We start from the raw sequence: 71,483 nt of genomic DNA on the forward strand, positions 1-71,483 counted from the left end.
ATGTCTAACATATGATAAAGCTGTTATTCTTGATAGTGAAAGCAAAAATCTGTTCTTCCTAAGATCTCCATCAATATAACAGAGGCTAGGCAGCTAATCGGGGACAACATAGACCCTAGTGTCATAATTGAAATTGGTGATGAGAAAAAGCAGACGTCTGTGAAAGAAGGAACCAACGCTCCTTTTTACAATGAGGTGATCATACTGTCTTTGATTGGGCACTTTCTGATGATGGCATTAATGGCAAGAATTTAAAACCATGTTCTTCTCGCCCCAACAGTATTTTGTGTTCGACTTCTTTTGCAATCAAGACTTCTTTTTTGACAAAGTCATCAAACTATCAGTAAGAGCTTAGGCTACTGTATGTAAACCAAATGGTTTTCTTGAGGATACCTGCAAAGCTCACAGTTGTGCACTTCTCCCAAAGGTCATGCACTCAAAGATCATGAAGAGCTACTGTGTGGGAACCTTCAAGATAGATGTTGGGACCGTTTACTCCCAGCCTGGTAAGCACTTGGTTTGCAGTTGCTCGCATCTTTTCTTCAACTCAAGAGATAAAAGTTCAAAATCTGGCCTGAGATTTGGATTTTTGGTAATTCTGCTTGTAATAAAACAACACTAAATCCTGTCCTTGCTGTGCCAGGCCATCAGTTCATCAATAAGTGGGCCACGCTCACAGACCCCGCTGACATCCACACAGGGGTGAAAGGTCACCTGAAGTGTGATATCAGCGTGTCAGGAAAAGGTGATGTTGCAGCACCGTCCCAGAAGTTCAGTGATGCAGAGGAACAGATAGAAAAGTAAGATCTGAGATTTTTTTAAGGCATAATAAAGAATAAAAAATACTCGTCTCTATTTGTAGAGATCTAGTTATCTCATTCTGGACTGCCATGGCAGATATCTAAGAAACCATTTATATTTTTATTATGCACTGTCTTGCTTTAATAATCAAAGGTTATTTCAGTGATATTCCTTTCTGATAAAATGCCACTACATCTCCTTGTATCTCAAAAAAAAGAAAAGATTTGTCCTCCCCCAGGCACCTCCTGCTTCCTGAAGGCTTAAACCCTGAACGGCCATGGGCTCGGTTTTATGTGATAGTGTACCGTGCAGAAGGTCTTCCCAGAATAAACTCCAGTATTATGGCCAACGTGACCAAAGCCTTTGTTGGAGACGCGACAGCACTCATAGATCCTTATGTAGAGGTCTCATTCTTCGGTCAAGTTGTAAGCTTGCAATACAGTGCTTAGAGTTTAGCTTTTTAAAGTTTTGTTTGTTTATGGCATGTTATTTTAGTATTATTGTTAATATTATGGTATACTGGTCAGTAAATGTGGTTGTATAGCAATTTATACATACATATATATGTGATACTTGTTTTGTTTATTTTCTGCTTGAAAGGGCAGGACGTCTACTCAGAAGAGCACAGCGGACCCAGTGTGGAACGAGCAGGTGGTGTTTAAAGAGATGTTTCCTCCACTGTGTCAGAGACTGAAGATTCGGGTTCTGGATGAGGGAAGCATGAATGATGTGGCCATTGGGACTCATTACATTGATCTACACACCATCTCAAATGACACCGATGGGGACAACGGTTCGCCATTTCATTCCATTGTTAAAAAGATGTTCTAAATTATAGCGGCCACAAAAAGTATTTGGACAACTTGGAAATGTCTGAAAATTATTTTGTTAGAGAGAAGAAAAAAAATATCAAGCCAAGTAGCATGGTGGTAGTTATTTTGAATGCTGTGTTGTTTTATTATTTACTGCTCTTGTCAAGGTTTCCTGCCCACATTTGGCCCGGCATGGATCAACCTCTACGGTTCACTTCGTAATTCCACACTGGTGGACGACAGCCAGGAGCTGAACGAGGGTGTTGGAGAAGGGGTGTCCTACAGAGGCAGGGTTTACATAGAGCTGAGTGTGGAGATCCTGTCTGGAGGTGCTCCGGACTCCAAATCCCTGCTCTCAAAAATCAGTCTGAAAGATACCAAGGGAGGAAAAGCAGGGGCGAAAGATCCCAAAACTGGGGCAGGAGCCGGAGGTGAGGAAGAGAAATCCAAGACTATAGGACCTGAGGTGATGCCAGTGGAGCCCCCACAGACGGTGAGCTGTTTGCAGCAGTCTTTCTCCTTTTTACACTATTCTTTTATCTGTCCAGCTCAAATGTATTTTTTTTTTTTCTATTTTTTAATCCATTGTAGCAACATTTCCATTATATTGTAAAGCCGCCCAAGTCATTGTTTAACTTTAATTTAGATAAATGATGAAGACATGGAAACCTTCCTGCTCTTTGGCTGTGTGTCTGAGGCCTCCATGATTGACAGAAGAACCAGCGATAGACCAATCAGCCTTGAGTTCACCATTGGTATATATATATATATATATATATATATATATATATATATATATATATATATATATATATATATATATATATATATATATAAATATATATATATATACACACACACACACACCACTTTCCACAAATAGGTTAAAAAAGGGTCTGAAACTTGGAAATTTAATTTTTTTCTGGTCATGTTGAAGATGTTTAATTTGAATCATTAATGTTCATATTCAGCCTAAGGAGGACAAACTAAATGCTGAATTAGCTCTTTTAATTTCATTCCGTTTTGTGTGAAGTTTGTCCTTTTTTTTATTTATTTTTTTTATCCTGTAACCAATTTTTGAACTTTATCCAATTAACGTGCCACTCAGTAGAGTCTTGTTAATTTGAGAAACAAGAATTCGTTCCAATAAATAAACTAAAAATATATATGTCTTTTCTTGTTCATGACCATTTTTCCATAAAATGTCTTTGGTAACACCGTTTAATAAATACATTCAATATCAAATTTTCAAGCTATTTTTGAGTGTCACAGTGTGTTAGAAATGTTCAGTTCTTTGTAATAGCCAAACCTTGTGGTAACAATTTGTGTGGCAAATTTATTTTATTATTATTAGTAGTAGTAGTAGTAGTATCTTTAGGAAGGCATGTTACACGTCATTATTCTTTAACACTTGAAGAACTAGCAATAATATGATCATACATGTACTATGACCCCTTTAAATGTGTATATGTTTATTCAGGAAACTTTGGGAACTTCATTGATGGTACTGTGCAGCCTACTTCAAAGAAAAAGCATGAAGATGTCTCTGTGACCACTCCACTTCTGGACACTGCAGCAACAATGCCGTGCAAATCTACTACGACACCAGAGAGACCTCTTTTCGGAGATGCACAGAGGTGTTTGGATCAAACAAATATTACACCTTCATTAAATAATGGGAAATACCTCAGTCATGAACAAAACTGGACCTGTACTCTTGTTTGTGCAGGCACTACATGCACTTGCCCATCGGAGCACAAAAGCCCTGTGTGTATGTTTATAGCAGCTGGGAGGATCGAGCGTACCGACTCCATCACGCCAACATGCTGGACACAATTGCCCTGATGTTTGTATGTGAACCCTCAACCTAGTAATGCTTTATGACATTGCCATGAATCAGTAGTTCATGTGATTATTTCAGGAGGAGGGGATCGCTAAGGTGCTGGAATTGGATAAAATGATGTCTCCTGAAGCAAGGACTCTCATGCATCTTGTTCTTCAGGACTTTAGAAGAGATGCCAGGTAGATCTAGACCATAGAGAATCCCCGTGGGATTAATAAAGATATTCAGGGATAACAGAACAAAAGCTCTTTATCATTAATATGGATTTTAATGTTAATAACGTTTTATCTTCCAATTTTGTACCTTATTCAAACGTGACACCCAATAGATGTCACTGTTGTGTTAGTTTTTGACTTTTGTGTCACTGTTCTGTATTCTGAAGGTTAAATATTTTCAAATCAAGTGTTTTATTTCTCAAGATTATAGAAAATGTTTTGCTCATGAGCACTAAGTGGTTTCTTCACCCACCCCCCCATAAAAATTAAATTTTGTCTTAATTTACTCACTGTTATTTCGTTCCAACCTGTCTGACTTTCTTTTTTTCTTGGTCCATTCTTTTTTCTCTTTTTTAGTCCACACAATGAAAGTCTGTGGGATCTAGTGTTGTTCTGGACCCCACTGACCTTCATTGTTTGGACAAAATCAATTGGGACATTTTTCTTTTGTTACACAGAGGAAAGATACAGGTTTGGAAAAACATGAGTACATAATGAAATAATTACCATTTTTGGGTGAACCGTCCCTTTAATGTACTCTCTCTTTAATGAAATTGTAAAATTGTGTCCTAATTCTGTTTCTGCTGGATGTAATGGTATGTTTTCTGCAGTGAGTTTATTGCTTTTGCTGAAAAGAGGGTGAAGGCAAGCAATTTGACCTTACTGGACAAAAAGAGGCTCACTCTGTGCAAACAGGAGCTGGTGAGTCTCTACTGTGCATGCTCTCGTTTATTTAAACACGTCTATCTGTAAAACTTCATACTTTTTACAATTATTATTTATGTTTTTCTATTCCTGCATGACTATGAATTATTGCTCAATGTGGCTTTTCCTCCACAGTCTAGTCCAACTCATTTATTTCACATCTAAAATATAACATTTTTAAAGAAATGTATTTGTCGGTTCAATTTTTTTTTTTTTACTTGTTGGTGCTGTTTAGGAAAGTATGACTGAAGTAGCTGGAGGACTCCTTGAGCCCAAGAAGAGATCTCTCACTGTAAAAGAGATGATGCTGGAAGTCCAGAAAATTAAAAAGAAACTGAGATTCCTTGTGGAAGAGGTTGTTATTTTGTGTCAATATTATACACACATCCTTGACCTAGTATCATTACTAATATTTCTCTTCATCTCACGTCTTTCTTAGCCTCAACACACTTTACCAGATGTGTTTGTGAGTCTGGTCAGTAATAACAAGCGTTTGGCATATGCCAGAATCCCTGCTCGTCACCTGCTCTTCTCACAGAGCCCGGAGCAGAGAGGCCGAGACTGTGGGAAGATCAACACCCTGTTCCTCAAGGTCTGAACTCTGTCATCAAATAGAAAACTGACAAATGCTGAATATCTTGTGTTGGCACTTCTCCAGTAACTTTTAAAAGGAGACGTGTCTTTCAGCCTCCAGGGAAGCGTGGACCAGGGTGGACAGTCCAGGCTAAGCTCGATGTGTATTTGTGGCTGGGATCTAGCAGAGATTCATCCCACATGCTGGACAATCTCCCATCAGGCTTTGAACTGGAAGGCATCTCATCTGAGCACAGGACTGGCCCTCCTCCTGATTATATACTTTACACAGGCAAGACTGCTCATGTGCTCTGTGTTGAGGTTTTTATTTTTATTTTTTTATCTGTAACTGATTCTTGCTGTTTGACCCTGTTTGTTGCTGGTTTGCAGAGCAGCACTTGTTCCAGCTGAGGGCTCATATGTACCAGGCTCGTGGTCTCATTGCAGCAGATAACACTGGCCTCTCAGACCCCTTCGCCTGGGTGTCTTTTCTGTCCAATAGCCAAAGCACTGGTGTAAGCATGTGTTTATGTGATGATACTCTAGAAAAAAATCCAATCGATGATGCTGTTAACTGCACCACAATATTCTGTTTTAAAATATTCTTTCAAAAAGTGCAAGGTTTTGAGAAAGTTCAGAAAGTGAGAGCACCTATTATACATAAACATGCTCTGGTTTCGGATAATTAGTCACAAAGGATATAATTAGCAAAAAAAAAAAACACACAAATTATATAATGTGAAAAGGTAATTGATATTTATGCATATTGTTATTTTTTTTTAGATCATGAAGCAAACTTTAACTCCTACATGGAATCAGCTGCTCCTGATAAATAACGTGTGTCTGTATGGAGGGCTTTCTGAAATAGTCCAGGATCCACCGCTAGTTGTGATCGAGGTGTATGATGATGATGCAGTGGTGAGGAAACACAGTCACTTAAGTATACGGACTACAGATGTGGGTCTTCTCCTAGTGTGGATTGTCCTGTCATTTAATGAACCCTTATATGCAGCTGATAAAAAGTTGAATTGTTTCTCTTCTCCTTTGCACTATTTCTCAGTCGGTTTGAAATGTTTTGTTTGCTCTCTCCAGGGTATCGAGTACCTGGGGTCGACAGTGGCTGTTCCTGTAGTCAGACTGTCAGAGGAACGATACTCCCCTCCTCAGCTGCAGTACAGCCCTCTGTTCTGTGGCGGTCTGTCAGGAGGAGACATACTGGGAGCGTTTGAACTCATTCAGGTCCAGTCCAACAAACACAGCACATTTACTATGTAACAATGCAGTAATGTGGTAGAATCGCTTCTTTATAACTTTTACTTCTATTACTAAAAATAAAATGCCATTTATATGTTCAACTAACATGTATAATCTAATGCAGAAAGTGATAAGGTGTCTGCTGTACATCTTGTCCCATGAACATCTAGATCTCAGAGTCAGGAGAACATCCACTTCCTGATTTAGATGAGCCGGATGGAGGAGTTATTCCAGTACCCTCGTACATTCGACCTGTGCTCTGCAAGTACAGAATTGAGGTGAGCGGTCCATGACCTGTGGTCTATATGTAAAGTACAAAAAAACTGGGAAAAAACTTTATTACCATTTTTATGAAAGCACATTTCATTGCTCTCTAGTTAAGCTGACAATTGTAAACATGAAAATATTTCAAGCAGTAAATTGGAAACCTATTACGTCTTTGCATAATGTGAGACAGATTTTGAGATTTGCGTTTTCTTTAATTTTCACAGTCAGTAGTCATTTGACTCCCCATCATTATTCATGAAAATCAGTTCTTGAACAATTTCTAATCCTCCACATACTGTACATACATAATTACATACAGTATTTCTTTACTGTATTTTTTTATTTATTTAAAATATATAAAGATTATTTTTAAACAACATACATACGTACTGTACATACAACACTGATTTAAATAATTCAGGTTTAACTACATCGTTGCCTACTCAGGGCAATTCCTATAAATGCAACACGTCTTTGCTTTTCAATTTTGGCTGTTGAGTTTCTTTCTGCTAGATGTATTTACATCTTTCATGTGTCAACGTGTGACATCTTGTTCTGAAACCTCTAGTCAGAGCTTTTCCGTTTGGTGTCAAACCACTATATCTCAAATCAATGATCTTTTCCCAAAAGTGTTTTGAATACCTCTTAGATTTATAAGCATCTCTCAAATGTCATTCAATATCTGATCAGCACTTGCACATATAGACAAACTGCATAGTAGTAGCTGGAAATAGTTTTGTGGTCTACAGTGTATGCCAAGTCTCACTATTATTAGGTGTTACTACATTTGTATGTAAAATTGCTTTTGAGTGTTGTGTAATGAAGTGTTATGTATATTACAAAACTGCGACACTGATCTACCGTTTTGACTCTTTGGTAAATTATATGTAGCTTTTTTCAGTGTACACTATTAGTGTTTTGTCTGTACTATGACTGAGTTTTTTTTTTGCACTGCAGGTTTTGTTCTGGGGCCTGAGAGAGCTGAAGAAAGTTCAGCTTCTATCCGTTGATCGGCCCCAAGTTTTTATCAAGTGTGCAGGAGGAGGTGTCAACTCTTCAGTGATACAGAGTTACAAGAAAAACCCAAACTTCACAATACTTGTGGATGCCTTTGATGTGGTGAGTCAACTGCTGCAATAACAGGGTATATGGTGTTGTCCCCATCGCTCTGCTCATGTGAGTCCTCGCTTAGCGTTCAGCTGATCTCAGCATGTCTGGGCCGCTGTTTTCTCTCTGTAGGAGCTGCCTGAAGACGAACATCTCCTCCCTCCTCTCGCTATCACTGTTGTGGACTGGAGGGCTTTTGGGCGGAGCACACTTGTGGGAAGTCATATGATCAACAACTTGGCCTTATTCAAACACATCCCCACATTAGTTCAGCAGCGTCAACCAGAACCCAGAAACATAGCAGGTAACACACGTCCCAGAGATATTTGTCCCAACAAAAACATCTAACACAATCTAACCTATAACTTTAGCATGATATAATGTCTAGGAAAAATATTGTGATCCTCAGCCCACAATAATATATAATCCCAGATAGCCTCGGACAGGATGCTTAGTCTTGCTTCTGCAGAATGTAGTATGACGCAATTTAAATTTTGGTGCATGAAGAAGATCTGTGAAGTCTCCAGAGGTGGGTAGAGTACCCAAAAACTGTACTCAAGTAAAAGTAATTCTAGAAATATTTACTCAAGTAAAAGTAAAAGTACTAGTCTTGAATAGTTACTTGAGTAAGAGTAAGAGTATCGGATAAAAAATCTACTCAAGTAGTTAGTTACTTATTACTTTGGGTCCTATATACTGAGCCTATTTTTATTTAGATTTACAGATAAAATGTATGTAATGTATGTTTGTGTGTATAAATGTATATATTTCATCAGCCTTTACTGCAATTTATGTAATTTATTATAAAACCCTGTCTGTTTACTTAAGTAACAGATATAGGTGTCATGCCATAACATATTGAAGGAAGTGAAGGAAGCACAGGCATTTCAGCGATGACTCATCGGAACACCTCTGATTGGCCATTGCATTCAAAAGCTCAACAGAACCGTGTGTGATTGGTTATAAAGCGCAGCGTTGTAAAAACGTGTCTGTCTCTGGCTCAGCGCCACAAGTGATTCACAGATCTGAATTTAGCAGCTGATGATAGGACTTGCTGAACGTTCTCGCACCGGTGTGATTGTATTAAAATTAATACAATCTTAATCGGCTATTTTTTGTCTTTTGGAAGCTGCATTCAACTTGACTCCCCTCTGTTATAAGCCATACACGTACAATGTCACAGTGGTATCGTGTACTGTAATCGAATGTAGCCCAAGTTATTACCTGTTAAACAGTAGACAGCACACGCGTTCATCTAATAAAGATCTCCATCGCAAGCAAATAATAGCCTTTGCAGATTTGCTTTCAATTCAGTGCAGTTCCATATCCCCGTTTGCAACGCTGCTTATGTTTAACGTTACAACTCTGAGTGAACCGCTTCAGACGCTCAGCGCGTGCGGCAGGGAACTGAACGACTCCTTCAAACTGATTCATGAACCAATTCACTCGTTTGCCTTGAACAGAATTGACTCAAAAGATTGAATCATTCGTGAATGGGCATCGCTTATTGCCCAGAGAAAAGTAGACGGCGCGTTTGGAATAAACTGAAGCATTTATAACATTTATTGCATTAAGATAAAGTAACGAGAGGACAGTTGCCCACAGTAACGAAGTAAAAGTACAGATTTTTCCCCCAAAAAACTACTCAAGTAAGAGTAAAAGTACCCATCTTTAAATATACTCCAAAAAGTATTAGTTACCCCCAAATAATTACTCTAGTAAATGTAACGAAGTAAATGTAACTCGTTACTACCCACCTCTGGAAGTCTCCAAACCAAAGAGATATTCTTTATCAAAGTTAAGACTCTGCCACGACCCTCTAAAACGTCTCGTTCAAACACGCCCCCACATGTCTACATCACTATATGGAAATATTTGCGTAATGCCACCCAAATGTTCACATAAAGAAAGAAGGCATGGTTTCAGTAACACAGTTAGTGTTGAAGCAGCCGTGTCAGGGGGATGCTGTGTGTATGTAGGCGAAAGCAAAAGCACTTTATTTGGTATTCCGAAAGTAGATGCATTTAATAATCGTTAAGATTTCTTACAACAGAACAGCAATACATTTTAAGGACGACCGTTTCGTGAATCTAAGAGAGGAGGTCATTCTGACTTTGCCACAACAATCTGGCGCTTCGGAATCAGCTACTGGAAGTATGTTTTGTTATTAGTTTAAGTTTTTGCTTTAGAGTTTTGTGCGTTGCGTGTGTGTGTGTGTGAAAGCGCACACGAGGGAGAGAGAGAGAGAGACAGGGTCACACAGTGGAGCCAGCTGTTTTAACTGTCCATGGCTTGTGTACTGCAAACACATACGAACTTCATCATCTGTCATGCAACTCTGTTCACCTTTTGGGCTTGAACTGATGGTTAAACTAAGAACATTATTAACTGTCTTTACATTTATCTTGAAAGATGAAGCTTGCGTTTATGGAAAGGAGCATTACATGTGTTTTTTGAACATTAAAGCATGTCAATACATACACCAAATACACAAAAAATATATTTAAAAAAGCATCATATGAACCCTTTAAACCCTGCTGAAACACATCTGAAACACAATAAACACAATAAACACAATAAACCCTGCTGAAACACAATAAAAATTATTGTTTAAATATAAAATATGGTTTGTTTTTGGCCTGTAGTCGCTCAGCTGTCTCTGCAGCAGAGTGTTGTGCCACCGCCCAATGAGGAGATCGCCATTGAAATAGAGCCGGAGGAAATATTCACCCCTGCACCTAAATCTGAGCCAGACTTCCAGGACAAGAAGGTTTGTTTGAGTTAGATAAAAAAAAGAGAGAAAACATCATATTTAACACTGATTACTAATTATGTATCTAAAACATCCAATTTATGGTCCTGATTCCTGAAAACACATATCAGACCCTGGTGCACAAAAACACATAATGGTCCATTTCTGAAAGCTGAATAAATAAGATTTCCATTGATGTATGGTTTGTTAGGATAGGACAATATTTGTCCGGGATACAAATATTTGAAAATCTGGAATCTGAGGGTGCAAAAAAAATATAAATACTGAGAAAATCACCTTTAAAGTTGTCCAAATTAAGTTCTTAGCAATGCATATTACTAATAAAAAATTAGGTTTTGATATATTTATGATAGGAAATTTACAAAATATCTTCATGGAACATGATCTTTACTTAATATCCTAATGAGTTCTGGCATACCATGTTTTTTTGACAATTGCTACAAATATACCCCAGTGACCTTTATGGTTTTGTGGTCCAGGGTCACATATGTGTTAGTAGAAGCATATAAAAAAAGTGAAAAAAGTGAAAGTGAAGTGACATTCAGCCAAGTATGGTGACCCATACTCAGAATTTGTGCTCTGCATTTAACCCATCCGAAATGCACACACACAGAGCAGTGTACACACACACACACTGTGAGCACACACCCGGAGCAGTGGGCAGCCATTTATGCTGCGGCGCCCGGGGAGCAGTTGGGGGTTCGATGCCTTGCTCAAGGGCACCTAAGTCGTGGTATTGAAGGTGGAGAGAGAACTGTACATGCACTCCCCCCACCCACAATTCCGTCCGGCCCGAGACTAGAACCCACAACCCTTCGATTGGGAGTCCAACCCTCTAACCATTAGGCCACGACTTCCCCCGTCGTGGGGGGAAAACACACATTGGTAAACACACATTACCAATCTACTATGACTATCAAACTCTTGATCAATACCAGGTGTCAAAGAAGAGCAAACAAAGATCTACGAAAAGGAAGAAACGCACCACAGCTGATGAGTCTGCTGATAATGTCATTGATTGGTGGTCGAAATACTATGCATCAATGGAGAAGATCCAAATGGTAAGCTTACAAACTAAAAAAAAATTTTTTTTTTTTTTTTTTTGCTAACTAGTTGTTTTATACCACAACTTCTTTCTTAGGCTAAGCAAAAAGAAGACAATCCATTTCAACTGCTCTTTGAAAATAGTAAGTGATATCATTCTTGTCCACAGGATCATGTAGACACATCATGCACAAGCTTTAGTCAAACATGATCACACTATTATGATGTATTTCAGTTACTCCTCTGGAGAACATTATTTCCGAAGGATTGATCAGTCTGGGTAAGAATGACTGGGAGACTGTCCATTGCATGGCCCTCTTTCTTTGTTGCGGTCAACAGGATTGCAGAATGTTTTATTTATTATGCAAACCATGTGCCTTTGAATGGAATTAAATTGTCTACATATTATTTTAATACTTAAAGAAAAAAAATTTATGCTGCTTACACGAGAGATCACACAGCATTTTGCAATCCCAGTGAACCCAGATCTGAACCTCTATTTCTGGGTTTTGCACACAAACACACACACACAACTTCTCAAAACTTTGGGGTCGGTAAGATTTTTAAAAATGTTTTTGAAAGAAGTCCCTTATTATTATTTACTACATTGCTAACTTTTAATGCAATTTAAAATGTATTTTTATTTGTGTGTGTGTGTGTGTGTGTGTGTGTATGTGTATATATATAAGTGTTTTCACTGTCAATTTAATGTGTCCTTGCTAAAGTGTTAATTTCTTTCAAAAACAAATCTTACTGACCCCAGATATTCAATCAATCTTTTTAATAATGGCGTTGGGAAGTTGTCATCTGGTTGGTTTTTGGTTGTATAATACACTAAACACTGCTGGTGGAAGTGACAAAAGCATATTTAATCTCTTTTATACTTTAATTTACTTTTAATCTCTTAAAAGCTGTTTACCTTTAATGTTTTGTAGACTGTGTGCAAGTTATTTTGATATGCTTTTTTCCCACTTCTTTTTTTTTTTGTGGTATCTTAAGTATCAACTGTTAAAGACAAAAAAAAGGAGGTGAATTACAAGAGTTTGGTAGAACAGCCCAGGATTGTAACATTACAGGTAAAATGGGTCATTACAATGCTTAGATTACCTGCAAATATTGCCTGTACAATAAATGTATAGGATTTACCTATTAAATGGATGTGCAGTCTTACTTGTCAATCACTTCAGGTGTATGAAAAAGAGCTGGAGGCTGAATTTGGGCCTTTTGACGACTGGGTTAAAACCTTCGAACTCTATCGAGGAAAGGCCAATGAAGAAGAAGGTTCTGCTGATGAAAGATTTGTTGGAAAGTTTAAGGTGAAGTGGTTTTGCATGAAGTACCATTACATACACAGAGGCTTTTTAAGATCCAGTGCCCGGTTCCATGAAAGCCCTTAAGTACTTTGAAGATATTTAGAAGATATAAGCATTCAAAGCTTGCAGTTAATCTCTTTCGCCAAAACGGCTCAAAACATTTTGGAAGTCACATCGTACTTTATCTTCTAATCAAATCTTCTGACCAATCAGATGCTCTCTAGAATGTGAAGTGCACGCCTCCTGCACAGCGCCGGCTGAGATCTGTCAATTGTTCACAGTGTAGTAATTCCTGTACAGTTGATGCCTCATTGTGCACAGTGTAGGTGATAGGGAATGATTCAGATGGTATAAATATGCTTTCAATTGGTGCAAAAATGAGGTCTGGTTTCACACGAATGGCGGTAGCGCACATCCAGACTTTGGCACCGGGCCAGAGACGCGATCGCACAGAGCAGATCATATGCACTTATTGTCTGCATTTATTAAAAACATTTGCAACTACACCAGCATGAATATGACCACTATATTGTTTTACTAAGTGTTTTATATTGATTCTAGGGGGTAATCTATTAGACTGTGATTGTCAAAAAAACGTCTCTGGCCCAAGCAGACAAAATCAAACGCTATTGGCTACTTTAAAAAGGGGGTGTGGCTGCTCAGTATGGCCCGCCCTCTTCTCCTGTTTCAGTTTAAATTACGTCACCACATAGAATAACATTGCTTGTTTCAAGGCACTTCAGGGGACCTTTAAGAGCGTTGCAGCAAATTTCTTAGAGGGTTAGTTCACCCAAAAATGAAAAATAGGCTGTGTTTGCTCACCCCCTGAGGCATCCTAAGTGTACATGACTTTCAAGATGAATCCAGTCAGAGTTATATTAAAAACTGTCTTTGATCTTTCAACATCTATCATTGCAGTCAGCAGGTGTTGCATTGCTTCAGTCCAAAAGACGTGAAATAAAAAGCGCCTTTTCAATAAAATAAAAAAAAGTGTCTCACACGGCTCCAGGGGTTAAAAAAATGGCCTCCTGTTTCATCCATATTCAAAACGTTATAATCACTTTAATCTAGCTTGCACTCACTGTTGTAAAGGAAGCAGTTCCGAGGGGATTTCAGTTTTGCGCATGCGCAGCTCAGAAGTGACAGACGCGGAAATGCAGCGAAGAGATCAAAACAAAACAACGGTCATTAATTAGAAGTACAAAACGAGGATTTGTCAAGAAGAATGTCAGAGGATTTTGATAAAAGCCAAGAGGAGACTGGTTATCCTTTGCAAAAGTATGGAAACTTAGCTTCCTTTGATCCTGTTAACAAAAGTTGGTTTTCACGAGACTCACCGAACTCACTGAACTCATACGTCATCCGCCCCGGGACTGCTTCCATGTATTAACTGTTGGTGCAAGCTAGATTAAAGTGATTATTACATTTGGATATTTTTCTTTTTGAAACACATCAAGTCACTACAAGAGGCCTTTGTTTATCCCTCTGAGCCATGTGAAACACTTTTTTTTATGGAAAGGCACTTTTTATTTCAGGTCTTTTGGACTGAAGCAATGCAACACCAACCGACTGCAATGATAGCGCTTGAAAGATAAAAGACAATCTTTAAAGGGGGGGTGAAATGCTCGTTTTCACTCAATATCCTGTTAATCTTGAATACCTATAGAGTAGTACTGCATCCTTCATAACTCCAAAAAGTCTTTAGTTTTATTATATTCATAAGAGAAAGATAGTCTGTACCGATTTTTCCCGGAAAAACACAACCGGCTGGAGGCGTGACGTGTGGGCGGAGCTAAAGAATAACGAGCGCAAGTAAGCTTTTGCGTTGAGAGCGTTTGGAAGCTGTGACATTACCGTGAGGAAAAAAACAACCAAAACAAACCATGGCTAACAGTCAGATTCAGCGTATATTTATGATCCAGAATCAGATCCCGAGGCTGAAATTGAACAAGAGCAGCAGCAGCAACGACTACAGCAGGACGTCTCTATGTGGCATGTATTGAAACTGTATATATTTGCTTAGCGGTTTTGGAAAATGACTAAGTTCCACTTTGTCGTCTTTTTTTTTTTTTTTTTTTTTTTTTTTTAAGCTGTACATGTGGAAAGTGCAGTTTGATGACAACATCGCATGTTGTTTACTTGATGTGCTTACACGCCGATAGCTGAGTTAACAACACAGAGATATTTGAAGCAGTTTTACTCACCGCCTGTGGTTCCAACACACGATCGTGACCCTTTTTCGTTGGGACTGCATTATCCTTAAGAAATAAATGATGTGCAAATCCGTCGTCAAACAAGCATCTTCGAAATGCAGGGAACAAACACTTGCACAACTTTAATTGTGGTTGCTTTAATTACTACATCTCACAATAAACCACACATAAAAAACACATACCTAACTTTAGATACAACCACAGTTGTACTATTATAAAAACGTAAACCAAACTGAACTGTGTTGAGTGCCTAACCTGATTTTACCAAGTGAGACATGTTCCTGGGACAACATCGTTGTTGACCCTGGAACAACATTGTGATTAACCAATCAGATTTGAAGAACCAGTTTATAGATTTTGTGAAGTTTATGCTTAAAATCAGTGTTTGGTGCTTGTACATCAGTGTCATTCATCTATCATTTCCTCTGATTTTAGGGATTACTCATGGTTAAGGTTAGGTTTAGGTGTAGGGATATGGTTAAGAATATATTTTTGGAGTAAAATGTTGTTCCAGGGTCAACAAAATATGTTGACCTAGGAACACATCGGACTTGGCAAAATCAGGACGTGCGTGTTGAGTCAAAGGATTTATTGACAGTTAAACCGATACTTTCTCAATAAATGTGTATCATTCATAGCATGCTTAATATTTTAGGGGGAATAATTAATGACAGCCTTGAGGTTCCTTAAGTTGACCTAAGGTTTTTCCTGGCAACCCAAGTTTCATTAAGGGCACACTTAACCTTATAACTAAGGGATTTCTTAGCTTAAGGGCTTTCATACAACCAGGCACAGGTCAGAATGTCCATCACTGATTGTGCCATCAGGGCCGGTTCTGTCTGTACAAGCTGCCTGAATCGAATGATGTGGAGGAGGAAGATGGATATTTGGATTCAGGGCAGTTTAAAATAAACCAGGGTATTCCTCCAAACACTGCAGTAGATGTCCTTATCCGTGTATACATAGTTGCAGTAAGTGTAATTTTAGCAATTTTTCAAAACACATTATTTTCTTTTTGAGCTTTCTATTCATCAGTATTCACATGATACAGTCATTTGTCACTCTCTTATGCATTTTAGGCCTTCAACCTGCACCCTGCAGACCCAGATGGCAAAGCGGACCCTTACATAGTGCTGAAACTGGGGAAAACTGAGATCAAAGACAGAGACAATTACATCCCAAAGCAGCTCAACCCAGTGTTTGGAAGGTGATCGAGCACAATGATTGAGAAATTCTCTTTGAAATTCAACTAACTCCGTGTTTCTTTGAGGTTCATCATCTCTTCATCTTTCTCTGCTGTTCAGATCCTTTGAATTTCAAGCCACTTTCCCCAAGGAATCCCTGCTAACTATTCTCATCTATGACTACGACACTATTGGTGGTGACGATTTGATTGGGGAAACACAGATTGATTTGGAGAACCGTTTTTACAGCAGGCATCGAGCTACCTGCGGCCTGCCTGATGAATATGCCATGTGAGTACTTACAACATTTTTATCTTCTCAAGTTAGTTTTATGCCCATCTTTGATGCTTCAATTGATGATCTCATCTGACCTAGTGAGGGTTATAATGCATGGAGGGACAGCATCAAGCCAACAGACCTGTTGATTAAGCTTTGCAAAGAAAACAGACTGGACAACCCTCACTTTTCTCCAGGACGCATTACCATTGGAAGCAAGGTTTTTACTGGGAAGACTGTATTTGCTGATGAAGGTAGGTCATTCTTTGGATGTACATCATGACATTGTTGGTTAAAAATTAAAGGAGCAATGTACCACAAGTATTTGCTGTGGCTTCTTAGATCAGATGGTGGAGTCGTACGAGCACCTTGCTCTGAAGGTGCTGCAAAGGTGGTCCGAGATGCCCAATGGGGGTTGTAAACTTGTGCCTGAGCATATTGAAACTCGAGCACTCTACCTAAAGGACAAACCAGGAATAGAGCAGGTGCAGTGTGTTGTTTAAAGGTTTATGTAACCTTAATGTACTATATATACATTAAGAATGCATATAATGAGTAATCTGGGTCATGGAGTGATTTTAATAATTGTGCATTTGCATGTGTCCCAGGGTCATCTGCAAATGTGGGTGGACATTTTTCCCATGGACATGCCTCATCCTGGCCCTCCTGTGGACATTTCTCCTCGCAAACCCAAAGGGTAAGATACACTAAACCATCTGACTGGGTTGTGCTGTAAAATTAATACATGTTTGACACATCTTAAGTTTTTTTTTATTTTTTTTATGAAGTTATGAGCTGAGGATCATTATCTGGAACACTGAAGATGTAATATTGGAGGACACCAACTTCATAACAGGACAGCAGTCAAGTGACATTTACGTCAAAGGGTATTGGCAAAAAGTGTATCACAATGAACATAGACCATTTTTAAGTATTTATTTATTGAAAAAGTCTCCCATATTTCCCATATATTTGTTAGTTAGTTGAAAAAAAAAAATTCAGCAAGGATGCATTGAATTGATCAAAGAATCCAAAAAAAGTCATGATGTTCACAAAAATATGTGACACTGAAGTCTTGAACAATGGCTGCTGAAAATTCAGATTTAAATTGACATTATAAAAAATATTAAAATAGAAAACCATTTTAATTTTTGCAATAATCCTTCACAGTATTACTGTTTTAGTGTAGTTTTGACTAAATAATGCAGCTTTGTGAACATAATAGACTTGCCGAGCCTAAACTTTTGAATGGTGGTGTAGATACTGTTGAAAAGAAGTTTTCTGAAAATGAATGCTTTTGTGTTTTGAGTAAATTCTGGTGAATTTCATGTTTTTCTTTAGGTGGTTAAAGGGGCTTGAAGATGACCGGCAGGAAACTGATGTCCATTACAATTCTCTGACTGGAGAGGGCAACTTCAACTGGCGCTTTGTGTTCCCCTTTAACTACCTGCCTGCTGAGAAAGTGGTGGTGATTCAAAAGCGAGAAAGCATCCTCTCTCTGGACAAAACTGAGAAGAAGATCCCTGCTGTTCTTGTTATGCAGGTGTGGGACTTTGAGAGGCTTTCTTCTGATGATTTCCTGGGTAAGAACATGTTTACAATTGCATCTGTTTTACATGCATCACATCCTTCGCTCTGTTGTCACTCCTGATGGGATTTGACTTGTGATGTGTAGAGCTCACAGTCCCTCTACAACAGTAGCAAAAACACAATTATACACAAGAAAATGTTATTAATACTTCATGAAGGTTGTTTTTATGTGTCCATAGGCTCAGTGGAGTTGGACCTACATGGGTTTCCACGTGGAGCTAAATCAGCTAAAGCTTGTAGGATGGAAATGCTGACAGAAACTGCAGAGAACGTCTCTATCTTCCAGCAGAAACGCTCCAAAGGCTGGTGGCCCTTTATTAAAGCTGGAGAACTCACAGTGTGTGAATTGAATTATTTCACTGAAATAAGCTCAATGGCTCCTTGTTTGCAAAGAAATCCAAAACCTAAAATGTTGACTAATTTGTTCTAAATGTAATTATATTATCCATTTGTTTTATACAAAACAATAGTAGGTATGGGGATTTCTTTATGCAAACATGTGACCTAATCGAAGTAGTAGTTCAACTTTTCTCTTCCTAGGGGAAGGTAGAAGCCGAGTTTCATCTGGTAACAGCTGAAGAAGCAGAGAAAAATCCAGTGGGACGTGCACGCAAGGAACCAGAGCCTCTAGAGAAACCAAAGTAATGAGACCAATACACTTATTTTAACACCTATTTCAGATGTTTTTATTCATATTATTTCCAGGGCTGTCAAATTTAAAACATATAGGCCAATATAACTATAAAAACAAACTGAATTGAATTACATTAAATGTGTTGAAGGTAGTTCCACTGTATGTGAATTATTTTCTAATGTCAAACTTTGACTTTTCTCTAGTCGTCCAGACACATCCTTCTCCTGGTTTATGAATCCTTTCAAGTGCTTCTTTCACCTGATCTGGGGGAACTACAAGAAATACATCATTGCCGGACTGGTGCTGTTGATCGTGACCCTGTTCCTGGTTCTTATCTTCTACACCCTACCAGGAGCGATCAGTAGTAAGATAGTCAACGGGTAAACGAACACCACGATAAAGTAACTGGACACAAATGAGCAGCACAAATGGATCATGTTATTGTTGTTGCTCTAATGAAGCACACATTTAAATGCTTGCTCTCCAGAAAGAAAGTAACAGGCTTTGCTGATTTTAGAAACAATCTTTTATTTAATATGCACCAACAAATGTAACATTCACACAACATTTAATTGTTTAATATTCTTTAAACAGCATAAACATTGAATATAGCACATGGAAACTGTAGGAAACGTTCTATTAATCACATCCTACCTTCTGAAAACTGTCAGACTTTGTTCTACTTGCAGAGCCTTGAAACTAGATAAAAGATTATTAAGTGACTTTCGAAATGACCGGAATAATTCAAAAATTTTAATTTGTGTAAAAGCAGTGACTTAAAACAAGCCAGAACAACCCCAATGAGAATTTCATGTACATTTGGATTTGTTACAAAGGGTTAAAATAACTTTTTTTTCAGTCTTTGTGAAACACAGTGTCTTGTCTTGTGTTGAAACCAGAAATGTATCTAAAAAAAATTTGTGTTAAATCAAATGAATCAAAAAGTGATTTATTCTTAGCTCATTTAAATGTCTTGTTCTTTCTCAGAATACTAATTAAACTGAATTGATCTGTAACACTGGTAGTATGTATGAAATAAGAAATGTAGCTTTATGTAGCTTATCATCCAAAGACAAGAATAAGTCTGAAATGTTAATGTAGTATTTCAGTTATTTTTAGTGTGGCTTTTGATGCTTAAAGCTCCAGCTCTTGAATTATGGAAGCAACAGTCACAATACATGATGTGCACTTTTTTTGTAAGTCACTTTGGTTAAAAAACAAATAAAAAAACAACTAAGATAGCTGTAAGTGAATCAATAACCAAAACTGATATGGTTTTTGGTTTACAATTTCCCCCATTACTGACACAATTGTTATCAGTAAAATATTCCGTACCTTTTCATACCAAAACATACCATTACATAAACCACCAAAACAGAGACTAATTTCCAGAAACTATAAACAGCATTCGCCGTTTTTTCTGTTAAACCACATTTGCCTGCTCAAAATCGAACATGCATATCAGCTTACACAGCAATTTTGCAATGCGTGCTCATTTGGAAAGCAATTGCGTACAAAATTTCATGGTTATTGCCAACAGTGGTGTTTTAGGCAACAACAAAAAATGAAGATAAAGGTATATTTTAATGGATGAACTAAATTAGTTTTTCAAACTACCCTGAATACTGCAATCAAAAATACAGATGAAAAACATTTCCACAAGAACGTGAGCCAACATAACCAGGGCAGTCATGCTGACATTGTTTTCTAGGAAAAAATGTCAGTTTCCACTGTATGCAGAGCACAAATTTCTTCACTGTGGACCAAAATATCCTTGGAATTTCTTTTTTTTGTTTGTTTGTTATTAAGCTCAGATAAATTTAGAATGTTGAGTTTTGAGTTTTTGAATGTTACTAAATAACCAGTTTTATTCTACTCAATTTGGATTCACTTTGCAAAGTAAATTTTGTTTTTGAATAGTCCAAATTTTGTCAGATTGGGGTTTTGCACAGATCAGTGTTTTTTTTTTGAAGTTTTTTTTTTTAAGTTTTATAGTATTAGGGAAAAAAGTGCCTCTCTTCGTAAAATGTTACTTTGTTAACCATTGAGATGACCGCAATTACTTTCCACCAGGAAGTAAACGCTGCATTATTGGTAAGTTGCTCTCGGTTCAGTGGTTCTGTGGTGTGATAGCGCTGAGGAGCCAGATGACATCAGACCCTCATTGATGGAGTGTGCCGCTGCTGATTGAGTAGGACTAGGCCCCAGCTGCAGCAGCAGGTTATATGAGCCAGTCTCTGACAGCCCCCTTCTCAATCCAAGCCCACTGCGTGGCATGGTCACTCCGCCTCGCCTGCGGGTGGAGATCAGGCCTCCACGCTGGGCAGGTGAACTCTGCACAGAAGCTCCGCTTAACTGCGCAGCCGGCGAGGCCATCAGACAGGCTTGTAATTTGCGTTTGGCACGCCAGCGGGCCACTCGAAGACGAGTCTTTTCCCTTCGTTCCCTTACCAAGTCTGCAAGTAGAGCCTGCGGTAGAGTCTGATCCAGCTCGCGCCGTCGGTTTGTACTATGGCCTCGGTTTGTCTTATGGCCTCTCAGAGTCCGGCTGAGTTTGTATTCTTCATACAGATGCAGGTCCTTGCATCTCAGACGCACCTGCTTTTGGACCCCTGCCACAGACAGCTGAGCGTCAACATCTAAATATACCAGCCAGGGAAGAGAGAGATTACATAGATTAAAACAAATATACAGTATTTTAACTAAATATTGAAGCACTTCACGCAAGAAAATGATTTAAAACACCTTTACTGTTTTATATGATGTTAATATGATGCATTTGTGAATTTACACCAAAGTTATTATCATTAACTAAAACTATTACTAAAACCATAAAATATATATTTTTTAAAAACCTCTGAGCTAGCAGCCAAAGCAATATTTTAATTTTATTTTTCTTTTAGAGTTTGTTTCATTTATTTTATTTTAAAATAACTAAACTTGAAAGGAGAAAACTATATAAAAATATTAAAAAAAACTATCTAAAATGTTTAACTTCAAAATAAAAACAAAATATACATATATTTAAAAAAAAAACAATAGTATATCAATGAAAATATGTGACCCCAGCCAACTGAAGCTCATCTCAAAATGTGAAACACCCCTAAACCTTATGAGATACAAACAATGAAATATTACAGAAGCCTTTGTTTATTTTAACACATTAATAAACAGCCAGGGTTTAATGTTAAAACAATGCCACATGTCAAGTCACAGGGTGGCACAAGAGATCACTTTTAAGCTTTGTGTATGAAACTCACGAACCGGCAGATCAGTTGCGATTCCTTGCATGACGCAGCTTCGACGTGTGGTGAAAACATAGTTTCTAATGTTATACATGTCAGCTTTTTCCCCTCCTCAAAACGGTTTGGCTGCTTACTGCAACATCACATCCTGTCAGTTTCCTGATAACCGGTAACCCTGAGTATGTTCTTATCAATGTTTGCTTAGCAAGTTTCATATACATTACTGACCAAGATAAAAACCTTTTTAGATTGTGTTTGGTTTTACACTGTAACCTCACATGTAATTTATTGTATTTTCTTATCCCATTAATTTAAGGATTACGTGTAATATTTATACTTTCCACACCACAGGAACATTTTTAACTAAAGCAAAATATACTTTAAAATGTTTTTTTAAAAACATCTTTAAATTCTACACATTTTTCCTTAAAATATAAAAAAAAAAAAAAAAAAAAGGAAACTGACGATGCACACTCAGGGGGGGAAAAAAAGGTTTAACTCTTGTCACTGTAAAATGCACACTGAACTCTACCATTTAGGTACATATGTACACTTTTATGGTGCTATTATGCACAAAAAAAGTATAAACAAAAACTCTCAGGAATGGATGCCTGAGCTTTTGAGGTGGGAAGAAATATATATATATATATATATATATATATATATTTTTTTTTTTTCTTTTTAGCTTTAAAGTTCTATATTTTATTAAAAAGTTAATGAATGCATATTCCACCTCAGGCCCAAAATAAACCTTCAACATATGATTCTGCATTCAACAGAAATATTAAATATTGCCAAAAAAAGAAAAAAAAAGAAAACTGTAATTTAATGATTACTTAAGATACAGACAATTGTACACTAGTTAAAAAAAAAACAAAAAAAAACTTAACTTTCTTAAAATATTTACTTAATGCTTATGTTGATTTAAAAAAAAAATGACACTGACCATGGACATGTTAATAACCCTGTTCCAACTAAACCATTTTGACTTCTGAACAACAATTCAAGTAATTATTACATGTTTTATTTAACAGTATGCATTCTCTGTACAAGCAATGTATAAAACAAAACTGACATTTTCACAACAGATTAGGAAGATGTCCTCCCTGGAGCCAAACGGAGGTAATCTTTGATACATTTCTCAGCCTCCGCTTCTGTGGGAGCCAAGAGGACACTGTTCCTCATCGCTGCAGCTGTGTGTTAAAAAGATAAGATAGGATTACTAGTTTATCAAAAAGCTAACCAACCTTTTAATTTAATTTATTACAGAACATAATATTGCTTAAATAGAGAAGACAGGCCTGACTGTGCAAATGTATGCAATTGTAACATTTTAGTGAGCACAAGTACAAGGTTTTTAAAATTAAAATATATTCACATGTGATTTGACTGAGATATGTAATTACAACAACAACAAAAGCATTTTCACTATAATACTTTTATCCATAAAAGGATTCCGTTCATTTTGGATATACCGATTATTAGTGATCCTATATTTGTCTTTCTTAAGCCTCGCTTGTCTCCCCGTCCGCACCAATTGAGCTGTTTGGCCACACAGGAAGCAAAAACTTTGGTGCAAATTCTCCATATGGTCTTTTTCATAGTTTGACCTCCACTGACAGACAATTTGTTCACCTAAAACACAAATAAAATATGGATTATACACAAAAGTTATCTAAAATTCCAGTCACTTCTTTAGAAGAGTAAGAATCTTACCAATTTTTGCATCATCCCTCTATCCATAAGTCTTTGCTCCAATTGGTCCAGATCCTCCATTGACATCAAAGGCAAGACACAATCCTCTTCCTCATCCTCCATTTGCAGTGGAGGCACAAAGCACCTGTTCCCCACAAGACACTGCACCAGTGCAGTCAGGTGATTGATTTTCCAGTCCATTTCTCCCTGTGACTCAAGAATAGCCCTCTCTGCAGCTGCAATACCACAGATGATTTAGCGGGGGACGTCCTCTTGTAAAACGAAGTTTAATTGTGCAATAAAATGTTTAAACTTACCTGTACATTGATTATTTTCAAAACTCCCTGGACTCACATCTGACATAGCTGTAAAAACAAGTGTGCAAACATTAAAACTTCAAGTTTGTTAACGGTAACACATTTTAGAAAAAAGAAAAAAAAATGCAAAACAAACTTTTTAAACAAATAAAGCATAAACAAAATGAATGTTATTTACCTTTTCATATATATATATATATATATATATATATATATATATATATATATATATATATATATATATATATATATATATATATATATATATATATATATATTAGTACAAACTAGAAACATCCCCTTATTCTTAAAGTATTATTAGATTTAGGTTAGTGTCCCCAGGTATTTCAACTGTTTTGCTATCATAATTCTCCCTTTATTTATTTTATTTAAATGTGCTATAGGACAAATAATTCCCTATATTGCAGCAACATCTGTTAATGAAGTAAACTGTGCAAGGACATGTTTTTTATATAATTTTAGATGTTTCTTTGTTGGGACCAACTTTAATATTTCAACCCTGTTACCATTTTCTACAGCAAACAACTCTGAGTATTTGTAGAATGTAGATCTCCACATTGAATTGTTTTTTAAATAAGGATCTGGTCTCATGTTCTTTACCTGTCTAACTGAACTGTGCAACTGTCAACCCTGTTACAATCAACCCTGTTACTTTTACCACAATTTTCCCATACCTTGAAACAGTATATTATTGTGAATTGAAATACACCATTCTGTCTGACAGAATGTTGAAAAATGTAGAGAAATTGACATTATAAATGAAGAAGTGCAAACAAAGGTTTTGTTTTAAACCCCTGACTGTCAGTGCAGTAATCAGAAGTTTTCAGAGTGACCTTTAAAGTTCAAGTAAATCAGCTAGACTCACCTGTCCATGTTGATGCATTTCTCTTGTGATCCCCATCATGGAATGACTTGCGATGTGTAAAAAAATGATCAACAGCCATGTGGTGGGGGGTGGGGGGGGAAATGTTGTTTGTTTCTTCAGTAAGGTAATTTTTTTAATGTGTATTTTATGTCAAAAATCAAATGAACATTAACTAGAAAGGATCCTCAATCTCACTGTGTTAAAGTGTTCGGTGATCTAGGCCATGTTGCAAAAAATATAAAGTTAATGATGTAACTTTTATTTTTTTTATGATTGTTTGAATGCTCATTTCATGAACAAGTTTTTGCTGATCTAAGGAATATTTTCCCACCTCAGGTATAAATAAAGTATTATTTATTAGTTTTGTTTTTTTTTAAAAACATGTGATTCAGAATTATACATAAATATTTAGTAAAGCGAGGTATAAATTATTGTAATTTACTGATTACCTCAGATACAGAACACTAAATACACAGAATATTACAAAAACAGTGATGGGGAAAAAAGTAACAGGGTTGAATGCAATTCAACAGGGTTGAAAATGATAACAGGGTTCAAGTGGCTACTGTTGGTGAAGTATACCATTAATTGATTCAATCATCCATCCATTCGTCCATTTAACAAGTCATAGTACAAACTAATAGTTTAATACAAAGAGTAAAATTCATTTTGCATGGCCCACAAATCTGTGAATTGAAATATTTCAAGATGCCACAAGGTTAAGGTCCATCAGAAACAAAATGTTGCACTCAGCCAAATATTGTTCAGCTCATTGACTTGGTCACAAGTCATCTAGCGGAGACTCGTTGTTGTTGGACTCAAGTGCTTCTCAAGTGCTTTGTCAACCAACCAACCCGCTTTTAAGGCTATTCTGGCCTCGACAAGGGCCCTGATGAGTTTCCATCCACCTGGGATGACCTGACCCTGACTTATCAGTCGTCTGTCATCCTCTTCAGGGTTGAAGCAACACCATCAGACTGGGTTCAGGATTGTCTGGAGAGGAAGCAATTATTTTGAAAAACCTCCTCTTCTGTCGTTCTTTGGAATCTCTCCACTGCTTGCGCCTCCATCTCTGTGCCTTCTCACACAGGTCACCAATTCTCTTCTTTTTCCCTGTCTCAACATCTCTTCTCCACCTCTCTCGCTCATTCCTGAGGTACTTTTCCCTGCGTGCCGGGTCAGCATCCCTTCTCGCCCTGTACTCTCTCTGTTTTTCAGCAGCTGTTTTTGCCATTACTGTGTCTGAAAAAAGGAATCCAATATGAAGACTTGCTCAGCTTCTCCGTATTCCAAAAATAATAGATTCTTTTAAAACTCAGCATCCCTTGATCATATGTATGAATTCATCATATGTACAAGTAGTGAGCTGAATTACATTTCTTGATGTCAATTCATATGACCCTTTTATATGTAGAAAAAAAAAATATTGTGACCTTTTCAACCCAGTTATGACCATAATTCTGAATTACATTTAGACATGTTTCAGGATCAAATGCTAAAGGGTTGAAGATCAGTGTAAAGTGATTTACTACAGCATCAGTGTCACTGCAATACTTGTAATTATTCAGACCTGATTTTTGAGCTTTAAAATATTGATCTTGAAAAAAAAAAAAAAAACAGATAGGGTACAGTTCATGTGGATTGCAGTAACTTTGCAATTGGTGTGAAAGCAATGTAGTCTAAGTTCATGAAGTTCATCACTGCCTTCAGAAACTGCCTTCAGAAGGTGAGTTGCACTATTTGCATCTCTTTTAACATCCATGGCAAGCTCTGATAGTAAAAACCATGAGTACAAGTGAAGATAACCATGTTTTCCGTTTCTTGTGCCTTCTCTTCTTTCTACAGAGGTAAACGGCTGCTGTTAACCCTCACAGACCTCAGTTCAGAGTGGAGTGGCTGCAGGGTTTGGACCATGTCATCATAACCTAGTGTCAAAACAGAAATCTACCTCTAACCACACTAGCCTCTAACCTATCTCTCGGTGGTAAACAGAATTTTTCTCAGAATATGTAGTTAAATAAATCTCATTTGATGGTATGATATTTATGTCACAAAGAAAGTCATTCAAGGTTTTCAGTGACATGAAGGTGAGTACATTTCTCTTTTTTGTGAACTATAGCTTTTTTTTTTTTTTTTTAAAAGGAAAAAAAAAGAAATGTGAAACTGAACGAATGGTCACATGTTGTCTAAACCTTTTTTTATCTGAGGTGGAATGAACTTCTGGTTCCTGTAAGTGGGGTTTGCATCAAGTAAAGAGCACCTCTGCAGTGTCCTAGCAAGTGTACTTTTTGTGGTTTTGTGCACGTTTACTTAAAAGAAAAATTTTAACCGGCTAATCTCACAGTTGCACTAGTACGACACCGTTTTAGTGCCACGTTGAAGAAACAAAATCGGAGAATAAAGTAGAAACGTTTCGAGAATAAAGTCGTTATGATAAGAATAAAGTCTAAATATTTTGAGAATACATTTTCACATATTTGGAATTTTTATAAAGAAAACCGTTTAATTTAATGAATCGTTTCACATAAATACAGCGGTCTGATCATTAAAGAGCTTGAAAAACATTACTGTAAGACACACAATTTGTGTTTCCCTATAAAACTGATTTTGAAAGCTGAGACATTAAAAGTAGGTCTATCAAAAGCACAAATCTTATTACAATTGGGTGGCTGGTGCACTACAGATAACGAATGCAATGGAAGATATGTATTATATTATAATATATATATTATTTCCAAGCATACTGTATGACGCATGGTATGATGTCTGCTAATAATCTCACATATATTTGTAGGGTATTAAAAATAAAACTTTAACAGAGCTACTTTATTCCTTAATTCTCAATTTTTCTTTTATTCTCTTATTATTTCGACTTTATTCTCGTAATCTTAGATTTTTTTTCAACATGGCATTAAAACACCATTGTACACTAGTTTTGTACACTTTGTCTTGATTGCCTTTGAGGGAAGAGCTCAATCATTTATATAGTCATTTTTGGTGCACGACCACATGGAAAATCTGATCAAATATATCCTTCAAGCTGAGAATTTTTAAAAGCAAGCTGTTCAGCAAAGCAGCTGCCACAATATACTAAGATGGTTAGCATTTTATCATCTTGCTTTAACACAAACCAGTTTATTAAAATCAGTTTCATAAAAACTTACTGTCATTCTTATTTCCTTGTCCAGTACAAATGTATGCCTTTTGAAGTGTAAAGCTTTTATGCAATAAAAAAAAGGTTTGTACACCATTGTTGTTTTGGTTACATGCGCGTAATATCAAGGATTTAGAATTGATCCCAAATAAACCAGTGCTGAAATGTTCAATTTTATACTTACAGGTAGTTGGGTCCACACTCATGAATTCTGGGATTGCAATGTCAGCTGCAGTGCCTGGACTCTGAAGAGCTTGAAATGAAGCGGGTAGATCTAGTGAGACCCCGAGGTCTGGTTCTCCCACTTCCTGGTGAAGTTCTGGGTCAGAATATTCTAATCTAGGGATGCTGCCAGCTTCTGCGTGTTCATCCTTCACACAGACTATTTCAACTTCCGCTTCCTCCCGTTTGATTTTAAGTGAAGGTGCTCCAAATGCCACTGTGCTTGTAGTTTGGGATGACACACTTTCATCTGCCATCATGGGTGCAGAGAGGACGCTGCTGTCCGGCATGTCTGTGTGCCCAGTCTCTGCAGAGGCCAGAGGGTTTTGACCCCATACTGGATCACTAATCTCAGACAGAAGCGCCTGACTGTCCACCAGACGAGGGCTTGAGATCTTAACTACGAAAACAACACAAGTCACTTTCTACTGAGTTGAGGGAAAACATTAGGAAAGAATAAGAATACTCACTGCTTTGATGAATAAAACATACAACACTGCTTTATTGAACAGTCATAAAACAAAAAAAGTACACATTTTAACATTAAGAAATAATGAAAGACATATACAGTCATGTGAAAAAAAGGCCATGTGTGGCAAATTCAGGACACCCTATGATTTAGTTACTTTTAGAGCCACTTTTAGCAGCAATAACTCGAAGTAATCATTTTCTGTATGATTTTATCAGTCTCTCACATCGTTCTGGGGAGTTTTGGCTCACTCTTCTTTACAATGTTGCTCCAGTTTATCAATGTTTGTGGGCATTTGTTTATGCACAGCTTTCCTCAGTATTTCAGTCAGTATGAGGTCTGGATTGCTGCAACCTTGATCCATTTATTTTCCAAGCCGCTCTGTTGTAGATTTGCTCTTGTGCTTGGGATCATTTTCCTGTTGCATGACCCAATTTTGGGTTCAAATGACACTGTTCTAGAAGTCTTATGGTTTGATCGGATGCAGCTTTGCAAAACTTTTAGAGAGGAGATGCTTTTTTCTGGCAACCCTTCCAGCATGCCATACTTGTCTGTTTTTTTTTTCTAATCGTAAGGTCACAAACTTTATCATTTAACATGTTAACGCAGTCTGAGGTGTTGTTCTTGGGCTGTCTGTAGTTTCTCAAGAGTATTGTATGGTCCAAGCATGGGGTGAATTTCCTGGGATGTCCACTCATGGGAAGATTGGTGTCTGTCTTGAATGTCTTCCACTTGTGAATTTTCTTCCTCACTGTGGAACGACAGACTTCATATTGTTTGGAAATGGCCGTACTCCTCCCAGATTGATTCTACTAAATATTGTAGAAACTTAGTTTTCTGTAAAGTTGCTTTGTGATGATTTTTATCATAAAAAGCGCTATACAAATAAACTTGAAATGAATTGATGGAAGCAATAATTGCTTCTCTAAGAGCAATGCTGATGTCTTTCCTCTGTAGCATTGTACTGACACACTGCTAAAATATCTGCTTTTATAGAGCTGCTCACACTTTCTGATGATTAGTCAATTAATATAAAGCTATTTGATTGGCAGTGCCTGACCGTTACTTACCTTCTTAATTACCAAGTTAATAGTAAGGGTGTCCTTAATTTGTCACACGTGGCTTTTCCATTTTGGCCTAGGTTTTGATAAATGAATAACAAGCGTGTGATATGTCATGTGTTGTTGTTGTTCATCTGATGTGTAATTGTCCAAATTTTAAGCTCTGCCAATGACCAGATGATTTATTTATTTATTGACATGTGGAAAACCATGTAATTCAATATGGTGTCTTTTCTTTTTTTCATGACTGCGAGTAATTCCAGTAATGAAATACATTTTCATGTCCACATATTTACCCGTTTTAATATATGTGTGTGTTTGTGTGTGCAAAAAAAAAGTTTATTCCATGGGAGCTCACTTACATATATAATAAGTGTTTATATAAATGTATTCATGTTGTGCATATGATACTGTATGTGCCAACATTAGACCAGTCTGCTTTAGACATCATATTGGCCTCCCACAAGATCTAAGTACACAATCTGCAATTAAAATACACTAGTTACCCATCTCTTGCTGCAATCACTAGTAATGGAATTTTATGCGGCACATTTTGAGCTCTGTAGCTTCTTAAAAAGTTATGAATATGCTTCTGTTACTATTACAATACAATATGAAAGTGTAGTTTATAAAAGGGTTTGCGTCATGTAAACGTATGGATTCATAAATGGATAAATTCACATGGATATTTGTTTACTGTTTGTGCTTGTTCCTTTAAAAGTGTCTGTGATATATATCTTGTGATATTTGCGTGTATCATTACTGACAATGGAATTGTTGGGTAAGTCCTGTTAAGCAGCTCTTAAAAATGAGTATGCTTGTTATACTTTAAGTAGGTGTAACTACAACAATGTAAGTGTATACAAGTGTAGTCCATAGTTTAAGAAATTATAATATGATTATTTACATAAAAGCAAGAAAACTAACAGGGTGGAACAAGAGCTTAAGTTACATTTTGACAATCATATCAATTTCTGTGATTTATTTAAATATAATTCAATGTTTAAAGAGTAAGGCAAACCAACTAATACAGAAAACATAACAAAATACATCAAATGCTAATAGATATGTTTGTACAGTTGTCTCCAACAAAAATAGTCACATCCTGCTGAATGATAACAGGATGGAAATTGAAACTGAGGAAATTGACTACCAAATAAAACGCTATAATGACCATGAAGAAAAAGAATAATATCTGGAATATTTCTTAATTAGTTTTTATCCTAGTGGCAAAAATGAGGAGACCCACTTAAAACAGATTTATGAAATGTTTTTAAAAGTCTTGTGTTCACTTGGTTGTGATAGTGTGTGAAAAGTTAGTTACCTGTCATATTTTGGTTGAAAATATTATGACATGCATGATGGGAAACTGGAAAGTACTGCATATCACGCATTACCTACACAGATCTATGAAGGAGGCGTTCCATACCTTTATGAACTGATGATCCATGGATATCTTCAATATGGACATCAGCATTGTGATTCTCACTTCTTACTGTTTCTTTGGAAATGTGCATCTGCTGTCTCACCCATGAGGGTCCAGCCACGGGGGCGGGCTCAGAGACTCTAGGTCTGGGACAGGGGTCTGGGGTTTTGGCACACACCGGCACAGTGCTCGTCGGTCTTCTTCTGCAGTGCACCCCTGTGGATGTTGTAGCCATGTCTCCCTCTCCCTGATACAGTCTGTGGTTAGGGTCTTTAGCAGACAGGACGCTGATGTACTTGCGCATGGTTTTCATCTGACAGCGGGACGCCTCCAACATCCTCCTGATGTTTTCGTTCTCCTTCTCTTTAGCGGTCATGTCACGTTTTATCTCCTCGAACTTGAGCCCGACCACCCGGATCATCTCTCCTAACACGGTCTCCACCGCGACGTTCACGGCTTTCTCAATAACAGCGCCCATCTGGCCCCGCATCAGAGAGATGGTCAGATTCACATCCATGCTGACGGGCGCAGATCTGGTCAGGGCCAAAGACACACGTGCGATCTGAAAGCTTTGACCTGCCGATCGATACTCGAGAGTCTCGAGTATATTTGTGCAAAACGTACGTTTTCCAGAACAAATGCTCAGGCTCCATCCGCCATTGGCCGTGCAACGACAACACCGAGACGGAGAAGGAATCACATCCGGTTCAACAGGAGCGTTAACTCTCTGTGGGAAGCATACAATGATGCCAATTTACTTGAATAAAAAAAAATAAAAAAAAAAACATTGTATGGTTTTTAATTTATTCTTATATATATATATATATATATATATATATATATATATATCTTATATATTATATTATTAATATATATATATATATATATATATATATATATATATATATATATATATATATATATATATATATATATACATTGTTTTTGTTGTTATTGTTGTTGTGTATGACAAGATTGTGTGCATGTTTATCTCCATAACTGGATTAAGAAGAGGAGGCAGAGACACAAAAAAAAATCATTTGTCAAAAAAAAAAACCTTAAAAATAGAACCTAAGTTCTCAAAAACAGAACATTAGTTTGCATGAAACGAGTGGATGTGGTTTGAGGTTGAATGATATTGTCAGTTGCTCGGTTCATGTGTCGCAGCTTCTGCATGAGGTGGAAAGTATGCACATGAGAGAGATGCGAAAGCGTAGGCCAAGACTATGTTGTCTTTTTCACAGGTAAGTCAGAGTTTTTTCCACAGAATTGATGGTGCCGTCAAAGTTTAGTTGCACATCATCAAAAGATTCTTGATTTTGAATTACTGTCTAGGCTATGAAGTGTTTAGCTGCTATTATAAAATAATATTCTTAAGTGCAATGTCATATTTGTTGACATTATACACGGAACTCGTGTATTCAGAGGCATGATATCTCTCACTATCAAGAATTGTGACCAGGCATGCTCATATTGTGGCCAGATCTACAAAGAGATAGGCTATTTCTTTCTGTAGCCTATATCTCTGCATATCTCTTTCTATCAGTGTTTGAAACAAATTGTAGGCCTGTAGACTAGTCAGAGCAAACACACATATGTAAAGTATGTTACAGTTTTTTTTGTTTTTTATTATAGGGTGTATTTGGGTAATCTGGGACACCTAAACTCACTTAAAAGTGTGCCTATTTCCTGTTCTAATAACATTTTGTGATGTGAAGTGAATGACGTGACATGACATACACCCAAGTACGGTGACCCATACTCAGAATTCGTGCTTTGCATTTAACCCATTCAAAGTCCACACACACAACGTGAACACACACACACACAAACATGAACACACACCCGGAGCAGTGGGCAGCCATTTATGCTGCGGCACCCGTGGAGCAGTTTGGGGTTCGGTGTTTTTTTATTTTTTTTTCAAACTTTTTTTGTTGTCCCACAATGTGGGACAGCGTGCTTTGGGTAATCTGGGACAGTCTTCAAATTGAGGAAATATGAAGGTACTTCATAAGTCTAATGACAAGGGTCGTTAGACTTATAAAGTACCTACATATTTCCTATAATTATATGCTATATGCTATAATGAGAAATTGGTGTTCATAGACTACTGGAGGTTATAGCAGTTCACAATAGCTTTCTCACGCCAAAGTGCAGACATTGTACTTCTACATAGTTAACCAATGGCTCAAAGCAATCTAAATATACATAGATAATGCATGAGGATTGTAGAGACCACGGGTGCATTTGCAAGATATATTTCTCCAGTAACTAACCTATGAGGTGCTCTTGTTTTGTTTTCGTAGTACACTGTAAAAAAAAAAAAAAAAAAAAAAAACGTATCCAACTCAAAATTTTCAAGTGACTGGTTACTAAATTGACATTCAATTTGGCCAATTGGAACATTTAGATGGAATCACTAATTCACACAAATTCAGTTAGGCCGATTGAAAAATGTGTGATATCAGTCAAAAGAAAACTTTTTAGTTGAGGAGGTCTGAATTACTTAATTAATTTATTTTTTACAGTGTAAAAAGAAGCCAAAGTCAGTATAGCACCAGATAACGTCGGTATAGAGAAGCTTAAAAAAGCTAGAAATTAAATTAAGCATTTATATAGCCTACATTCAAAACAAGCTTTATAATTTTCTTTTGGATTTTTAATGAAATACGAATTTTGAATAATAAAAATTAGTTTGTGTCTGCTTATTCTATTCTATATATATAGAATATATATCTGCCATGCACATCTATAAGCCTATATAGGCTAACACGTTTGTGAGAGCTTATTTTACTGTATTTTTCTTTATTTACTTCACCAAATAATCAGCAAATTGAATTCATCATTCAATATAGTCTCTGTATAAAGCCTGTTTATGATTAGAAAAAAAGTTTATTTATTTCCTTTTTCTTTTTTTGGTTGGGGGTCAGGAGTAAAAAAAAAAAAAAAAAAAACTGATATAATCATTGATTATTGGTCCATGGGATCAAAATAATTATTACAAAAATGCCCTAACTAGATATTTTATATAGGCTACATTTAGCTTGGCAAAGCTACAGTTCAGCATTGGGTAGTACAAGCCACCAGATGAATCCATGTGCAACAGAACATCAAGACTTAATTGAGCAGTTGATTGAGGTGCAGGAGCAATATGCAGATTTAGGTATTCAAAAAAGTCAGTTTTGCTTGGTAGACAGGCATCAGTTTTATCCTGTGATTTTCTATGATGTAGCTTAAGTATAACAAGCAGTAAATTCATAGAACAGGTAAAGCATGAGCTCACTGATGCCATTAAAAATGGCCTCTGATACTTTCAAGATGAGAGTTGTGGTTCATATCTCTGTGGTATCCTTCCCGCTTCTGCACTTCACGCATGTCCACATATTCAGTGTTTTCTAGATCACGCCGTTTTACATTCCTCTGAAACAGTAAAAGAATTTGTGTTTGAAGTGCTGGTTCAACAGAAACCATAGACATATTGCATTACGTGCACACATAAAGGGTTGGCACCACAGAGGAAATCCTTTACCTGCATTGGCACGTAGGTTAGAGTGTCCATAGATTCAAGATTTGTGACCTGGAGAGCAAGATGAAAAACATAATATATAAATACAGTTCATAACAGCTCAGTAGCAAGATACAAAATGTAAGCTTAGAATAACAAATATTTGATGGCTATATTGCACTGTGATTTGTATGTGAGTTTGTATTTCCATCAGTATTTGGAAAAATTGACCATTACATTACTTGCTCAGCAATGGATCCGCTGCAGTGAATGGGTGCCGTCAGAATGAGATTTTATAAACACATTATAATAATCCACAAATGTCCAAAGTCTTTTCAATCTACGTGTTTATTAACAAATTCATCATTAAAGTGTTTTGGTGGCCCAAATAATCCATAATAACTTTGCTTGTAAGCAGTGCTTGAGTTGTGTATATTTCTCTCCTGATTCAGACAAGACGAGTTTTGCACTGGAGATCACAGTAATATGGATGGAGGATTTGTAGCCAACTGTTTGAAGTTAAAATGTCTTCATAATGGATTTGTTTCTTACAAACATGCAGCTTCTCACTTCACAAGACATTAATAAATAGGCTGGAGTCGTGTTGTGATGTTTTTATCATTTGTTTGGACTCTCATTCTGACAGCACCCATTCTCTGCAGTTGATCCAGTGGTGAGCAAGTGATGTAATGCTAAATTGCTCTAAATCTTGGATGGCCTGAGGGTAAAAATGTTCATATTTGGGTGAACTATTCCTTTAAAATGCTTTTAAAGATACTAAGTCAAGTTGACGGTTTTATTGAAATCAAATAAACAGCAGACCATCAAAATGAAGCTTGCACACAAAAGACAAAAACAAAAACAGGACAGAAGTCCTATATGAATATGAATATGAATATGAATAATAAAATGTACAGTATATTTCTGGTCTTAGATTGTGATTGATTGTTGCTTAGTAGCGTTCTATTAACGGTGATTGCTTTATAATAAAATAAAGGTCCTTGAGGTAGTGCTGTAGTGTGAATATAGTCATTTTGTTGTGCATCATAACAGCACTGTGACTGCAGTATATTCACAGTATAGCACCGCCTCTCCTTATTGATTAAATAAATGAATGCAACAAGATATGTATACAGCTATTCAGTGGTAAAGACAATATAAAACAACACAAACAGTTTTATTTCAAGGAAATAAGTTTTACCCTCAATCTGATGTAGACGGCAGTAAGAATAATGCTGTAGAGAGACAGCATTACCACCACTATGAGCAGACCACAGATTAATAGGGTATACGTGTCATCAAGTGTGGGCTGTACTTCAGGTGTGGGAAGTGCTCCAGTTGTTTGGTTAGTGATTGGACAGCTGTTGTTCAGTGGAGCAAATGTATATTTGCAACCTTAAAAAAAATATATATTATTATTATTATCATAATATAAAGGTTATAGATTTTTTTTCTTTTTTTTTTTCAATGCAAGATTCAAACTAAATCTGAAATAATCCACATCCCTTGTGTGATTTTTAGGTATGTAAAACTGATTAACTGATGTACTTTGTAGATCGCATGGGGTGAACCTACCTCGGAAAAGCTTAATTCCCGGTCCTGTTTTAGGTTCAATTGGGAATGGTTTTATTTTGGATATCTCACAGGAAAATATATCTTTGTGCCAGGTCTGAGGAGGTTCCATTAAGGTGAACGTGAATTTATTGTCCTTATGCTCCCATTTACACTTGGTTTCTTCTGAAGAAACCTCACAAAAATTCACACCATTTTTTTTCAGCTTAGCTTCCAATTCAAACTTTTCTTCTCCATAAAACATGCATGTGACACTGACAGAGTCGTCGTCATTGAATGTGTGGTTGAGAGGTTCACTCACGTTCCAACTACAAACTGAGGTCACAGAAAAAGAAATTCAATTTAGTCCACTTATAGATTAACATTGTATATTTGAACTGACTTTGAGAAAACGGTTTGACGTCAATCATGTTGCACATCATTTTAAAGCCTATCTGAAAATAACATTGACTTGCTCCACAGCTATCAGACTATTCCTGAATATATACATATTGCTGAAATGTATCAGCTTAATCTAAATCAACATAAGACATGCTTTTTGATACTTATGATGCTTTTAGTAGGTTTGAACAGTATTTGAATCAACTTTTCATGTCATTGTCATCAGTGCATGTCATTGCAATTGTACACAAAAACTGTTGAATGTCTGTATCTAACATCACCCAGAATTGCCTACATTTAAAAATGCAAGTATACAGTAAATGAATATTCATTTCTGATTAATATTCATGATACTTTACAGGACTTAAAATGAATACAGGCATATGACAACTGTCTCCGGAAACCAGAATATTAGTTTAATCTGGTTTTGGCAATCGATTAGTGCATCGATTTATTTTAATATGCTGATGGTTTACTGCTGACCCCAAGAAAAATGTCAAACTAGATTTACCGTAAATGGCCAGTTAACCGACTTATTGCTGGTTCCCAGTGTAATTTAACTTCTGTCTACTTTCATGCTGGTTTTAGTGATCGGATTCTACACACAACAATAAGCACTTAAACTAGACTGTGCCAGTTAAAAACATCATTCCCCATCTAAAACCTGTACCAAGACCAAACCTGCTAGGAGTTTAATCTGGTCTAAATGAGTCTCAGGCGTTTTAATCAGCGTGTTTGACACAGAACGGTAACTGACAACAACATTAAAAAGGTTAGTCTCTTACCATTGTGAAGTAAAAAAGAAAAGCTGATAGTGAGCAAAGTGAACCTGTCAGGCATGGTAACGTTTCCTTGTCCGTTCGAGACTGTGATGCTGGCTGAAGCTCTTCAGTTTGTTTTTGCTGGAGAGAGAAAACACAGGAAGTATGTGGGCTTAGGTGATTAATATCACCCACAGACATATCTGTTGCTCGATGTGATGTGAGAATTCGATTAAGCGATAAGAGAGGACTGCAACATTTAACATACTTGTTAAAACAATTCATTATTGTGAAGTGAATCATAAAGTGTGATATTACCGTTTTTCTTAAGGTGTCCCAGCTGAGGCGTGCGTCTGTTAGTGAGGATGTGAGTGGGCAGCCTTCTTGTAATATGAAGTTGTTGAAAGGAAAATGTTTGATGTACAGCCATGTTAGGAAAAACCCGTATCTTACTAAATGCGCAATAAAGTAATTCTGATCCACTTACTTTCATATGCAGTTTAGTTTCATAAGATTTAAAAAAGAAGTATATATTCTTTTTTTGTTCACAGTAGTTATGATCAAATGTTTAGCTACTGTATGTAAAACTGTGTAATGGTGGTTTTACATTAGCCAGAAATTTAGACTCGTGATTTAAACTGGTTTTATTTTCTTCTCTAAACCAATCAGGCAAACAATGAAAGAAAGCTTGTTAAAGTTGCAATTAACCTGTCCTAGTTGTGGCAAGAGTTGTTTGTGATTCAGACGTGTATATATATTGTGAACCAAGCTCTTTTCAGTTCCACATCCTGTTGAAGCATCACAAATATGAAAGCACAGCAAGTTGTCAGGTAGAATCATCATGTCCTGTTTTTGTGATGGATAGCTGAGCTTCACAAAAACTGAAAAACATTTGTGATGCCTTTGTCGCATTTCTTTCTTCTTCGTGTCTTGGCGATGGGAAAGACTGATGCTGATTGATGACATTCGAATGTTTTACGCTGATAAAAAGTCATTTCGATCTGTTGCGTTATTTGAGTACATCCACTTTTTTTTTTACGAGAGGAGGGTTATTGCAGGTTTTTGTGATGTAAAAAAATAATCCAATATAAATCATAGAATTTTTCCAATACAAGTAACAAACAAATAAATTACAAGACTAACCTAGTTACATACCCGTTAAGTAAAATTAAGCTGAAGCAACTTTTGCTTTTAATACAGCAGCCGGTCTTTTTGAATAAGGGTCATGTAATTTCATAAAGTGACTAAAGGATAATCATTTTTTTAGTAAGAATGCAATTGGTAATTCCAAACAGAGTAACATGTCCAGTTATAATAAAATATGTGCAATAGTGCAACCAGGTAATTTTAGGTTGTTAATATTCTTTCTTTTTTGTAACATGAATTTAGTTGGTTTCAATAGCACATTTAAGGTGGAAAATATCAATTAAGACATCAAGGGTTTGTGTGAACCTTTCGTAGTAACTGTATATAATGAGTTGTACAGTGTCATATACCCAAAAACATTTTGTCACTTTAATGTTAGAATTGTTAGAATAATTATTTATTTACCCAGAGCCAGAGAGGGTCAAAATATCATTATATCTTTATCATTATGTCTATATATATCTATATCTATATATCTCTATATATCTCTATCTCTCTCTCTCGCTCTCGTTCTCACTCTCTCTCTCTCTCTCTCTCTCTCTCTCTCTCTCTATATATATATATATATATATATATATATATATATATATATATATAAATATATAATTAAAGAAGACCTGTGCTAAATGAATGAAAACAAATGAAAAAACATAAAATCCAGTATTTGGTGATAATAATGGGAGATTTACAAGCAAAAGTCATAAGTAATATATTTTCAGAACAGCACACGGGTTAAATGTAAAAAACAATTTATTTAATTCTGATAAACTTCAAAGAAAATGAAATAATAAAGACAGTGGTCAAATATTATGTAAATACATGTTAATACATGCAAGTGAGAATTCATGTGAGTACATGCAAATGGAAAACACTTTGAGTACATGTCAAAACATGCAGGTTAATTTTACATGAAAATACATGCAGAAGAAAATGACATGCAAGTACATGCAGGTAAGAATGCATGTGAGCACATGCAAACGGAGATATTACCCCCTTAGAATTTCATATAGCGTTCTTTTTGTGAAAGCATAGGTGCCGTCGATACAGAGGCCCTCCATTTGCAGGTGATCATCTGTGTTATAGAGATAAATGACATATTAGTGACATTTGTTCACATTATTGTCAAAGTCTGAACTTGAGTAAATATTCAGAAATGTCTAAACAGCTTGTCGACAGAAAAACTTAAAGAAAAGCATTAGAATAGACATATTTCTCACCTGTAGAATAAAACTGCAGGAAGCGATGATTAGGATGGCATATAGCAGGGGAAGTGGGCCTATATTAATATATTTGTCATTTTCCCGCTCTAAGGCCTGGTTCTGGCCTTGAATCTGGCTCTGGGTGGATGCATTGGAGCAGATTGGGGTTTCTATGAAAGAAGATAGAAGATTAGTTATTACTAAAGTTGCATTATGGATGGCGACCTACGCCCACCCAGAATTATTTTCACAAAAATCTTGGCCTATGTGAATCATTTATTTTTAATTTTTACAATGATCCAAATTTAGTGGATGACAACAGGAAGCTGTCTTTCACAGCTTCCCTTCTCATCTTTGATGAGTGTTTTTTCAGTCCTTTAAGGTTTTTAAGAGCTTACATCAGCACACTTGCGTCATAAAGAAATCTACATTTTCAAAGAAAACATCATTCTCGCGAAAAAGTCAAAGTTTCCACTGGTTATTTCAAAATGTAGAGCACGCAGTGCTGTAAAGTTGAATGTGCCGGGGAGGCCCCATTTCCATCGACTTGACTTCAGGAGGCCACAACATCTCCTTATTCACTCTTTTATAATTCTAGCTCCCTCTAGAGATTTAACAATGAACAACAGCTAAGTGTCATGAACACTAAATCAAATAAGTTATGTATATACAATTTTTTTTTTTTACATACTGGGTTAAAATGTATGATAACATACACTATTTCATTTAGGTGTTTACCTCATGCCTGCTTTAAAATAGCATTGCTTGCTTATTTTTTTCAGTGGTTATCATTAGTAGTTTTAATACAAAAACAAAACATTGTTATAGATCTCTACATGAACAACTGTGTACAAAAAACTGTGAAACTGTGGGGAAACCACATGCAAGAGACTGAAAACAAGACTAGGTTATCGCTTACCTTGTATGTAAACAATAGTGCCGTTTCCAATCTTTCTGAGATACGGAGGTGGGAAGATGATCTCGATCTCACAGCGATAGATGTCTGTGTCGTTCCCTCGCAGTCCAGAGATCATCATGTCCACTCTTTTAGAGCTAATTTTCCCGCTGCAGTTAAAGGTGCCAACTGTTGTGAAGTAGGGCTCGGAGAGGTTGACATAAGCGCTGCAGATCTTCTCACGGCCGTGCGAACCTCTGTAGAGAGACACCTGCATTTCCTCTGGCTTTAACCTTGAACTGAAGGAGCAGCGGAGAGGGACTTCTCTCTCGTTCCCAACCACACGATACGGCTGAGACACATCCAGAGCTGGAAACAAAACACAAGATCATCAGACGTAACCTAAATACTCACTGCTTTATGTTTTTTTTTTTATTAGTATTATTATTTTATTTTTTTTATATAATTTAACTTTATAATATTCATGTTACTAAGTAGGCTACAAGAAAAGTTTGAATCTGATTAAAAATGTATGTCAAAATTAGGCTACTTCAAGGTACACATTAAAATAATAATCCAGAAACTTGTATAATATGCACACATAAATAATGTTCCAAAAGAGCCTCAGAATTCTGTCTGAAAATAAGGATCCGGATGTTTGGAAGTGGTACATTTAGGTCAAAGTTCAACCTAGTTCACTTCAGATTTGCTGCATATTAAAAGAAACATCTTAACTGTCATAGAACAAAGGATAATAGATACATTCTTCATAAAAAAAAGTCATTATTAATAAAATGTACTTTAGGATTCAAGCTGTCTTGCCACAGAGGGGTAAAGCGGTTAGCATCTAGACTATCTGTGCTTGAAAAGCAACAAACATTTGAAGCTCAGCAGGTACTCACCCAATCCCAGTGGGATATATATAAAGATTCTAATAAGTGTGATAATCATTGTGTCATGTAATAACTGTGGAGGTATCCCCCCCTGGCTCTTTATACTGAGTGAGTTCTGGAAAGCTTGTGACGTAGCAGGAAACCTCAAGCTGACTGCAAATGCCCGTAAAAGTGCTCAAAATTCTGCAAGTAATGAAGCCAATTTGCACAATATGTGTAATCAAGGGGAAAAAAAAATCGAATGAGCAGAATGAGACTCGAGCAAAAACAGTACAATAGCAGCGGAACTGGAAAATTTGGTTAAGGGAGTGGTTAAAGCACCACAAAGCCCAGTGGTCAAGAGCTTATATGACTCTCTGAATTTGGGGGAAAATATTAAAATCAGATACACTTGAAAGCAGATTCAGCACTTTCAAAATGAGTTCAATAAATTCTTTTTTTCTTTTTTGCAATTGCAATTTTTCAACATATCTGCTCATCACTTGCTGAGTATTGCATCATATCAGATTACTGGGAGTGTTGGAAGATGAGAATGTCCGAAAAGAAATCAGATAAAAGGATGATCAAATATTATTAGGTTTAATCTAAATTTTTATTAATCGTATCAAAACTTTTTTTCCATTCCCTTGCTATTTTCTTACAATTTAAAGCTTTTGATAGAATGCATTTGTTGTGTACATACTGTTCTGTGAAACTAACATTTGCATTCCTTTATGACATTTTGGAGAACAGTGGTTACCGTCTTGCCACCCACCTCCCTCTTTTTTTTTTTCCTGTAATTTCCTGTCTCGCTAACAAATCATACTGATACAATAGTATATTTACAGTGTTTACAGTGGAGTGCAGATTTGCATATGGCATAATAAAGGCAACACTGTTATTACAGATGCAGGAAAACGGAGGTGGGCTCTTCATATAGCTGTAATGTTGTTGTTGTAGCCTAACAGATCATGCATTCATTGTCTTGATTTGAAGCAAAATGATCTTGATTTGTTTGACTCTCTCATTGAATAGATTGTATTTTTCTCTAAATCATCATTTCAAATCCTACACAAGTCACACTGAAGAAATGCCAGAATCAAAGATGTTTGCAACAATGAGCAGGTTTCATTTAAAGTCAGAGCATCATAGTGTTTCAGTGTCAACACACACCCACTGGGGATCAAAATCATTATAATATGGCAATTTGCTGCTTAAGAAACATTTCTTTTTCTTATTATCACTAAGGAAAACAGCTGAAGTATCCAGCAGTTGAAAACGGCCATACATTTTCTTCAGGATTCTTTATTAGAAGGTGCTAAAGAAAGCATTTATTTGAAATAAAAACATTTTTTTTGATGTTAGAATAATGAATCATCTAAGATTTGTCATGCATCCTTGGTTTATTATCAATTTCTTTCCAAAATCATAAATAAGACAAAAATAAGAAATGTTTCTTCAGCACCAGATCAGCATATTTGGAAATACTTTTTACAATTTAAAATATATACATACATGGAAAACAATTGTTGTGTAATAATATGTCACATATTACCATTTGACTTTATTTTCACTTGTCAAATAAATGCAGACTTCTTAAGCACAAGAAACTTCTTTTAAATACATTACAATTCCTAATTATTACAAACCTTTGACCCCCAGGGTACATACATGCACTGTATACATACTGAATTTACAACAGCAATAGATACAAAAACAATTAGTAGATCTGTTTAATACACTCTCTGGGCAGGACTGCTCAGCTGATAGGAGGTACAAATGTAACAGCCAGTGGAAGACTGACACACTGCTACGCTGCTGAAATCCGCTGGATGCTGAACTCATCAGCGTCGTCTGAATCCTCGCGGTCTCACGTTTATGTAGGGATTCTCAGCTGGCTCTGTGTTCTTGACTTTATACTGAAAGAAAAACACCACGTCAGCACATTTCACAGAGTTAGCACATGAAACTGTTAAACCTTGATTTTGTGTATATCCAGATTCCTTAATTTATATTACTGCAAAGAACTGCACGTGTGGATTGGTTGCAGATATGGATACTTACTCCGAGGTAACAGCCAAAGACGGTGAAGAACAGGTTATATACAAAGATAACCACACAGGCAACAGTAAGTGGCAGTGTCTGATCATCAGTTGGACAAGTCACAGTTGATTCTATGGGCTCCAGAGCATCTGAAATCATATACATAATATGAACAATACTAAATAAAGCATATATTGATGTATTTTACACTTACAGTTTCAATAAAAATATATTTTGTCCTATATTCTGTATTGGTTTAAGTAATCAAATGAAAGGCTGCAGTGACCCTGCTTGTCTTCACTGGTTTAAAAAGATCTGCAGTTTTAGAGACCAGTAAAGACCAGCAGACTATTATAGACTGGTTTAAACTATTTAAGCAGGGGATGAGACAAATGACTATTCACTAATCAAATCCTAAACTGGAATTAAAATGAAGTGATTGCTTTACCTTTAATTAGCAACAAAGTCTGGGAAACGGCTGTCCTGATTTGAGCATCTATTGTGCACTTGTAGAGTCCTGTGTCATTGACTTCAGTCCTTAAAATCTTATATGAGACTGAGGAGTTTTGTATGTACACCTGAAACCGCTGCAGTGTTTCATTACTGTCCATTTCACTTGGGTTTGATGAGTGCAGCTTTGTATCTCCCTTGTATAAGGTGATGGATGTGTTTTCAAGCTCTTTAAGTGCCGGACAGGACACAGATGCTGTCGCATTTTCATCCACTCTTTTTATTTCGGCTGAAAGATGAAAGCATATAAGCACATTTTGATTTTGAAAGAGAAAGTTCGAGATTGAGGATGTGGTGCACTGCATTCCTCTGCTGTTTGCGCCCGTCATTTTTTGTCTGTTGATTTGTTTAATTCATGCAAAGTTTAATTTTGCAATATTCATTTCATTTGTACAACTCTGTCTTTGTTAAGTATTCTGCATCCACAAGGATATGCTGCACACCACATAAATCAACTGCATAACTGAGTTAAAAGAAGCAACGGAAAAATCTCAAACCTTGCTCATGATAGCAGCTTGAGGAGGATTCGGTCAGTTCAGCATAGAAGAGGGTCAGGAGAACAGACATTGCTATGATCCTCTGCTCAAGCATTTCTGCACTGCTGCTCCGAGCACGTGAAAACAGGGGAATATGACTGCAGAGCTTTCACAAACAGATGCACAGGTCAGACGGGGTGAGGGGGTGGGGGCTGTTCCCTACCTGCGTCACAGTTTAACACAATGAGGACTGAGGAAAGCAGCCAAACATTTGACAGGGGACTCTAAAGGTTGATCTTTGCATGCATTTTTCTCTGGAGAAAAATTCAATGTTGCCTGATGGCTATCATCCTTTGTTCTTAATGTATTAAAAACTGGCAGAAGTAGAAGAAGAAAACTGGCAAAACTACAATGAAATGAACGTTATTCCAACACAACCAAACTTTATATAACAAGAAGAAACAAAGAAAACAAACACATTTTCCAACATTCATGTGTAGGGTTTTAATAGCTGAAAAGGTTATTTAGGATGTGAGTAAGTTTCCCCGTTTCGGATATCTACTTATCTGAAACATTTATATTTTTTTTCTTCACTTTGTGCATTGAAACTTCTCGGCATCATCACGCACAAATGCACTGCCGTGCAGTGCAGCATTGCAGTGATAAGAGGAAATGAACGATAACAAAAGGAAAGAAGAGGTGTTGACGGCAGTGTTGTGGTTACATTTTACATTCAGAGTTCCAAGTACATTTTACCATCAGCATTCTGTGACATTCTGCAACGTCTGACTGTATTTACGAGCAGACAAATGCTTCTCTACCTCTGAACGCAGTCTTGCCTAACGCAGTATTTGAGTAAATGTAATTAATTACTGTACTTGATTATCTTTTTGTATACTCTGTCATTTTACTGAGTATTAAAGATATTAGCAACTTTTCCATCTACTTCACTGCATTTTTATCATCTTTACTCTTGACTCTACTACATTTGTAATGAGTTTTGCAGTTACACATTACATTTTGCATGGCACCTGGCTGTTTCTGCAGAAGTGTGCTACAAAAGAACTACAGGGCACTTAAAGTACATTATCCTGTGTGTTTTGCCCTTACTCACCCAAACTTGTCAACAAGGCTACTTTAAATGAATGTGAGTTCCTTAGCAACGTCAATGAGGCCAAAACCAGCGCATCCAGTGCAAGACGGCTTTGACTTTTTGATTTCACTTAATACAATTTTTTTCACTATTCTCCAGTATTCTTATACTTTTATTATTGTAAAAGTTCAATAAATAAATTAGGAAACAAATAATAAAAGTAAAAAAAAATAATAATAATAAAAAAAAATCTTAACACTATATTATTTATCCATTATAGTAAAGAGACATTTTTTGAAGGATTTTTTATTATTGTATTATTCTTATTATTGTATTATTTTTTTGTAGGTGTTCAGTATTATTTTGCTATTTGAAAATAAATGTGATCGCTGTTCTTACAAATTAACTCTTTCTTGTGTTTCACTGGCATGTCTCTTTGACTAGTGCATCTCTGTATATTCAGTATGAGTTAAATACTGTTAAAATCAGATACTCCATGACTTTTACGCAAGGTTTTTTTTTTTTCTTTCTTTTTTAAATTGGTGACTTTTAACTTTTTAATTTTCACTGTAAGAAATATTTTTCAGATACTCTTTACACTTCTGTTGCATTCTCTACTATAATTCATTAATAAAAAAATTACATCCTGTCCTAAAATTTAATTCAAATTTTTACTAATTCTTAAAAAATAAATGCTTTGATTATCAACAATTTACATTTTAGTGTGTTTGTGTAGTATTTTTATATATACTCTCAAATGTACTTGATTGGTGTTTTAATTGCCTAATATCATTAAACTAGCTTTGAAAATCACATGTAGTAACAGATTTTACCACTAAATGGCAGAATATACACATAATATCTAGCACCTGGGGCCATTTGCATAAACTGTTTAGACCAGTCCTAAAAAGTTAGTCATCAAAAAAAAAAAAAATGTCTTTGAGAGTGGTCATAACTTTTTTTAATTCAGTTATGAAAAGGTGGATTGGTCTCAATTGTATTGGAAAAGTAGGACTGATTTCCCCTTGGCAAATTCTAGTAGGTCAAACTAGTTCTTAAGACAGTCTTAACTTGGAATCTTATGCAAATGGCCCCAGCTGTTGCTTGGTTTAATGCTTACACACAAGGCTGTAACTTTCACTTTCTATGGCATGTTTTGTTTATAACCTGTTTATAAACATATAACTTTTCTCTGTTTACTATCTATTTGACTGTCTACTATGTTCTTTTATGATTAACTATTTTAAACATTTCCTGAATGTTTTTGAATTAATCCCTAATCTTTGGTCAGTTCTGTACACTGAATGCAGAGCATTGCTAATACAATGCACATGCTATAGTCTCCTCACTTAGCACAGAGACAGTGATGAAGACCACAGAAATATGGTTATGCTGAGATTGCAGAGGTCTCAGTTTCAAATAGTGTTGATGAGTCACACTTGTTTGATGTGGTTAGGCTTCAGACCTTGTCTTCATACTCATCTATTCTTATTTCATAACCCTTTGAACCCCTCAACTACTAACATCTTTTGTATGACCCCCTGTGGAATCACATAGAAATGCATTACCAGTTAATTAAACTGATTAGAGCAGGCGTCTGCAACCTTTTCGGCATGACATTTTACATTTTTTCTGGTTAACCACTGTGCACCCCCCCCCCCACCCCCCAGAATTTTTTTTGAATAACAGATATAGTGTGCCGTGTGTGTGTGACAAGGCTAATGCATAAACAGTTAATCACCGTTAATGTGCTGCTTTAATTGATGCGTGTGCGCACACACGCACACCACTCCCACACAGAGATCTGAGATCAAGCTGTGCAAAAAGTAACGTTCATAAACTTGTCAGTTCTGCCACCATAGACGGTATAAGAAAACATTTACGTAGTGTCCGTGACATCACCAGTTTTTTGAAGCTCAAAGTGTGCAGAACGGGCCGTTGCCGTCTTGGCAGCGCGTCACCGAGCGACTCTCCTGGACAATCGAAAATAGGCAAAAAGGCGGGATCCGGTTGCTGAAGCCATGCCCACCTAGCTTGATGGCAGTGTCAGCATACTGCACCTTGGGCAGTTTTAGGTCGAGTCCTTATGATGAGTACTCCCTCAGATACTCAGAGTTCTAGGAAAATCCAAGGATCATGCGAGCATGGCCCGTTTTTGATGGCCTTCAAAGCCCCCACTCTTGGGGTGGTGGCCTGCACTAGTTTAAGACCGGGCGCCTAGTGCACGTTGGCTTATGTCTCAGACTGTTGGGTCTGATGGCGTAAGCATCCCCTGTAGTTCAGTTGGGCCTGCTCCACATGCAACCGTTTCAGTGGTGGGCAAAGAGTCAGAACATACCACCTCATTCTCATTCACTTCGCACAATTACATTGACATGCAAGGGCTTTCGTGCTCTAAGCCCGTGGGTAAGACCCCAGTTCCCTCAAAAAGGAGTCCAGCTAGGGAAATTGAGTCATGGCAAGACGATCACTACGGACGCGTCCCTTACAGGTTGGGGGGCAGTGCATCAAGGTCGTCCATTTTGTGGGCTCTGAATGGAGGCGCACCGTGGCTGGCACATAAATCATTTGGAGATGCTAGCAGTCTTCCTGGCTCTCAAACAGTTTTTACCTCAGCTGAGGGGTTGTCACGTGCTAGTCAGGACAGACAACATGACAGTTGTTTCGTATCTCAATTGGCAAGGAGGATTACATTCGAGGCTTGTTCTTCTTTGGGCTCAGACAAAGTTTCTGTCGATCAGGGCAGTCTATGTCCCAGGTCACCTGAACTCAAGACTGGAGGAGGGAGAATGGAGATTGGCCGAGCGGAAGTGGACTTGTTTGCTTCGAGCATGACTACACACTGCCCGCTCTGGTTTTCCCTGTCTCCCCTGTCGCCTAGATGCTCTGGCCCACGAATGGCCCAAGACCAATCTTTATGCTTTTCCCCCTGTCCGTTTGCTCCCAGTATTTCTGTTCAGAGTACGATCAGACAGAGTGGAGCGCTTGGTGCTGGTAGCCCCCTGGTGGCCCACTCAGTTGTGGTCATTCTGCTAGACGGTCCTCCATGGGTGGTTCCCTTCAGACAGAATCCGTTGACACAAGCTTGGGCATGGTATGGCATCCTCAATGGGATTTATGGAGAATATGGGTGTGGCCCCTGAGTGGGGTACGCTAATGTGTTCAGGTCTCTCGGCTGAGATCACAGACACTATTATAAATTTTAGGTCTCCCTCCATGAGATGCTTATATACTTTCAAGTGGAAACTTTTTTCCTCTTGGTGTAGCTCAGTGGCGTAGGTCTTATTAGTTATTTGAAGTTCAAGTTAACAGAAGTTCTGCCGTCACCAAACAACGCATGTCACACTGGATAGTGAAGGCTATCTCTCTGGCCTATGAGGCGCATGGCTTGACTTCACCTCTAGGGGTGCGTACTCATTCTACAAGAGCAGTGGCTTCTTCTCAGGCCTTCTTCAAAGGTCTTCATTGGAGGATGTTTGTGCTGCAGGAGGATGGTCCTCTCCTAGCACCTTTATCAAGTTCTACAGTTTGGACGTGAGGTTTGCTTCTGGCTCCCGGGTCTTATCCGCTTGAGCAGACACTGTCCTTGGTCTTCCAGCTATCTAAGGTACATCAAGCACTTTGGTATAGCATTCCAAAAGTGTTGAGGTCATCGCAGCACTGAAGTGAACCTATGAAAGGGAGCATCTCGTTCCCTTTTCAGGGAACTAAGGTTACATATGTGACCGAGATGATTATCCCTCTGCGTGGCATTGTAAGGACGCGTGCTGTAGGTTGCCGACCCCTGGATTAGAGAGTTCCACCAACAAAGTCGATACAAAAGGTTACATGTTCCATAAAAATACACAACCATTAAAACATTTGGGGTCAATAAGATTTTCTAGAAATCTTCTCAGTGAGGCTGCTTTTTTTTTTTTTTTGGATGAAAAAATACTGTAAACAGTCATCATTGGTCCATAATTGCCCCATTCTTCAATTTCACACGAACTTTCAGAAAACATTCTGTTATGTAGATCTGCTGTTCAGGAAATATTTCTTCTTATTATTATCAGTTTTAAAAACAGCTTTATAAATGTATGAATTTTTTTCACTGAAGATACAGTAGGCCTACTACGCATTATTTTCACAATAGAAGATATATATATATATATATAGAAGGTTTTATTATTTAGCCTACTCCTGAACTCCATATTTAAATATCATAATCACGTCATAAAAACTTAAGTTTAAAATATGTTTAAGATAAATATTTACATTGTGCCCCGAAAATACAGTACATAAACTAAATTTTCAGTGGGAGAACCTTTTGTGTCAAACGCAAGCGAGTCCAATGCTTTGCATGACGTCACATCGGGTAGGGCGCAATCACTTGGATTTCGGGGCTGGACAGGAAACGGAGACGTCAGGCAGGAACGCGCATCGGTCCGTCGCTCGGAACGGGAATGGAAGCGGGAGAGAAACGGGAGGCTCGCTCGTCTCAACATCATCATCAAATATAAGAGATCGGTACGGGCAGGGAAAACCCGATCTAGGTGAAAGAGGAGCTGGGATTCTGTCGCTGGATTTGCGCAACACATCAGTGGCTTTTCCCCCATTGTTACCGTTTCCTTCGGACAAGACAGAAGCCGCAGAACCGTCGGCTGGTTTGCGACAGTAAGCGCTTACTCTTTATTTATACTCGCTGCTGCATGCGACCTCTTTCTGAAATAAAGATATTAATGAGCGGATCACAAGCATGGCTTGTGTATTTAAAGCTGGCGGTGTATTATTAGCTCATTATCTAGGGATACACCGAGGAAAATCCAGGGAACAGCCCTGAAATTCAGACAGCTGTGCAGTGTCTTCAGTGTCTGAATCCGAGGGTTGCTCCCTTGATTTCAGTGTGTAAAAAACGTTATATTCGATAATAAAATACTGAAGCGAGTGATGGAATCTTTTGAAGATGCTGATTTGTAAGGTTTTGCAGTAGGAATTGCGGCATGAATCTGGAATAATGAGGTGAAATTAATCTGTCTGTCAAAGAGAGGATGAGATGGATCTCCATTTATCTGATGCATCTTCTGTTATTCCGGCTCTTGAGGGTGGTTGAGATTTTTAACCTCAGATGTTTCATTTGGTATAAGCCTTTTAGGTTTCCAGCATTTCTGGATCTAATGCAAGCCTCATTATTGGTGTTTTTCCTCATCATACCTGGTGGAGTGTGTTCTGCAATAACACATACTGCAAACAGATGAGCTGTTGCCAAATTGGATCTCCCCTCCCCTCCACACACACACACTGATATATTCAGGCTCCACCCTTTGCCATAACAGCTGTGGGTTTAGTGCCAGTCTTGGTGCCCATAGAGTGGAGACCTATTTTCACACATTTTATTGTTCAGCCTTTATTTAAGAAAGTTGGGGGGAGGGGGGAAATTAAGCCAACATAAATAATTAAACTGAATTACAACATTTACAACTAAAGGAAAAAAAAAAAATGATGCATTTATTTAGCAAGAATGCATCAAGTTGATAAAAAGTGTAAGTAAGAACTCTATGAGCTCCAATCATCTAAGAATCTGAGAATAATGAAAAAAAAGTATTACGTGACAGAACAGTTTTCGACTTTGATAATAAGTAAAATCACTTGGGCAGCAAATCAGCATATAATTAGAATGATTTTTGAAGGATTGTGTGACATTCAGCCGGGTCATGTCAGGAAAAATAATATTTTAAAATGTACTCAAATAAAAACCAGTTCTTTTAAATTGTATCTCCACGTACATGATGTTTACTCTTCATTGTTGCTGTTTCTATAAGGACTTTCCCTTAAAATGCACAGTTAGTGTTATTCATAGAATTAGTTTTCATTACCCAGCATATGTTCAGAAGTAAGCCAGTGTCCATCCCCACCGGATTCCTCTTTCTAGAGCTGGCCACCTGTACCAGTATGACGTCAGGTGATTGTGAAACTAGGGTGGATGCTGGCTGTGAGGACCCTGGAGTCCAGATGCGGAAATTCTAGCAGCCTGGATCTTTTTCTGCTTAACAGATTCTTTGTTCTAAGTGATCACAAATGAGTCCTGATAAAGATCCAGAAGGTTCTCTCTGTATTGCTGACCTTTGCAGCACGAGCAGCTATCTGACAGCTCACACCGTGCCCACTATCCCTCGACTCGGGACTGAAACTGGAGATGTCTGCGAGGCTCTTTAGGATGAAGAAAAAGAACAGACAAAGAGGAAACAGGCAGCTAGGATGAAATGGAGTGAAATGATTTAAATTAATAGCGTCCCACGAGTCTCGGACGAAAGGACGTCCTTTGTTGGGGCAGGAGTAGGTCAACCGTGTGCATTAATCGTCAAGTGCAATATTGCTAATGTTTCGTGAGTGACGGAGGACTTCGTGCCAAAAGTAATCAGCTCATTTCAGTGACATCTGCTCTGCTGTATAGCAGCTTAAATGTATTGTCAGGTGTTTGTGATCTGTCATCGGGTTGGCTCATGAATGGCACTCAGTGCAGATGTTTGCTCCCTTGGATATCAGACCTTAGACCAAAGCCTGATTTGTCATCAGAATGATTTTTCATAAACCGTCTGTCTCCACCACACTGCAAACATGTAGAGGTGGAACAGGGTGACTCATGACTCATGCACAGCATTTGTACACATGGTTTGTAGAGCTTTGCATTGTGATCCGGTATTTTATTTAGGCGTGTTTGGTTTTGTATTATGTTCACATCAATGTGAACTGTGGTCTAACAATGGCTGATTCTTTTCCCTTGCATTAGCTTCACTTCTGACAGTACTGCTTACATTGTAACCTGCCTATGTTGGGTAAAAGATTAAAAGTGTTTACAGCCTCTCATCCAGTGTTGTTTTAGAAACATTGGCAGCTGCCACCAGGCATGGTTTTATCTGTGTGTGTGAAAGGCAGACTGTTGGAGAGGAAGATATGTTGCATTCATACATTAAATTTTTCAGTCACAATGCATGATTTCGATTGACCAAAACATTAAGTCACAGAGAAACAGAAATGGTGGGAGATCTTTTCTTCCATATTGTGACGTACATCCAGGTGAAATTGATTATTGGGGGAAAATGGATGTGGATTTGGTTCTGTCCATTGGTTGTCGATTGGATGGAAGCATATATGAATGCCAGTGTGCAGTCGATTAGAAAGGTGCTTAAGCAGATCAAATCAATGGAGATGTCCAGCATACATCACCATTGAGAAGTCTGCCGTGCCTCTGGAAAATCAAGTTAAGACATTTTGTTTATGAGGTCAGAAAAATAAATAAAAATGGAACTCATTCCTTGAGGAATTGTTCACAATAAGATCTACAACACCTACATTTAGAAAACAGATATCATTTGATGCCAACTTTAAAAGGGAGTTGTGTATGTTGTTTCCCAATGGTGCAATACTTTGTTCTGTTTCACTTGAATTTGCATTAAAAATAAGCAATTTTTTTGGTTTGTTTCCACTGAAAAGTGTAAGTATTTTGACACTGTGGTCTTTTAAAAACATTGCTCTTGGTGTTTAAACATCTTGACCAGCACAGCAATGTTGTTAGTTTGGGTTTGGGACTTTCTGTTTGACTAGAGGTAGATGGAGTGGGGGAAGTGTTCGGAAAATCCTATTCGAAAAAACAAACATAATTTTTAGCTCCCAAAACGTATTTGTTGTAAGCAGTGTCATGTAAGTTAGTAAATTAATTACTAATTACATAATCAGAATTGTATTTAAATTGCTTTTTCTCTATTTAAATGACTCTCTCTGAAAAGCAACTTAATTATTTGAATTGTTAATTGAAATCCCTATAAGCCTTGATGCATAGAAATTAAACTCTTAATTCTTTCAGTTTGAGTTAAACATGGAATAGTTTAACCTTTTAGCTTTGAAACAACTTTTAATAATTTAACCTTCTTTGGTTAACGAATTACTCAGCAAAATATCTGAATAACAAAAAATATTATGAAAAGTAAAGTTTTAAGTAACTTTTATAAATGTGCCTTAGAAGAAAACATTAATGGTGCATCTTGAGATAAAAAAAATGGCACTGACATATTAGAAGGTATGTCAGTGCAAGTTTCTTTCAGTTAAACAGCTCTGAAATGTATTTTAGTCTGGAACTTGGCTTAAGCCTAGTGTAAGCATTAAACTTTTCAAAGCAATGAGTGCCGTATTTCATACACACACTGACATAACTATGTACATGTATACAACATTAGCATTCACTAATACTAATTTTGTCCAATGATGCCATTCATGCACATGTATTACCACATATGCAATATTTGATATTTTATAAACTACTGTTTAGCACACTATAAACATTGACATCTGATAGTAGATCAGTAAACGCTGATCTAAACATTCCTAGACAATAACATTCATCATGTTGCAGTGTAAACATTCCCATTACGTTATTTCTATATCTCAATATAGCAAATACACATTTTTACATTCTCGTTTTGTATAACATTTTACCTTTATGAATCAAGTTGCTTATTTTTTTTTTTTAATTTATGCATTTAGCAGAAGCTTTTATCCAAAGCAACTTACATTGCATTCAGGCTAACAATTTTCTCCTATCATGTGTTCCCCGACCCCATACCACTTGAGCTACAGGAACACTTATATCCTATATGAATGCATATTATATTTCAGCATATTTTACTCACTTTCACATATTTCAGTTTGGTCAGAAAGTTTAGTAAAAGACCAACTTGTAAAGTGTATACAAGTTTATAGAAAAAAATAACACTTTTTAACTAATAAATTATGGGCTACGGAGTTGAGAGAATGAGCTATTTCAGCAAGAGTCGGCTGTTTAAAAACCTAGTAAGTATTTTTGAGCATCACTGAAAGAGAAAATGTGTGTATTTTATTGAGACTTGAGATTAAATAAACTGCTTAAGTATTGTAGATCTCGTAGTATTAATTTTCACATGCAGTTACACATTGTCGGTTAAAAACAAGAAAGTGGCTGGTAAAAACATTGAGTGGCTGGTAGATTTTGAAATCCACACCAGCCACAGTGGCCAGTGGACGAATAACTTAATTTCCATCCCTGATTTATAGATTTCAAATTCAATATTGATTTTAGAACTGTTGACATTTTTATGCGATTACTTTATAAGTAACTGTAATTAAATTACCTAAAAATAAAAATACTTACTTTATTTTTCAGCGGGTAAGTAATTTAATTAAAATAACATGTTACACCTAACACTGGTCCTAAGTCAGGACTCCATCAAACAAAATTTCATAGACCCTTTTTAGCTTGAGAGGCAGAGGTCTTTCTCTGAGCCCTAGCTTTCGCTAAGAAGCCTGAAAAAATTACTGGTTAGAAAATGTATGTGAGGCATATTGTTGCAAAAGAAACTTGTTTATAGTAATACCCCGATAATTTAATATTTGAGCTAAGTTCTTTTAATTGCCTCTTTTAGAGCACATATCTGCACCGCTATCTGATATAAACAGCATTTTTATACGTGGCTGACTGAACACAATCCACACCTCAGAGCGTTACTTGAGGGTTGCATGCTGACATTTCACTTATTTATTTCTTTATCGACTCAGGCAAACAGTCACATTTACCATTATTTTGCAAATTTTTAAAGGATAAAAATCCAGTAATTTCAATAGAAATCTATGCGTTTTAGAACTCTGCGTGAGGATGAAAGATTTCCATTTCCCCACGCAGATTTCCCAACGGGCTGTTAACATGTATATCGTGTGTGTAACATAAATGGTGTGTTGAACAACAGACAGCTGTTTGTTCTGAAAGTGACATTTGTGTGAGTTGTGCTACATAACATTGCTATACTATTGACAATAGACCTTTTTGACGGTGAATGTTTGCCCGAAATTCTGCAAAAAATCTAAAACCATATCTCACCCAAAATATAATAATTATTTCATGCACTCACCCTCATGTTATTGCAAACCCATATGACTTGGCAAGAAAGTCATACAAGTTTGGACAACATGAGGGTGAGTAAATGATGAAGGATTTTTATTCTAAATCTGTTTAAAATACCACAGATAGTGGAATGGTTCTTTTGACAGGCTACAGCCTTCATTTGAGCTCCTTTAGCCACTGACAGACAATGAGATTAAGTGTCACATTACACTGCTGCCAAGATTTTATGGTTATAGTTGACCTTAGCAGCCTTCTTTCCCGCGTCCCTCTGAGATAGGACACAGAAGGGAGAGAAGGAATGAATATGTCATTCTGTTGTCAATGTCCTCCTTAAGTTCATAACTTACAGAAGTTTCTCTGCTCTTGCTTTCCTCAGGAATGCTTCAGAAATGCAGTACATGTGACTCTTATTATGAGGTACTGTATTAAGGGGTAATGTACAGTCAGCAGCTCATTTCAAAATAAGGCTGATGGAGTAATCAGGACCACAATACGAAGTAAAGGTGTGTTTTGTGGTTACAACCTGCTGACTGTACATTATCCTGCTTCTAAATGGCCACTTACCAAATAAATACACTGTTGATTTGAGCTGTATTGTTTTATTATATATAAGAAAAAAGTGTGGTACAAGAGACATAAAACACAGCTATGTATGAAATCAGTCAGTGAACCAGTCAGTAAAAGAATCGGTCAGTAAATTTCTTTTAATTACACATTGTGATATAGGATCTTAAAACAATAAATCCTCGATTCATTAGTGAAAAATTAAATATGGCATTGACTTTAAAGTGTATCATGCAGTGGGCATTAAACCAAAATATTTCTGTAATCAGTCTTGTTAATGTTTGTGTCACATTATTGATGTATCGTTGATAAAGCAATCTGTGGTGAAGCTGTCTGTGGTGTTTTTTTGATATTTTTGTGAGCGCTGAGAGGGTTTGTTTTTTGTGGATCGGTTGTTGTTCGTAACAGTGCTGCAGATGAAGTTATCATCAGCTGCGTTCGGTGAGAAAGGTGGTTTAATTTGCTTTTGGTAATATCTAAGTAGTTTGCATGACATGATATTTTGATGATTTATTCAGTTGCTGCATGAGCTGCTTTTGTTTTGGTGGATAGGTGGAACAATGCCTCACTCTATGTAAATGATTCAGCCAATCTGTTCTCCTTCTCCAGCAGTGCACAGATTTGGTTTCAGTAAAAGGTGAAGTACTGTTTAGCAAGATGCATTGTCTAATTTCTAGGCTAGTGGTATTGCATAGAGTACTCTGTTAGTTTTAAAAAGGCCTAACTTGGCAACACTGGCACCACTGAAGTAAGTTTGGAATGGGACAACTAGAACTAAGAAGGCGTATACCAAAAAAAAGCTATCTGTAAGCATTCCCATCAGTATCAATGCCAGTTGCTTGTCTGTTGCAAGGACCCCCAGAAGTTTATGATTTAAAATGTGCTATTTTTGCTCATATGCATTGAGCCAGTGACGCTCAGCTTTAAGCACTTTGGAACTGCACGAATATGCATATACGAATATGATCTGTAGTGACTAGTACCTTAACATACACTGTATACCAAAGGTTTGGGATGGAGATCTTACATGATTGGGATGTTTTTGAAAGAGATCTTTGGCTCACCAGGGCTGCATTTAATAGATCAATATTGAAAACAATAGATACAATAAAATGAAACCATAATATTGTGAAATATTACATTTTAAAATTAAAAATTCTTCAAAACACCATTACGTCATTACTCCAGTCTTCAGTGTCACACGATCCTTCAGAAATCATTCTAATATGCTGATTTGCTGCTCAATAAAAATGTCTTCTTATTATCAGTGTTGGAAAAAGTTATGTTGCTAAATATTTTGTGGAAGACGGGAACTTATTAAAAGATAATAAATATTAGCATGTGTATGTGTACTGTGCGTATGTATGTGTATATATATACATACATATACATATATATATATATATATATATATATGAAGAGTTCAGATGCAAAAACCTCTAAATGCCATCTGAAATTTTCATCTAAAATTAGTATTTTTATCAAGCGCCTATGCTTAGGTTGAGTCATTTTACTTTAATGGCAATGTGCAGGTCCTTTTCGAGGCTATTAAAGTGAAATAACTGAACATAAATATAGGAGCCTGAAAAAAATCCTAATTTTAGATGAAAATTTCAGATGGCATTTAGAGGCTTTTGCATCTGAACTCTTCATACATATATATATATATATATATATATATATATATATATATATATATATATATATATATATATATATATATATTAATAAATAAATAAATGTGTGTATATATATATATATGTGTGTGTATATATATATATATATATATATATATATATATATACAGGGCTTGAATTTCGGTGCGGGAATGCGGGGATTGCGCATAATTTTAACCATTCCCGCAAGGTTAGCTTTTATAGTGCGAGAAATTCCCGCACAAATATATTTGCTTCATCTCAGAGCAAATTATGAAAAAATAAATTCACAGATGCGAGAAAAAATATGTCAAATTGTTTAGTCAAACTGTCATTTATTTTCGAATTTAATTCCTCAATCAGCGCTGGACCGGCATTTTCTGTCTCAGCGCTGAGCTCATAGACAGTAAACGGCGGAGCCCTGGCTGCTGTAGACAGACCATGTTTCACGCTGTCAATGCAGCGGTCTACGTTGCGCTGATCTTATTCACACTATCAAGTGTAGGTGCAGCATTCTAACATTTTGAGTCAAAATGAGCTGTTTGTGAAGAAATTATCCGCTTCCAAATTGTCGTTGTAATAACGAAACTGAAACATTAAAAAACATTTTGCTCTTTATGGTGTGCGAGTGATACAGCGCGGCAGCAACGAACCAACTGATCAGTTTACAGCGTCACAACATTGAATGCTCGGCCGAACAGCTGATCATAGCTGTACAGGGCGCCTTTATTATTTTTCTTCTCCATAAATATATCTATAAATAAATCTAGTAATAAAGTTAACGCAAGGGCTAGAAATCAATTAATATTTTGCTGATCCTTCTTGTCATCATGGAGAGCGCAGTTGGTTGCATGGCAACGACAGACGCCACGAGAGTGCAAGCGCTTGTGGAAATGAGACTGCGGCGCGCGCGCCCGAGCTTTCCACTTGTATGAGCATGTGACTGCGCGTTCCCCCTTGTTTTCTATTCATTATGCGCAGCATATTTCCCGCGCGCACAAACACGGCCACAGACAATGAATTGTTTGGTTAGCGTAGTAGTTTAAATATGGACCGTTGGCTGAAGCGAAAGACAAGTTCGGATGATGCAGATCACGATCCAAAGAAAAAAGTTTTCACTGAAATGGAGAAACTCATTCAGACAGCCATGGTCATACCAGTAGCGAGTGTGTCGTGTGAACGTGGATTCATCACACAAAACAGGATCAAAACTAAATTCAGAAATTCACTGAATAATACAAGTCTCACAAATCTAATGATCATTTCAGAGCTTGGACCTTCCCTTGAGCAGTTTGACTTCAACAGAGCCATCATCAAATGGAAAGAAATGAAGTTGAGGAGACAGATGAGAAACTTAGAATAAGTCACATGAAAAAAAGAAATGGAAAAAAATGACTGAAATAGAACTGAAATGTATGAAAGACATATATACTTATAGTTTAAACTGAGTTCTTAATATCAATTTACGATATCAGTATCAAAAGTTTAAAAAAAAGCAAAGAATTGAACTGAACTGAAACACATGAACTGAAATAGACATTAATATATAGCATAGGCCTAGTTTAAACAGAGGTCTTAATGTCAATTTGAAGAGCATGATGTATTTTGTATAAAGTTGGTTTTTTTTTTTTAACTGATTTGAGAACTGGAAATGCACAATTCATGCATACAAATCTGTAGATATTAATAAATGAACATGATTAAATTAGACCGATGCATCAAAAGTTATTCTCCCCCCCATAATCTTTAGATCCCCCCCATGTGACCCATGTAAGGGGGGAATTCCCCCCCAGTTTAAAAAACGAAATTCAGGCCCTGATATATATATATATATATATTAATAAATAAATAAATGTGTGTATATATATATATGTGTATATATATATATATATATATATATATATATATATATATATATATATATATATATATATATATATATATATATATATATACATATAAGTGAGTGTAAGTGTTGGACTCTAGTGAGTTCTCTAACACAACAAGAAGAGAGTGGGTAATTTTTTGGAAGTTTTAGATATTAGCAAGAGTTACTGTTATATTTTTATTCAGCGTGACCAAAGTAGCGTCTTACTCGTGACCCTCTGTTAATGCCTCTGCATCAGTCCTGACTTACTCTTGCAGCCAGCCAAGTGTTAGAGAGTGACAATGCGGGTAGAGTTCGCATGAAAGAGCATCAGCTATATCAAGGTCTGTGCCGTCTCTCTGTCAGCTCAAATAGTGGCAGACGTGCCTCTGTCTGCACGATTGCTGCATAGTTATCTGTGTTCCCCAATCTCAGCTCGATCAAATCTCTGCGTGGCCTTGTCAGTGCAATCTGAGCGTCACAGGTTGTTCTGTCTTGACCTGTATGTGGTTGAATCTCTGAGGTCTTTACGTGGATGTAGCCACGCAACCCAGTTTGTTATTGGTTTTATAGATGATTCATAAAAGCTGGTAATCTCTCAGCAGTAAAACTGTGAATTTACCAGAAAGCCAAATCATAAAAAGAAAAGTGTTTGAATTGAAAAGAGCATGAATAACTTTCTGGTGAGTTAATATGATGTCGAAATCTGTGCTTGGAAAATCTAACCTCACTTGCTTTTGGTTCATTCATCCAATGTTGATGCCTCGTGGTGTGCCGAGTGTTCTGCTGTGTTCCCCCTGTGTGTGGACTTGGGGAAGAATGAGAGGATGGAGATCGGGATCCAGGTTTATGGTCTTCCTCACAGCTCTCTGTTTATTGGTTAATTACAACATTTATTTTACTGGCTCAATATCTTTGAGCACTGTTAGCTGGTTAAGTTCAAATTCTTGTCCAAGACATGGGAATAAACATATTGTGCCAGTATTTTTTTAATTTGTCTGAGATAGAGTGATCAATAGAGAACAGAGTTTTAGTGAATTGGTTCGCTTGGACAGTGAATGAACACGTTTAAAATAATTCATTAGAATTTTTAATTGAAAGTTGGATTTTGTTAAATGCTGCCATTGGTCACTGTTGTTTAAATGAATGTTGTCTAGTTTTATCAATTGTGTGTTATATATGTATACAGCTGTGAAAGTTTAATTTGATAATTTACATGCTTATTGTTTTGCCTCTGAAAAAAATGCAATGTATTTAGCTATTTTAGTTATTAACAACTTCAAAAGGTCAGCTTGACTGTAGTTTGGGACTTTGTCTTCTTGAGCTGCAAGCTTCTCTCATAATTCAAAGTTTCACAGCACTGGGTGTAACATTATCCAGCTCTGAGAGTGAACTCCTTACTCTGCAGAAAATCATTTGATCGTGTTATGACATGCCTGCAACAGCTGGCGTAATGCAAGGAGAGAGACATAATTGCATCCCAGCTGTTTTTCCCTCTGACACGCTCTGACAGCACTGAGGTAAAGGAGAGGCAAATCTTCCCGGATCTCAATTATTGATGGCTGTTCAGATTGACACCTTTACGTAACTTCTGTTTATTAACAGAAAAATTATACTTTGCTTGTTCTGTAGGTCAGAAGGGTCATTCTGTGGGAGCTCTCTGGAAACTGCAAGAAAGATTTAAGATTAAAGCGAAAGTTCAGAAGAAATTTCCAAACTGGCTGAATGTTGTAATGGAGAAATGACATGTTGGGGCCAAAATTCTTGATGTGTTTAGTAAGGGAAGATGAATCAGGCCCTAGAAGTGGGCATTGTCACATTAAAGTTGGATCAAGCATTCTGTTGTCAGGTTTGTTGTTATTTTAGACATAATATTGGAAAATATTGAAATATAATAATTGTGAATATTAAATGTGTTAATATTAAATATGAATTATGTTGTTATTATATTTAAATAAAGCATCTATTAGACTAGTTGACCTTCTTTAAAGCCCATGTTTGCAGTTTGTGTGTTATGAGGATCCACCTCTCCTTGCGTCGTCATGACCTAGACCCTTCTAACACTGTCCCAGAGCCAGACTCACAATGGGTGGTTAAAGAGGGTGTGCTTTCGGAGTGTAAATGTCTGACAGAGCAGATCTCATCTTCAGGAGTCAGCTATATAGCAAGGTGTCCTCGAAGTCCAGGAAGGGTGATGTAATCAGGCTACAACCTGACGTTCGTTTCACATTTTCCTTAGTAATTTATATTTCTTGTTGATAAAAAACAAAAACAAAACAATCTTTAAATATTTAACATTGAAGCCTTTTATTTATTTATTTCATTATTTTACGTAGAGACATCAAGCAAAGTGTGTACAGACAAGTGGATATGCGCTATTAAATTTTTTGTAAATTTTTTGCTGCTCAAATATGTTTAGCTTTAAAAAAAAAAAAAAATCAATCAATCTCTTCTGGCTAGATCTGGGAATTGCACAAGGCAAAACTAATGTGAAGAGTAAGTCATATGTGTATGGTATTGAATCTGTATAATGGATCTGACCAACACTCTACTGGTCATTTATGTAAAACTCCTCTTAAGTCATGTAACAACATGTGTGGCGTTGGTAAATAATGTTAATAATGTAATAATGACCGTTCAGATTCAGGCACACAATAGATCAGCAAACCTAGTAATTTTTACTATAGCGAAACTTAACAGAAGTTTGATGGTTTCACACTGAAAAGGTACTTCTTTTATCTTCTATTTTGAGTGCATCTTAAAGGATCTTTTGCAGATAAAACAATCCCATAATGCACTCCGACCACAGAGCCTTAAAAGAATAGTTCACCCCAAAATGAAAATTAGCTAATATTGGTGAACAAGTGAAGTAAATTTCTCAAAATCTGTTTCGATGAAGAAACAACCTCATCTACATTTTGGGTTGCCTGAGTGTGAGTACATTTTTAGAAAGGTTCCTTTCTGGTGTCATATTTGGGTCAGAGATGCTGTTATAACATTGTTACTATTGCATGCTTCTTAATACACATCATGTGCGTGTGCTCTGAAATGGATCAATCCCATCCTGCAGTGGCACCTATTACGGTGCACAGAAACCAATCAGCTGCTCTGCGATTAATCCCAGACGTACACACACACACACACACACACCATAGACTAAATGAGATAAAGACTACTGCTGCGGTTTGAGAGTGGAGATGGCTCATGGATTTGTGCTCTCTCCTCCTGGATATGGGATAGAATTTCAAAGCAGGTCTGTTGGAGTTCATATGATGGCTCTTCATCACACGCACACCTAAGGCACTTCCCAATAGCTTGTCATTGTGCTTTGCCTTTTTAATTTCATTTTTAAATCATCATGATTTGTGTATGTGTGCGATGCTGGGGATGAAGCAATATTAAAAAGCTGTCCAATACCAATAAGCTAATCATTATTTAAATACATTCTGATGTCCATTATGTTTGAATCTGCAGCTCTCTTTGTTCTTTAGTTTCAATGGGGGCATGTTTGTAGGTTACCTATATTGTAACTGGCTTATTCTGAGAGATGATGTGGAATAATGCCTCATATCACCATGCCATGTCTGCAGGCAGATCCCAGTGTTCATAGCTACAGCATTTCTGGGAAAAGATAACAGCCTGCAGAGAGATCGATATAGATGAGGTATCTTCTCATGCTTTCTGTTCCAACTGGGGGAAAAACAGGAAGAGATCCCTGTTGGTGATGCAGTCTTTAGATTTCGTACATTTGCATTGGAAGTGTTTCTGAAAAACTGAAACATTCTGCTGGAACACCACTTCAGCCACCGGATACGGTTTCATTTTTGTAAAGGAGGAAATGGCTTCAACCAATATTGTTCCTGATTTGTCTCGTTTCTCCACCAGCTCCATTTGAACACCATTCTTTCTTGTGTCTGTGTTTTCCTGCAATGATCCTAATGTAGATGTTGTTGTCTCTTTTATATCCTTATTGACTGATGCTATTTTCATCAGTGGCCAACACTAGCCATGCTAACACTAAGCACCACCCAATTTTGTTAAAGCCCAGGGAAGATGGGGCGACCGTCTTGCTGTCCATGTGGTCAGTTTTAGGATACTTGGTGTAGAAAAGACATGTGGTCATGGGAATTCCTCTCCCATAAAAGACAAACACACAGAGAGGCTTTTGTTGGAGATGATAGTGGGTGGTGGTTGAGTCATATTTTTGAATGTGTATGTTCATCTGTGTCACTAGCCAGAGCAATTTTGGAGTCTAAATGGAACCTGTACTTTCCTTGTTTCTTCATGTGGATCTCAAATGTGTCTAGAGCCATTTCACATTTTTTACAAGAGTCAAATAATGTGCTGTGTTGGTGGTTAATATAAGATATCTCTGCAAAAGCAGGCGTAGCCACATATAGGTGTGGCCACTATTTACTATTCAGCAATTTTTTTGCCAAGTGCAAACATGTTTATGTAAAAGTGTTGTTTTTTCATGTGTTGATGTGGTTGCATGGGTATTTGGGCGGTTACTTGTTGGCCCAAGTTAGAATATAAAATATATTTCAAATTGTAATTTATTTCTGTGAAGGCAAAGCTGAGTTTTCAGCCTCATTACCCCAGTATTCAGTGTCACATGATCCTTCAGAAATCACTCTAATATTCTGATTTACTGCTCAAGAAACTTGTTGAAAACAATTGAAGCATCCAGCTATGCAGTTGAAAACTGCATCATATTTTATTAGATTGATTGATTTAATTGATTTTTATTTTTCAGAATTCTTTGTGAATAGAAAGTTTAAACAGCATTTATTCGAAAATCTTTTGTAACATTGTGTCTTTACTGTAACTTTTGATCATTTTAATGCATCCCTTTTTTTTTTCTTACTGACACCAAACTTTTAAATGGTAGTATAGGTCAGACATTTTGTGTTTATTATGTAAGGTTGTAGGTTTTCAACAATAAGTATGAGCAATAGTGAGGGTTGCCTTAGCAAACTAATGAGTTATTATGACTTATTATGCTAATGATTTATTCTGCCCTCTGGTTTATCATAGTGACCAATCTAAGAACGAGCTTCATTTTTTAATTATTTAGTGATACAATTCCTCAAAGGTGCACCGCCGGAAGCCTTAGATTATATTTAATCTCATCATGTAAATTGTTGTTGGCATTGCTTAAGGTTCTCTATACTGACACTTGCTTTCTGAAATGTCATTGATTGTAATAACAGTTTAAAGACAGATAGGCTTTGATTCCCTTTATTTGTTCTTCTGAACGTACCGAGTCACATCAGATCTTGCAGAGAGGTGTCTGCCTCCAACCGTTTGCAGGACTCTGTTGTCTCTCTTGTGATCTTCTTGAGTTCTAATTAACACCCCTAGCTATGATGCTCAAGAGCATTTCTTGAATGGGCAATGGCAATTATTTTCTGTGGGTTCATAGAGAGAGAGAGAGAGAAAGAGAATATGCAGTTGCTTTCACTGTTAAACACCCATCACATATCAAAGCCATAGTATGGCCTCTGGTCCATTCCTTCTGTGAGTCCTACTGACCTAATAATGACTCAGTCTCCGCTGTGACCCTCCACACCACCAGCAGCTCACTGGATCTGCCAGGTTAATTATTTCAGTTTTAAACGGAGCCCTAGAGGCTGAAGAGACAGGTGACACACTAAACCCCTTGGCGGTGTCAGCAGCTCCCTCCTTTCCTCTTTTAATCTGTGTCTGTCCGGAGGTTCCTCTTTACAGCTCTGACTTTGAAATGAGAGACGTGCACACAGATACACTTACATGAATAAAACAAATACAGTACACAAAGCTGTCTGCTTTGAAAAGGAATACTACTTAAAAAAATTATGCACTCTTGATATGAAGACTTTAATCGTAGCCAGCTGAAAACCATTGCGAGAAAGCGTTACTGCTCCCACACTTCTAATATACAAGGAGACTCTGTTGTTCATCACATTTTCAAATAATTTCAGTAGTATTTCCAAATAGACTCAAATAAAGTCACTGGATTTGAACAGATCATTCATGTTTGCAGAACTTTACAAAATGTGCTGTCACCACTTCAGTTATTTAATCCTTTTTATTACATCAAAAGCATTGTGCACAATACAATATTTAATTAAAGGGGGGGGTGAAATCCTCGTTTTCACTCAATATCCTGTTAATCTTGAGTACCTATAGAGTAGTACTGCATCCTTCATAACTCCAAAAAGTCTTTAGTTTTATTATATTCATAAGAGAAAGATAGTCTGTACCGATTTTTCCCGGAAAAACACGAGCGCCTGAAGGCGTGACGTGTGGGCGGAGCTAAAGAATCACGAGCGCCAGTAGGCTTTTGCGTTGAGAGCATGTGGAAGCTGTGACATTACCGTGAGGACAAAACCCATCATCCAAAACAAACCATGGCTAACAGTCAGATTCAGCGTATATTTATGATCCAGAATCAGATCCCAAGGCTGAAACTGAACGAGAGCAGCAGCAGCAACGACTCGCTCTGAGCGGGGCTCGAACCCGGGTCTCCGGCATGGTAGGGGACGCACTAACAAGGAGGCAGAGATATTTTAAGCAGTTTTACTCACCGCCTGCGGTTCCAACACACGATCGTGACCCTTTTTTGTTGGGATTGCATCACAATCCCATTGCACCAAACGATACGCAAATCCGTCGTCAAACTGGGCCTTGTTTGTAAAACAAGCATCTTCGAAATGCAGGGAACAAACAAAAACACTTGCACAACTCCGTTGATGCTCTGTAAAAATAAACTCCATCCACTGGTCCCTTAATGCTGTTTTTTCTTTGGTAATCTGTGCAGGGTTGTCTTGCCCTGGCAACCAAAAACACACTTCTTTTGTGACATTTCGCGACACTCTCGCTCTGATCAGTGAATGTCTGTTGTGCTCTCAGTTCTGTGCTATACGGGAGCGTGCGCTCTTCCGGCAAACGTGCCCTCAGGACCCATATAAGGAAATTCCGCTCCATTTAATGTCACACAGAGCCATACTCGAAAAAAACTTTCCGAAACTTGTGGCAAACCGGAAGGAGTATTTTTGGAACAGAAATACTCCTTCAAACGTACAACTTAATTTTTGAAACTTTGTCCATGTTTAGCATGGGAATCCAACTCTTTAACAGTGTAAAAAACTCAGTATGCATGAAATAGCATTTCACCCCCCCTTTAAAGATTTGATGGAGCAATACACTTCTACTCACTGGAAAAACTAGCTTATTAACAGCATGAGTTTGTCTTTCTTTTTTTCTGAATGAAACTGGTCTAAATGGCACAAGATCCTTCCACTAGTGTGGTGAAGTTTAAATTGAGCTGCATTATTAGGTCAGTGTGTGGTCTCTGCTTGGTTTAATGTGGTGTGACAGCTCTGTTTCTCCTATCTGGCGTCATGCATCCGTGTATCGCAAATCTGAAATGGTATGCATGCTGCTCTGCACTATACTCTCTTTCTCGCTCACCTGTTCATCATTCGCAAAGGGAAGTGTATTGGTTTTCATCTGCATGGACAGAAGGATGTGGAGGAGGTCGCAGTGATAATCGCTCTTTTGTTTCTCCTTCCATCAGTATGAACGAGATGTAACTAGCCCATGACATTAGGCTTTATGTGGCTTCCTGCCGCAGAGAGCTGATCCTCCAATTTGAATTGCAAATGGATGTGATTTTCTTCACTGGGTGTGTGGAAAGTGTGTTTGTGAATGGGTGCTCTTCCCTTGCTCATCGGTGAGTAGTTGAGATTTGATTTGCTCATTTAGTTTTTTCGAAGTACAAACTTGGGGAACTTAACGGAGGCAGCTAGTCTAGTGAACAGCTGTGCGACAGACATGAAGAAGAGTGTTTGAGAGTGTATCAAAACATTTTAACCCCACTCTCCATGTATAAATAGCCTCACCCACTGACCCACACACACCACTACAGTTGACTGTTTATTTATAGTGGAGTGGTGTTGATTGGACTCATTTCTGGAGTATGTGAGGCACTAAAGCTTATCTAATGGTAACATTTCTCTTTTAAAGGTTCTTGCAGCATTTAATATGTTATTAGCATTTGATAATATTTAGTCTTAAAATATAACAAACCTCATAGGGAATATGCAGGATTTCTTTTAAACATATCTGAGGCCTGTGTTTTAGCTCTTCAGCCGTGTCTACGATAATTGGGTCATTTGCATGAAATGACAAGACGTGACAGAAGTGTCCTGAAGTGTACTGAAGTGTGAAATATTATACTTTCTATACAACTTATATATTCCTCTATATTTAAAAGTCTCCAATAACAACATGCCACAATGCTCTTCTTCTTTTTTTTTTTTTCTTTTTTTTTTGGCCAAAAAAACAAAAACAAAAGCTAACTGTTAACTTTTGAACACCTGGTGTATTAGCTTGCAAATGTTGTGTGCTATTCTTTAGAGATTTGACTTTACATCAGCTTGGAATTATAAGGTTCTATCTTCATTCTCAGCAGTTTCGAGACGTTGTGCGTCAAAGATTTTGCATTCCATTTAGTTATATGTAGAACAAATCTCTTTCATTCATCAGTCATCAGGGCTACATTGTCACGTCAGGTACAGCAGCTGCATAATGCATTCTTAACCTGCAGATCTGATGGCTAGACTGGACTGATTTGTAGCTCTTCTTTCAGTCTAAATGAATAATGGGCTAAGGAATTAATTAGTCTTTTCTCTTCCACAGATTGTCAGGTTGATTGAGGAACTTTTCCATTCAGAAATCAGCTTGGCACTGCCACAGAACCAAAGGTAAGCTTTCTTTACAAAAACAGCTGACTGCATGGTTTGGTTTGTTTGTCAAAGTCTCTTTACGTTTTATAAATATAGGTGATGTGTGCAATGTTTAGATATTGAAATATCAGGTGATGGACTGCTGTGCATATATATATATATATATATATATATATATATATATATATATATATATATATATATATATATATATATATATATATATATATATATACATATACATATACATATATATATATATATATATATATATATATATATATATATATATATATTAGAGAATAACTGCTTTGTTTTAATGTCACATCATAGGTTGATTTCCCTGAAAATTGTTGATGTTAATTTGATAACATTAGTGGAGCACATATACACATTTGAAGTAGAATATTATGGCAGCACACTTGGAAAAGTTATGATCTCATCCCACTTTTCTTTCTAAACATTCCATAATCCTTTTAATCAGACCCTGAATATTTCCATAGACACGTGATGCGTGTTTTGAAAGGAACATAATGTCTGTAAACAGACTAAACCCTAAAAACTAGGGATGCACCGAAATGAAAATTCTTGTCCGAAACCGAAAACCGAAAAAGAGAAAACCAAGGCCGAAAACCGAAACCGAAACACCGAAAGAAATTATGCCAATTATTAGTACCATTGCATTTATTGCTATGACCGTGTACTAACTTTACTAAAATTAAGACATTGCAATTGCATAAATTAATATTAAAGTTTCAAAGATAATTACAATTACATAACTTATTTAAAAAAAAAAAACATAAAAATACATAATTACAAATGATGCAAATATTTATTAAGCACATTGCAACAATGCACAGTATAAAATAAAATTCAAACTAAAAATGTATCCCACTCATGTGTATATTTAATGTAATAATGTACAGGCCTACTGGCCTGCAGAAAGGTTTTAAAATGAACAGTTCTCTTGTAAAAACAAAGTGCATTTAGGTGAAGTGCATTTGAAATTTTTCTATGTAGGACTAGAAAGTGCATTACTTCTCCAGTTGGCAAGACTGTTATCACTTCTGGGGATGGGGACTTCAGACAGATAACCATCTAGCTGTTGAGCAGTTGAGCTTGTCATCTGCCTGACATTTGAGAAATATTTGAGAGAGTGTATTTAAATAGGGCCAGGGCATAAATAAACATTTTTATCAAATTAAAGCAGAAATCTAGCATAAATATGGCTACAATCTGATATTATGTATGTATGTTTGTGTTTGTGTGTGTATATATATAGTAGCCTAAGAACAAAATAGCCAACGTATTATTATTATTTGAGGCACTTTCTTGCAGAATTCCACTGAAATAAGGCTTGGCCTTATTTCCGCATCCAAGTAACGTTAATGGTCTTTATAACGCGGATCAAGCACATTCGCGATGAAGTGCAGAGGATCCGAAAAGATCTCAATGAGACGTGTGCTAACAGACTCTATAAGACTGTACTTTTCTTTGTTTTCACTTCGTGGTCCGTCTTAATTTCTTTGTTAGGAGAAGTTTTAGTGCTGCGAATAAAGGAATACAAAGAGAGAGAATGTTCTCACTGGTGTTAAGTGAATGTCGCGTGGAGCTCTTGGTCTGCGCTATGCAGGTGCACGTGCAGGTCGCGGTTTCTGTTTGCGTCATCACAACATTTCGGCCGTGTTGTTACGGTGATAAAAGTCTATCGGCCGAAAACCAAAAAGGCCATTTTCAGCCGAAAATTTTCGGTGGCCGAAATTTCGGTGCATCCCTACTAAAAACCTCCCAGAAATGAACAAAATCTCAAATAACACTACTTTAAACCTCGGATTCTCCTGTTCGCTCGCCGCAGAGTCCGTCTTCTTCGGTAATTCCATTTGAAAAGTGAAAGCATGTGGGGATGTATGGAAACAGTAGACCCAGTCTCTCCTCTGGGACTCTGATGTGCCTGAATCACATCCCTGTGTGTCGTCTGCCCTGTTATCAGGTCTGAGACCTGCGGCCTGCCGTACATTCCAGGCACTCTATCATTAACCCCTCGAACCCCGCCTCAGTGCTGCTTCCCTCCATCCACCCTCTCAGTTAGTGCCTCTTCATGTCTCGTCTCGGAGGGAGTTACAGAAGTGTGGTCATCTCAGAGCGCCTGCTTTAGCTCTGTGCTAATGAGAGGGGACAGTGGGAGAGGACGTCAGGCTCATGGGGCCCCACCAATACACGAGCAAAGGTTTAACAGTCTCAAGCTTTCCTCATCAGTGAGGTGCAGAGAACGAGTGTTGGAGTTTTCCCTCTGCATTAAGTGTCTAGACCAGTTGTCTGAGGAACAAGATGTCAGGTACCTAGTGGAAATTTTGTAAATCATTAGGCATTAACTTCTGATCAGGTTTCCATAATGTAAAGAAATATTTTAGTATTGTTATTTTATTCTTTTTTTTTGTAGTTACTTGATACCCTGGTAAAGGGCATCAGGGGAGAACGAAATCAATTTCAGTAGCCTTGAAGAAAAGCTGAGGTGTTTTCCACACAGCCTGTGCAAAGGTGTTACGTTTCTAATTGTTTTGGTTTAGATGGAAATAGAATCTGAAAGTATGTGCTGCTCCCGGGCAGCCGATCTGTCCCACTGTGTGCTGTTTTGGGAGTCTCTTGTAACCCTTGAGTTGCTAGTCAGCTGCTACATAAAGCCAGCATGACCCATTTCATGGATCACACTGCTTCTATCTGCCACTTTCCATAGTATGGGTAGAGATTATTTTAAGCAGAAATTGGATGAATTCTTTGGAATGACACCTTAGACATTTTAGATAAAATACACATCAAAACAGCTTGTCTAGACTCCCCTGAAATTATTCTTTTTTTTTTTTTTTTGTATCTCGAGAGGTTTTGGTCTTTCTTTCTTTGTCCAGCAGTTAAAATTGGTTGAACTGACATACAACATTGTAGAAAATATATTTAATCCAGGATTTTTTTTTTTTTACCGATAATAGACCAACATTTGTTCCCAATCTAATTTGTCTCTAATGAGTGAATTCAGGATAAATTTGGAGAACAGTTGCTTCAGTCCTATATTTGCTATAAATTAACTTGAAAATCCTTCCAATCATTGTTTCTTGTCTCAGATTTAGTAACAGGGTTGCAAAAATTGCAATCATCATATGTGACCCTGGAGCACAAAACCTTAAAAGTCGTTGGAGTATATTTGTAGCACTAGCCTAAAATACATTTAATG

At 37.1% G+C, this 71,483-nt stretch overlaps 5 protein-coding genes across 11 annotated transcripts in view; 2 read left to right on the forward strand and 3 right to left on the reverse strand.

The window, feature by feature from the left end:
• Positions 1–445: 445 nt before the first annotated feature.
• On the forward strand, positions 446–19,148 carry LOC128019340 (fer-1-like protein 6). Its single transcript, XM_052605322.1, has 33 exons — positions 446–506; positions 644–800; positions 1,040–1,226; positions 1,402–1,594; positions 1,781–2,106; positions 2,260–2,368; positions 3,094–3,250; positions 3,343–3,463; positions 3,535–3,635; positions 4,283–4,373; positions 4,612–4,731; positions 4,816–4,968; positions 5,064–5,241; positions 5,340–5,464; positions 5,733–5,867; positions 6,042–6,188; positions 6,374–6,481; positions 7,428–7,589; positions 7,710–7,881; positions 10,223–10,347; positions 11,289–11,411; positions 12,582–12,710; positions 15,748–15,891; positions 16,000–16,127; positions 16,225–16,395; positions 16,480–16,634; positions 16,723–16,865; positions 16,989–17,077; positions 17,169–17,267; positions 17,722–17,963; positions 18,150–18,307; positions 18,511–18,611; positions 18,808–19,148. The coding sequence occupies exons 1-33, from the start codon at positions 446–448 to the stop codon at positions 18,986–18,988; spliced, it is 4,791 nt and encodes a 1,596-aa protein (XP_052461282.1). The 3' UTR covers positions 18,989–19,148.
• LOC128019638 (uncharacterized) lies at positions 19,108–31,777 on the reverse strand. 4 transcript variants are annotated; one of them, XM_052605726.1, is made up of 7 exons: positions 31,083–31,772; positions 28,086–28,523; positions 23,862–23,909; positions 23,566–23,780; positions 23,325–23,484; positions 22,925–23,042; positions 21,103–21,243 (listed from the first exon to the last, which is right to left on the reverse strand). In XM_052605726.1, exons 1-6 carry the CDS (start codon positions 31,594–31,596, stop codon positions 22,939–22,941), a joined length of 1,479 nt encoding a protein of 492 aa, XP_052461686.1. In that variant the 5' UTR covers positions 31,597–31,772; the 3' UTR covers positions 21,103–21,243; positions 22,925–22,938. The 4 variants fall into 4 exon arrangements, with proteins under 4 accessions (XP_052461684.1, XP_052461686.1, XP_052461685.1 ...); XM_052605725.1 differs by lacking the exon at positions 21,103–21,243 and having other exon boundaries at positions 22,852–23,042; XM_052605724.1 differs by lacking the exons at positions 22,925–23,042; positions 23,325–23,484; positions 23,566–23,780; positions 23,862–23,909 and having other exon boundaries at positions 19,108–21,243; positions 31,083–31,777.
• A 1,690-nt stretch (positions 31,778–33,467) lies between these two features.
• On the reverse strand, positions 33,468–37,997 carry LOC128019639 (uncharacterized). Its single transcript, XM_052605728.1, has 6 exons — positions 37,617–37,997; positions 37,323–37,439; positions 36,160–36,471; positions 35,786–35,979; positions 34,609–34,656; positions 33,468–34,499 (listed from the first exon to the last, which is right to left on the reverse strand). Exons 2-6 carry the CDS (start codon positions 37,375–37,377, stop codon positions 34,371–34,373), a joined length of 738 nt encoding a protein of 245 aa, XP_052461688.1. The 5' UTR covers positions 37,378–37,439; positions 37,617–37,997; the 3' UTR covers positions 33,468–34,370.
• Positions 37,998–39,137: 1,140 nt separating this feature from the next.
• LOC128020316 (T-cell-specific surface glycoprotein CD28) lies at positions 39,138–41,592 on the reverse strand. Its single transcript, XM_052607153.1, has 4 exons — positions 41,441–41,592; positions 40,563–40,907; positions 39,662–39,813; positions 39,138–39,516 (listed from the first exon to the last, which is right to left on the reverse strand). Exons 1-4 carry the CDS (start codon positions 41,487–41,489, stop codon positions 39,439–39,441), a joined length of 624 nt encoding a protein of 207 aa, XP_052463113.1. The 5' UTR covers positions 41,490–41,592; the 3' UTR covers positions 39,138–39,438.
• An 8,315-nt stretch (positions 41,593–49,907) lies between these two features.
• The window catches only part of LOC128019640 (ras-associated and pleckstrin homology domains-containing protein 1), a 58,855-nt gene continuing 37,279 nt past the window's right edge, over positions 49,908–71,483 (forward strand). For 2 of the 4 annotated variants that reach the window (XM_052605732.1, XM_052605733.1), the window contains exons 1-2: positions 49,908–50,185; positions 68,211–68,275. The gene's annotated coding sequence lies outside the window, so the exon portion shown is untranslated. The remainder of the gene's footprint in view (positions 50,186–68,210; positions 68,276–71,483) is intronic. The other 2 variants (XM_052605729.1, XM_052605731.1) reach the window with 1 other exon arrangement.

Source organism: Carassius gibelio, chromosome A9 (assembly GCF_023724105.1).
Source record: "Carassius gibelio isolate Cgi1373 ecotype wild population from Czech Republic chromosome A9, carGib1.2-hapl.c, whole genome shotgun sequence".
In the NCBI taxonomy this organism is placed as follows: domain Eukaryota; kingdom Metazoa; phylum Chordata; class Actinopteri; order Cypriniformes; family Cyprinidae; genus Carassius; species Carassius gibelio.

Coding starts and splice junctions, on each gene's coding strand:
- LOC128019340 (XM_052605322.1), top strand. CDS start 446: ATGAAGAGCTACTGTGTGGGAACCTTCAAGATAGATGTTGGGACCGTT. Junction 5,242..5,339: donor TGATTATATACTTTACACAG/GCAAGACTGCTC, acceptor GCTGGTTTGCAG/AGCAGCACTTGTTCCAGCTG. Junction 17,268..17,721: donor AGTGACATTTACGTCAAAGG/GTATTGGCAAAA, acceptor GTTTTTCTTTAG/GTGGTTAAAGGGGCTTGAAG.
- LOC128019638 (XM_052605724.1), bottom strand. CDS start 31,596: ATGGATGTGAATCTGACCATCTCTCTGATGCGGGGCCAGATGGGCGCT. Junction 28,524..31,082: donor TGGATCATCAGTTCATAAAG/GTATGGAACGCC, acceptor TTGTTTTCGTAG/TTAAGATCTCAAGCCCTCGT. Junction 21,244..28,085: donor GAGTGTGGACCCAACTACCT/GTAAGTATAAAA, acceptor TGGTATATTTAG/ATGTTGACGCTCAGCTGTCT.
- LOC128020316 (XM_052607153.1), bottom strand. CDS start 41,489: ATGATTATCACACTTATTAGAATCTTTATATATATCCCACTGGGATTG. Junction 39,814..40,562: donor CACTATTGTTTACATACAAG/GTAAGCGATAAC, acceptor CTTCTTTCATAG/AAACCCCAATCTGCTCCAAT. Junction 39,517..39,661: donor CCTGCAGTTTTATTCTACAG/GTGAGAAATATG, acceptor TCTATAACACAG/ATGATCACCTGCAAATGGAG.
- LOC128019639 (XM_052605728.1), bottom strand. CDS start 37,377: ATGCCTGACAGGTTCACTTTGCTCACTATCAGCTTTTCTTTTTTACTT. Junction 36,472..37,322: donor TTCTTTTTTACTTCACAATG/GTAAGAGACTAA, acceptor CTGTGACCTCAG/TTTGTAGTTGGAACGTGAGT. Junction 34,657..35,785: donor CCGTCTACATCAGATTGAGG/GTAAAACTTATT, acceptor CTTGCTCTCCAG/GTCACAAATCTTGAATCTAT.